This window comes from Camarhynchus parvulus, chromosome 1 (assembly GCF_901933205.1).
Source record: "Camarhynchus parvulus chromosome 1, STF_HiC, whole genome shotgun sequence".
NCBI lineage: Eukaryota > Metazoa > Chordata > Aves > Passeriformes > Thraupidae > Camarhynchus > Camarhynchus parvulus.
Window position 1 is genome coordinate 9850702 of NC_044571.1, and position 72089 is coordinate 9922790.

Below are 72089 nucleotides of genomic sequence, written 5' to 3' on the forward strand. Positions count from 1 at the left end.
GTCAGGCAGTGTGCTTGGTTAAGTTATTGGATCCATACTTATATGGAAATTTCTTAATACCATTTTGACAAGATGAAAAGCTTTCAAAGTGTAGGAAATGTAATTCATACCCACTTGAATGCTTTTGCACTGTCACTCAAATGAAAAGCATCTTTGCTGCAAATAAGATTCATATTTCCAATTCTTAATTTTTTATTTGAGGTTGGTTTAGTCTGAAAGATGTCCTTCTGGTAACAGGGCTGGCACATGTATCTGTTCCTCTGATGGTAAATTATGCTGTGAATTAACCTTTAGAATGCTGTGCCAATATCCAGAGTTCTGCTTTTATCTGGTCACAGTGTCAGATTCAGTCCCATATGAAGATGGCTCTTCTCTCTACTCCACAGGGTTGAGTTATGGCTCAGCAAAAGTCAAGGACTGATCCTCTAAAAGAGCTGTAATTGCCATTGTTGTAGTTGTTTTTTATTAGTACTGGGCTCATGGCATAAATAATCCTCGTTATAACTGGGCTCATTTGCTTTCACTATTTTTGACATTTTTGACATTGTGCAGGGTAAAATTTAACCTCACACCACATTAAGTAGTTTCTTTTTGTTCTGTAAGGAAGGTTCAATGGATAATTTATTGTGAATGTCATCATTATATATTGCATCCTATAAAAAATGTTACCCACTTTTTGAATTAAGGGTATCAAAACTGGCTTTCTGAAGTTTCTTCCAGGATCTTTTATATGTATTTTGTGCAATGTGCCCTGAAATATGTATCAAAAATAACTTTCAGTCCAGTTCAAGAGAAAAGATTGCTGCTAGCATACTCCAGGGATTCTGGAATCGCCCTGCTTGTTTTGTAATTTTTTTTTCCCAACTGTTCTCTTCCTCATCTCTTAGTAGGCAATGTTCTGATGCCGTGGTAAAACTTGAGTAAAAGAGAATCTGTATCAAAGACTGAGGAAGTTTTTTTTGTATTTTATTTGTTTTTGTTGATAAAAGACTACAGATATCTGCTTTACATGTTTACCTTCTTTGTGTAAACAAGAATGCTACCAGTTTAAATGGTATATGTTTTTGCACTTGTTTAAATAAACTCAACTGATGTATACTCTCATTTGGAAACTTCTGGAGCAGCTTTGGTAGAATTTATTTGGGTTTAGCTTGTACCAGTGTAAACAGCAGCTAATACATAATTATCACTGGTATATAGAGGTTTCCTGGGCTAATTTGAAGCAAAACTGCTAAAACTGCCACACAAATCACATTGTATTCCAGGATTAAGAAATCATTTCAGATAGGGAGATTTAACTAGCAAAAAGAAACGAACATATTTCTATTGAATATGCTGTTTGCTCACTAAAAATACATCCCTATCTGGGGAATTGATGAACAAACAGTGCCAGGAAAATTGTGCCTGTGGGATCAGGCAGCAGGCACGGCGCTCCTGCTGCCCAAAGGGGCAGGATTGAAGTAAGGAATGCTCCTCGAGGGGGAGAAGGATAGGCTGTGGTTTGCTTTTTCATCCTTAGGTAAATTCAATGTCAAGCCAGGCACTAACACAGCTGTTTACTTTAAGAAGAACTTCAGCAACAATTTGGTCCACTCTGGCAGGGCTGTGACCAAGCAAATCTCTGCAAAGTAGAGCAAGTTGCAGCGCTAGCAGTACTGGGGAGGTACTGAAGAGTTCTGGATGATGGATGATGCTCTCTTTCCTTCAAAATCTGGGAGAAAACTCTGGTTTAAACAAAGTTGCCTAATGGAAAAATATTTATGCTAATATATATATATATATATGTATATATATATATAATGCTAATATATATATTTATGCAACTATGCAGGGAGAAAGAAAAGCACCAGTTAGCTGGAGATAATCATGGGAGACAATGGCAAGGAAAAAAGGAAAATATTGTTTTGGGTTTTTTGGGTTTTTTGGTTTTTTTGTTTTTTTTTTTTTTTGTTTTTTTTGGTTTTATTTTTTGTGTGCCTTGAGTATTGGAGCTCCTCGAGATAGTAGTAGAATGAATTTTATTCTTTGCTCAGTGGTATGGCTACAATTGAGAAGGAGGGGAAGACAGTCTCTGGTGAGGATTTTTTTTCCTTTAAATTCACTGCACTACATTTCAGATCTGCCTTACAGCAAAACTGCCTGTACCACTTTTCTGTGCCAACTTCCAGCACTCAGAGCATACTTTCTGGTTTGACAAAATATTGAAGTTTGAGCAAGTATAAAATAAGTAGGAAAAAGGTTTTGTGATTCACATTAAACTTCAGATAACTTTCACTTATTCAGTGATTAAGTATTCTGTATTTAAAGAGCGTTTAAAACTGCTTTACATTGGTAATGTGTATGAATATAAGGCAAGTCTACTGCTCTTGGCACCAACCTGAATGTGGAGCAGGTCAGTCAGGCAGCACATGCCAGGACAGGGATTGTCCCTCTGCGCTGGGTGCTGCTGAGGCCACACCTCAAATCCTGGGCTCAGTTTTGGGCCTGTCCCTACAAGAAAAACATCAGGGCCTGGAGTGTGTGCAGAAAAGGGCAATGGAGCTGGGAGGGTCTCGGGCACAGTCCTGATGAGGAGAAGCTGAAGGAGCTGGGAGTGCTCACTCTGGAGAAGAGGAGGCTCAGGAAGGCTCTTATTGCTCTCTACAACTCCCTGAAAGGAGGCTGTAGCAAAGGAGATCAGTCTTTCCCCGCAGGTGACAAGACATAGAACAAGAGGAAATAGCCTCAAGTTGTGGCAGGTGAGGTTTAGATTGGACATTAGGAAAAACATCACTGAAAGGGTGGTCAGGCTTTGGAACTGGGAGAGGTGGAGTCACCAGCCCTGCAGGGGTTCCATCACATATGGATCTGGCATTTGGGGAAGTGGTTTAGTGATGAACACAGTGGTGCTGGGTTAATGATTGGACTTGATGATATCAGAGGTCTTTTCCAACTAAAATAGTCTGTATCTCATTTGGACAGGAGTTTCCAGGTGGTAAGCTCATGACCATGGCTTGCTCTCAGCTAGCAGATTTTTGACAAGGGGCACAGGCAGCCAATAGACAGATCACATTCAAGATGACCAAAGACGTGTAAAACACCAGAATGGAGGAGATTACCCACAGTGCCCTGGTTAAGTCCCTTCTTCTCCTTTCTTTCAAATTTCTCCATAGCATGTGAGTTGATTTCAAGCCAGAGAACTGACCTCACAATCCTGGGAACACAAACACTTACTAAGAGGCTCCTACTGGTCCTCTGCATTGTCCATGCCTCTGACAAAATATGTCTCAAAGCTGTTCCAATGCTGTTTGGTGATTTTCTTTGAGATGACTGCACCACCTTTGTATTTGTTACAAAGCCTGAATGAAAAAGAAATGCAGTTGGGAACAACAATTGATCCAAAGCAAACTGAAGCATTGAGAACTTCTGAAAAAGAGAGAAGAAAAAACCTCAGTGCCCTCAAAATATTAATCAAGCATTACCTTTATTAGATCTGTTTCAAATCATGGCTCAACTTAAAATAAAAAATGGACTGAAATCATACTTTGTAAAATGAAACCATACTTTGTAAAATGAGTTCCCAAAACATCTGTTTGTAAACAGATGACAAATCAGCGTTTCAGGACTCTGAAAGAAATGACATTGCTCTGAAATATACTCAAATGATCAGCTAACTGATTAGACTAATGGAGAAGAGTAGAAACCTTTTGTCATTTCAATTTAGTGAGGAGAAGCTGGTCTTTTTTTGCTGTGTAAGAGGCAACATGTTACTACTGGTGGGGCTGGGAAGGGATGTGGCCATACAAAAGAGCAGTCTGCAGAGTTTTTCAGGTATGTGCACTGCACAGCGGAGTGTTTGCCTCACACATGATTCATGAACTCTGCTCTATACATACGATACAGTGAGTAGTTTATGACATGAAAGGGCTGCTTTCAGCTTGTCAGGTCTGGCTTGTGCTAGGATGTGGGGACATAGAATGTAAGAATCTAAAGAGAGTGCAGAAGGTAATCTCACACCTGAGGAGTTGCAGCTGTACTAATCACCAAAGATTGGGAACAGGCCTGCCCTTAACAGGCCACAGCTGTGTCCAATAAGAAGAGGAGTGCTACAAAAGAGTGGGTTTGGTACTTGAGGAGAGGGTTGGAGTTTGTTGGCTGTGCTGTGAAGGAGTCAGTGCTGCAAGGAGGTGCCCATGAGCTGCCACTGAGAAGGTATGGAGCTTTTGTAATGACAACAGGAAGGTGGCAAGGGTGGCACAGAGCTGAATATCTTTGTTCTGAGGGTAGGTGTGAGAGCTTTGTTCAGTTCAGTGATGTGCTCAGGTACCATGGGGCAGCCAGGTGGACACTGGCACTGTGCAGGTGCATCCACTCTTTGACTGGATCTGGGTTCAAATGCCCATGTCCTGTTCCTCCACCCAGAGGGCAGCTGAAGTGCCAAAATGAAGTCAGACTGTGCTGTGGTTGATCAGGACTGAAGACCTAGACCTGAGCCTGAGGGCTCCTTGCTGTAACAGTGCAGTACCTAGAGCAGTACCCACGCAGTCTCTGCAGTAACTGGAGGGACACTGAGCCATTCAGAGCAGAAGCTCATGCACACAGAACGGGGCAGGTGCTTTGAAACTGCTGTGTGAATACCTCTATTCTGTGCTAGCAGTATCACAAACTGCTCCAGCACCTACAGTTCTAAACAGCTCTACAGCTGTTGAGTTAATTTCTGCTTTCCTCAGTGCAGCAGCCTATGGATATATTTTCCTCAGAAGTGCAAGCCTCATTTCACAAGCTCCTCCTCACCAACGAGAAGCTCTGGGAGCCTGAAGGGGCAGCAAATGAGCCTTGTCTTTCAAGTCTGTTAACATCTAGATTTGTGCTAATCCTGCTCAGTGAGTTCTGGAATTTCCAGCTACTCTGAAGGCCAGACAGCTTTCCCTGTACCAGTGGTGCTTCTGTTAGTGTCTGCCCCTAAATCCTTGCAGCAACACATGAAAGTAATTCAGTGAGTGTTAAGATTCTGTGTATCCACACGGTCCAGGAGATTAATTATGGAAAAGACCCACTGCTGCACACCTCTTCTCCAAAATGTTTCCAAAGTAGGTGTGAAGGTCTGGAGATAAATTCAAAGCATGTTCAGGTCTGACACGAGTCTGGAAAGTTGTCTGGAAACTTTATGGCTGTAATTGCTCAGTGGTGCCGTGAGTCCAGGGCAATTTCTGAAACACTCAGGTACAGAATATGGAGAGAGTGTAGCTTCAAGCAATTTTTTTTCTTTGGGAAAGCTGTTTTGTGGGGGTCTTATTGTTTTACCCGCTGGCCACACACTGCAACTCCTTCACTCCAGGTTGCCCTGTGTTTTGTTGTGCTAACACTGCAAGCATAAGACTGCATTTTAACATTAATTATTGCAAATGTACATGTATGTTTTTATGTGTCAGGATTAAAAAGAACCTCAGAAAAATCCCACAGAGAGGCAGCCCACGTGCTAGGGATATGTGGTTGGGGTAAAGAAGTATGAAGAAAATGAATAATAATTAACTAACTGTGGTGGTGTTTGCAGGGGTCTCGGGACGAGGGAAGAGATGCAAATCTTGACTCCATGTTTCAGAAGGCTGGTTTATTATTTTATTTTATATATATATATATTAAAATTATATATTAAAACTATACTAAAAGAATAGAAGAAAATATTTTATCAGAAGGCTAGAAGGAATAGAAAGGAATGATAACAAAAGCTTGTGACTCTCAGAGAGTCTGAGCCAGCTGACTGTGATTGGCCATTAATTAGAAACAACCAACATGGACCAATCAAAGATGCACCTGTTGCATTCCATAGCAGCAGATAATCATTGTTTTTCTTTTCCTCTGAGGCTTCTCAGCTTCTCAGGAGAAAAATCCTGGGAAAGGGATTTTTCGGAAAATATCATGGCGACGACTAACCTAAAGAAATTTCATTTGCATTTCACACAGAACTCTTGTGTTTTAAAGAAAGCTAAGAATTTGGATGAACTATTTTTGCTGTGGCAGAACACTGATTAAATCCAACTATTTCTGGAGGGCCTGGGCATCCTTGTGAAGATGACAAAGAAGGAGACTTCACATGCCAAAAGCATCTGTGGATTGCTGCACTTGCCTTGAAAAGTCAGTATCACAGCAGAGCAGCACCAGCAGCAAGTGGGCAGCAGGGATGGATAAAGAGGCAGAAATAACTTGTGGAAAGGGCCTCACATGAGGAACCAGCAGCAGGAATTGGAGTGAGGACACCTAACAAGGAAAGCAGTTATCAGAAGGAGTAAGTAGAGTAAATACTTTCATTTTGAGTGTGGTCAAGTCCAGTTTAAATCCAGTGAGGCCTCCCTGCCCAGAGTCCAAGCTGGCATTGGTAGATAGGCAATACAGCTTCAGGGTGAAGTGTGCTTGGGCTGACACACAGCAAATATACTGCCCTGTAATGAGGAAAAGGGATTAATTCATATCCATTTAGTCGGAGGGGACAACACTGGTTTTCCTGTGGGGGATTTTTCTCTGTTTGAGGAGCAAAGCTCCTCCCCTGCCTGCTGAAGCTTGTGTTCCTCATTAGTTGGAAGGATGCAGTGCAATTCATTTCCTACCTACTCAGTTCTACTCCTTCTAAACACAGGACATGATTTTCTATTTCCCTTGACAGATGCTTTAGTACTTCAGGGAAGACTCACCGAACCCACTCCTTCTTTTCTGTTTTGGCCTTCAGCAGGGACAATTTTGGCAAGCTTTGGTCCATGTCCCTGCACTTGTTGGCACATAGGCCTTTTCATGGCTCCTAACTTTGGCAAACTTTTTTTTAAAATATCCATGCCATGTCCCTCATATTTTCCCTTCCAAGTTGTGTCTTCCTCCTTGACTTTTCCCCCTGCTTTTGCAACATCTGTGAGTTAAGTTTTGGCCTCTTTTTGTCTTTTGCACTGCAGCTCATTTCCTCACTGACCATTTTTTGAAGACACTAAATCTCCCAGTTTTCTGATTTTTTTGGGGGTTTTTCCAATTGCATTTCATTTGATCCTATCTCCTTTCCAGAGTGTTAGTAAGCCTTTCTTTTCGGGTTCGCAAGATTCCGCTTCCCTTCCCAAAAGGAAATGAAACGGAATCTTGTGATTTCAATGGGGACTACTAGAGGAAACTTGGGTGCATGTCCCTGCACTTGATGGCATGCCATGCCTTTGGATGGTTTTGAATTTGGGCAAGATTTTTGTTCTTTTTTTTTCTTTTGAAGTATTCATGCCATGTCCCTCATATCTATCCCCTCCAAGTTGTGTCTTCCTCCTTGACTTTTTCCCCTGCTTTTGCATCTGTGAGGTGAGTTTTGGCCTCTTTTGGTCCTTTGCACTGCACCAGATATAATCCTGGTCCATTTTCTTGTAGTCACTAAATTTCTCAATTTTTTTTCCTTCAGTTTCATTTCCTCTGATAGTATTTCCATTCCAGTGTGTTTGTAAGTCCTTCTTTTCTGTTTCAGCCTTCAGCAGGGATTAATTTTGGCAAGCTTTGCTTCTGCAAATTTGCCAAAGTACCCTGAGATTGTTATAATTATTTATCATGAAATGTGGTTAACCTTTCCTACAGGGCTGAAGCCCAGATTCTCCTGGCTTCTGAAGACGATGGTGCTCTCATCCCATAGTTTAGAGCAAAACAAATATATTTCAGTTTTATTTAATCACATTTTTAGTAAATATTCCTTGTGAAAAGGAATTGCTGTGTAGACCCTTGGGGCGCTTACTCTTTGTGGCAAAACTGATTAAAGGCATTAGTTATGAGATTTTGATTCTGATGATAGGTGAAGAAAAAGGCTCTTGTTCAGCAGTGGCAACAGACTTCCTCAACAGGCATCAGTTGTGATTTGCAGGAATTCTCTTGTTTCTTTTGTGCTTTTATACTGATGACACTTTGTATGCTTGTGCTTCCAGATTTTGTTTACAATCTGTAATGAAACTTTTTTGTAAGTGTCTATTCTCTTATTAATTTCATGGAAATAATTTTATTTGGACTTTCTCAATCATAAATATAGATAAATGAGGAATAAGGTCCTCACAGGTGTATTCCCTAAACACCTCTGCATCTTCATAATTTTCTTTTCCTTCCTTTGTGTTGATATAACAAGATTTCAGATGGTAAGTAGCCCACTTTTCAAATATCTTTTTAAAACCAAATACAGATACACACTACTGACACAAAATTTTTTTTTTTTTCACGGAGTGTTGAAGCAGCATGCAGTTTGATCATAAAATGTGTTCTTGATAATTTTCCATGCTGGTAATTTCTCTTGCATTAAAAATAAAAATATTCTATATGTCTTTGGTTTCCTATCACACCCTGATTTCAAAGAGACTCAGGGACTAGAGTCTGTACAGTGTCGAAAGCTGTTTGCTTTTTTTTCATACCAGGTTTAAATAGGTCTGCAGCCATTACTCCATAATTTAAATTATAGCACAGGTGCCCTGTATAGGTTACAGATTTGTTTCATTCCAATTCATGTTGAAAATGAACTTATTTTCTTGTCATTTAGTGGAAACTGGAGCAAAACTGTGTGTTTGCCTCAAAGAGTTTTCATTACAAAATAACATATAATGTTATGTTAAATGTGAATAAATGAATAAATGGGGAAATGGAATGGAATTGTTGCGCTTTTTCAGCAGTTTAACCTCAAGTAGTTATAAGGTGATTTTTCATTTAGTTCAGTTATGAAATATTTATGCAGAAATACTCATGGAGAAGCAACATTTCATTCAGAGAATGGCTGGCAGTGAGGGCTAAGTTGTGCATTAAAAATAAATTAGAACACAATACTCCTTTATACAAACACTAGCAAAAATAGGAATGCTAAGGACATAATTTTCTAAAACTGTACACCTGCAACGAGCCCCAGTGGTGCATATTATAAGTGAAGTTTTTTTTCTACACCTTCTTATCTGTTATATGCCATTTCTTGCTGTAAGGGGAAACCAGTTGCTAAATCATTCAAATCATCAGCAAGGAATGCAGTCTTCTGTGCATTTTGTCTTTGTTTGGGAGGTATCTCTTTTGTGCTGTGACTGGCATCATCATTATTTATCCCCCTCACAGTGCTGTGAGGAGCTGCAGGCCAGGCAGGATCACAGCCTGTTGTGCAGGCTGCCTCACCTACAAAAGGGCCTCTCCTGATTCAAATGTGTAACCAAAAGCTCTGACCTTGGAAAAGCTAAAAGCCATGTAATGGGACCGGCCTGGTTAGTGGAGGCAAGGAAATGTCTTTGAAGGTTCCGGGTTTCCTGGGTAGGTGAACTAAGCCAAAGGGAATAGGGGAGAGCAATAACAAGTGGAAAATAAATACTAAACAGGGGCTTCATCACAGTCTGGTGTCATCAGAAACCCAGAATGGCTCATCACGACCTAGCTGGAGATAGAGGATTTCTTTATGACTTTAGTTATTTTGTTATGGCACACCTACTGAACAGTGGTCAGACTGAATATTATAGAGACTTTTTTTTTTTTAAATTTTAAATGACCCTTCTCCACCTTAAATGAACTCTGATTGCATAATCTTTTTTTCTGAAATCATTTGATGAGTGAAGGAAATAAAGTGCACATCTGTACAAAGAAGAAAAGAAACAGAAAGTAACAGAAGAGCAATTTCAGCTTTTAGTTCCCAAACATGGAACACTGTTATCTGCATCCCTCAGAAAGAACCTGATGGGATATTTAACTTGGTAGTACCAAAAATAAGTACAGGACATATGATTTTAGTCTGTCACACTCAAAGCTGTGCATCCTTCTACTGAACTTCAACAGAGGAGATTATCTGGGTATGTTTATAATTGATATAAATGTATAAATTATAAGTAATCATTGAAAATTTTCTGTGTAGACTCAAGCAGATGAACAAGGTGTTTTTTACCTCTAAATGAGTGGCCATTGTCTACCATTTATTATTAATTTTCATGTGTTAAAACCTTGCAGCAAGTGGATAGTGGAGACATAGCGTTAGTTTTTGGGATTACTGCAGGTGAGACTTAAGGGGACAGGCACTGTATGTGATAGCAATAACAGTGGGAAGAGAGGTCTCAGTGCTTCTCCTTCCCAGGCTCTCCCTGGAGTTGTCATAGTCCAATATTTTGCAGCTTTCCCCACCAAAAGAAGGCAATCCACTGCATTCTGCCTGGTGGTGACCTCTGTGCCAAAGCACATTGTCTTTCACTTCTAAATTGCGTGCACTGGGAGTTCTGTGTGGTGCATTCATAATTCCTCGTGCTCTTATTTTCTTGGAGACTGTTCAGTCTACATTTTTTAGACACTATTGATTTTGTGTTGTGGGATGTACTATATCAATTCAAGGAAAAAGAAAGGAGACATTCAATAATCTTATTCTAATCTTGACAGACCTTATCTATTTGAAATTAAGTATAAGGTCATTCACCCTTTGTTGAGACTGAGTCAAAAGTTCTTTTTTTTGCAAAATGCAAAATATTTCAGGTATGGGACTTAGGTTATCCCTAGACTAATAATGATTTCTTTTTTTCATATCTCTTATATTAAAATGTTCAGAATATTTTTTTCCAGTAAGCTTAATGCTTCAGGGGAATTGAAAACAGGCAATGACCTGTGATCATCTGCATTATTGTTAAACTAATGGACATTTATTCACGAGGCAAAGGGAGGAAAAGGTCACATGAATTGTCATTTCTGAATCTGTATTCTGATATAGTTACAGTACCTCCCATGAACTTCTATGGGGGAAGTGAACAATTTACTGTCTCAATCACTTTGGAAGGTATGGAAAATTGTTAAATTAGGTACTGGAAAATGTTTTAGCTGACCAGAGTTCTTTTGTTCATAATGGACAGTCATAACTCACTCTGCTCAGCTTACTGGAAATATTGTCATTTTTGGTCCTGTCAGTACAGAGTGTTTTTCACATGCATGTGCAGTTGACTTGTACTTCTTGCCTGATCATCTTTCGAGTTCCCATAAGATAATTACTCCCATCTATTTGCCCTAGAAAATGGCTCCAAAAAATATTTTTGTCAAATCTTTTCCCAGTCTCCTTCCCCAGCTAACACCAGAAAGGATGAGGTACTGCTAGCACAGAGGGAAGTGTCTCTTCTGCTGCTCTAGGGGCTCTACTGCAGCAGGGAGAGTTAGAATTTTGTTAGCTGCTGACTGTCGTGGTTAACTCAGCTGAGACCACTTGCTCTGCTGGATAGGGTCAGCAGTTAGAATATGGTTTGTGAGTCATTGGGTTAATATGGGGAGTTGTGCACCAGACAAGTTTAAGCAGTAGAACACTAAGAACCAGAAGTGAACGTGTTTGGACGAGCTTTGCAAGGGGAAGGAGGGATTCACAGTGAGGCCTCTAAAAGCAGGACAACACAGCAGGCTGTAGACAGCTGTGCAGCTGCCTGTATAAACCAGCTACTCCAGCTTTGTTAAAATATGTAATTAGTGTTGTCTACCTCAAGGGGAGGCCCTGGTGGGATGGCTTTTGAGCAGGTGCATCTCTAACCACCCTTCAGACTCCAGGGTGCCTGGCTTTGCCAGACCATTCATGCCATGTCTCATCATGCAGACCTGGCATTAAAGATGTACCACAGCTCTCTTGCAGTTCTGTTGGTACCTGTAAGGACTAGATACCCTAGATGGATGAGGGCTAAGCCTCAGATTTCCAGCTATTGAAAGAATAATTTAGAGAACTGGTGTAATTGAAGGAAATCAATGGTAATGTCAGGAAGTCACGAGGAAGAATTCTTGGTAAGTGAAAACCAGAGGCAAAGAGCAGAGGTCATGCTTTGGTGTTTCATAGAGATGGTGATAGCTGGTGCTGTCTGGAAAAATCAATGGCACCTGAAATAGGGGAAGGGATCATTCACATCTGGCTGAAGATCACAGCTGAAAGTGATGGAAGTGACTGTAGGTACAAAAAGCAGTGAACTGGGTAGGCAGTGACATTATTGGGTAGCCTTGGTTCTGAAAGCAACAGGCTGATCGTGTATCAACACAATTTATGAAAGTAAAATTTGTTGCATTGTGATTAATGTGTTTGTGTGGGTGACAAGTGGGTGTTGTAAGAGTTGATTAATTCATTCACATTAGTCCAGATTTCCTTCATCACTTGTAGATTGATACTTCATCATCTAAAGAGGAAACAAATTCAGCCTGTTTTAGTTTTGTTTTGTTTTTTTTACTGTGGTTTCCCTTACACAACATCCAGAAGAATTACTGAATTCTGTGCTCTCACAATGCTTTGTGTTTAAAGTTACAGGCAGCAGAGGCAATCCATTTTCTTGCTCTTTTGCTAGGAACAATTCAAATTCCCAGTCTTCCTCTTCCTTGCACATAGTCCAGCACAAGATTCATTTCCCATGAATGCTATCACTGAGAAACAAAAGCGATAGATCTTGGCTACTACTTATCATTTGTGCAGCAGTGTACATCCCAAAAGCACTCACTAACAGCTTGCAGGCAGCACTTTTTGTGTGTCTGAGGAGAGAAAACAGAATCACATTTCAGACAGCTGAATCCATGTCTGTCCCCCATAAAAAGTATGGAGAATATTTTCTTGGCATGAGATCTTAAGGCTGGAGAGGAAGCTCTGCTGATTTCCCTGATGATGCCAGTTTAATGCAAAGATCTGACAACCTGATCTGAGGTTTGAAAGCAGTGTAGGCACAGGGAGAGGCTGTTAACTTGGTTAACTGGTTAGATGTGTATTTATGACATCAATAGCTTGGAAACTTCAGGAAGCCAATACTTGGCTTCAGGTCAGTGGAGGGGAGTGAGGGGGAGTCTCTTCTCTGATACAGTGATTGATGGCCAGTGAAATTCATGGCAGGAGCCTCACTGAAGAGAGGCAGCTCTATCAGCACTTCAATCAGCTGTGTTCATAATTGAGATCACTGTGATTCATGACCAATAATATTCATGAAAAGACTGACTCTTTCATTTCAGGGAAAAAGACCAGGAACTGCTTTAAACTGCACATAATTGTGATTAATTGGGAAGATAAATGGTGAGTGGGTGCCTGACACCAGTGCTGTTTTGAGAAATCTATTTAAGCCACTTTCAGAGGAACAGGAAAAAGAGGAGTGAATAGCTGTCTGAGCACCCTTGCTTGTTAAATACCTCCCACAGACTCTAAACAGGGCAATGAAGCCTGTACAGGTAGTTCAAAATTGCAGAAATGAGTTTTGATTGACCAAAATTCTGTTATGTTGACTCTCCAACCTTTTGGCTGCTCTGTGTACATCCAGTATTTTGTTGCAGCTATGAGTTTCTCTTTGTGTTCAAAAAATCCCAGACAAAAGAGTGAGAGGAAGGAGGGAAGAAGGAATGGATGATAAGAAGGTGGCAGAAAGCAGAGGATAAAAAGTAGTGCTGAGTAAGTGTCTACAACTTATTTCCTGGGAGAGCTGGAAAAAGCAGAGGATCTCCGGCTAAGTGAATGGGGTGAAAACCAGCACTGGGCAGGGCAAGGTCAGGGCTTCAGCAAAGCTCTACCCAATCAAAGAGCAACAGTTCACAGTTAGAAAAGAGATCTGAAATATTTGGGATGGATTTATTTGGAAAATGGGAAAATTCTTGCAGGAGTGATAACTGACAGAAATGTTTAGACAGAACTGTTTAGTCAGCCCAAGAATCTATGGGCTCTTTCCAGTCTATTCAAAGGATATAATAATGTTCAGCTAGTTCTTACCATTTAACTAAAAATCCTTTTGCCCCTCCTTTGTCATGTCCTCACATTACAAATTTAATCCAGTAAGGCCATCTATTGAAGATTCCTCTTCAGTAACAAATACAAATATGCAACTTTTCACCTCTTCATCCTCACAACAATCTTGTTTATGAGGTGTTTCAAAGGATAAGTTTCAGTTTTTCTGCCAATATTCCTTAACTGGAACATTGTGTTTATAAATACTCTGCTGGATAGAAATGCACACCTATCTGTCATCAGTAGGTAGAATCCAGGAGCCCAGGTCATGGACTAAAATTTCATTAGGCTCTGTGTTGTCAAGACAGTGCGAGAAAAGAGCTCCTAATGCATTGAAAAGTAGAATATATGAACAGTGAGTTCAGCTGAGGCTATAGTTATGTTTAATTGCTGTTGCTTCTCAGAGAAAGAAATATTTTTAAAAGCTGTATTTAATGCAGAGCTACTGTCCTACATTCTTGTCTTCTTTTTCATTAAAGATAGAGAAAGTGCCCCTGTGGTTGCAAAATGTGTTCCCTCCCAGGAGCTGTGCTTCCCTTTGTAGAACCAGCTTTAAAAATGTACCCTGCATGTCCTACCTAGAGATGTCTTTTGGAGATCCTATGTGTGCTGTGCAAAATCACACATTGAAGCTGAAGCTGTGAATAAGGATCTAGTTGAACCTGTAGTCTGGAGCCTGTTCTTATTTAAAAGCAATTTTTTTTATTCTGTTGGCTTTTAATATGAATACTGCCAATAAATCACTTGGTATCACTTTCTTTTCAAGAGATATTTCTTTTAAGAGCCCAGGCTGACCCCTGTTTCCAGTGGGCTTCTGAGGAGCTGCTTTATGTGCTTTCCATGGAGCTGCTGAGCTGTGAACCCACTCTGCTGCTGATGGAGGTGCTGGGAGAAGAGATGATGAGAAAGAAATGAGGGAATCACCCTCACAAAATGCCAGCGGTTGAAGGTCCTCTGTCGTAGACATCCTTTTCACTAAAATCCTTTCTTTAGGATTTTTTCCTTCTGGGAAGCTGAGGCCCCAGAAACAAGATGTAAACAAGAGATTGTCTGCTTCTGTGGAATGCAACAGGTCAGTTCTGGATTGGCTCAGATTGAGTGTTTGGAGGTAATGGCCAATCCAGAACTGAGCTCTCTCGGACACAGTCCGAGAGAGCAAGGTTTGTTGATCATTCTTTACTTTCTATTCTTAGGTAGCTAGCAGCTTTTGGAAACTCTCCTTTTCTTTTTCTTTTTAGTATAGTTAAAATAGATGTTTATATCATAACTTAATAAATCAAGCCTTCTGATCATGGAGCCCATCTCGTCTCTTCCTTCACCCCGAAAACCTTGTGGCCAACCGGCAACAATTTGTGACCCCTCGTGTTTCTGAGGACATTTATCACTTGGTGAGACCCCAGAGGAGCATTGCTGCATTTGGGTAAACCCCGAATATGTGGCATTGATGGTCATCTCACAGGTGACCACAGAAGTGGATTTAGCCAGGAGCTGAAGAACCGAAGATCCAGATTTGGACAGAGTTCACAGCAAGGCTGACCACAAAAAGGACCTTTTGAAGCCTCCAGGAAGATGCCCAGAGAGCCTTACAGCCTCGAACAGGAGCTGGCCAGAGAGTGCTGGATTCTCTCAGAAGGTACTATTGGGTTTTCCCTTCCTGAAGATGCCGCCCTGCGATGGTGGTGGCTGGAAAAGTGGACGAATTTTCCCACTGAAACAGAGGTCCATATCTCTCCGTCAGAGGAGAGACAAATTTCCCTCTGGTAAAAATGGGGTAAGGAGGATGGAATTCTCCTGTTGACAAAATATTTATATGACTTTTTTCGATGGGCAAAGTTCTTTGGATTTTTTACTAATGTTCTATATGCATTGGATTTGTATTATGGGAATGCATGGAATTTGTCTGCCAAGCTGTTTGGGGTCGGACTTCCCGTGTTCCTCGCGTTTATCCCGTCTTCATGGCATTGTTCCCGGTTTTGAAACGAAGAGCAGCTGCCTTTCCCTGGATCGCGGAAGCGAGGGGGCAGGCGCCGTTCCCCCCGACTCACGGGGGACGACCCTTCGGAGGGGGACAAACGGCTGCTTCCCAGCCCCCCCGTCCCAGCGGGGGGGGCGAAGTTTCGCCCGGAGCTGCAGGTTTTTTTGCTCCGTCTTCGGTGCATGCTCAGATGGGGCCACCTTCTCCCTCCGCTCTCGGGGGCAGCCAGCGCTGCCGGCCCCGCTCCAGCCGGTACCGTACACTCCGCCCCAGCCGGCGCCGCGGGGGCAGCCAGCGCTGCCAGCCCCGCTCCAGCCGGTGCCGTACACCGCGCCCCAGCCGGCGCCGCGGGGGCAGGTGCCCCCCGCGCGGCCTCGGCGGCGGCAGCACCAGCCGCGGCACTGGCCATGGCTCCGCCCCCCGTGGCCCCGGCGTTGCTTGGTGACGACGGAGACGCGGCGGCTGCTTCCGTCCCGGCGGGGCACGGGCTCCTGCCGCCCCCAGAGCCTCCAGCGGCCCCGCTTTTGCCCGCAGTGCCGAGGTCGGAGGTTGCACCTGAGAAGAGCGACCCGCCGCCCCCTCCGGCCCCTCCCGGGCCGGTCCCACCCCCTTCTGCAGCTGAACCAGACCCCCCAGCAGCCCAACCGTCTGCCGCCGACTCGGTTCCAGTCCAAGATGATGCTGAGTGCGGCGATGGGCCCGCGGGACCATCTTCAGAGCTGCCCGCCCCAGAGGTTCTGGCACCTTCGGAGGCCCCGTCCCCTGCACCCAGCGTGGCTCCCACCCTGAGTTTTTCGGGCTGTCCCAGGGCTGTCCCTGCGGGAGGAGCTGGGACAAGAGAAGAGGGCTTCAGCCTCCCTTTCCGTGGAGCAGGTGTTGCTCGTCCGCTGAATGCTGGTGTAGCCAAGATCCCTGCCTTCAAAATTAGCGTTTTTGGGGGGGTTTGGGGTCCTTCCTTGGAAATTGTCATCTCTGCCGCCCCTCGTGCGCCCCAGTGGCGAGGGGGCGGTGGGTCCCAAGGGGTCTGCCTTTGGTCTGCAGCCCAAAGGGGGTGTTTGGTCGTTTTTTTCCCCTTGGGGGGCGCGGATCCCTTCGCCGCCCCTCACTCGCTCCAGTGGCGAGCTGGGGGTGGATCTCGAAAGTTCTGCCTCCGGTCCCCAGTCCGGAGAGGATGGGGGTGATGTGAGGGGGCAGATGAGAACAACACCCTCTGCATCTGCATGGCAGGAGCAGGGGGGACAACGGAAACGTTTGGTCACCCGGGTTGCCACTCCATTGGCAGTGTGGTGCCGGGTTGTGGGAACACAGAGCCCACCCGGCGGGCTGGGCCTGGGCCATTGGGCTCGGGTCCCTGGGCCAGGGCCGCCTCACGCCCTCCGGCTGGATTTGGGGGCTTTGTTTTCCCCTTCAGGTCCTGGGCCACCGTTTTGTGGGCCAGGTCTGGGGTTCCTGATTCTCCCACATGGGCCTGGCCCCCCAGGGTCTCTCTCAGGCCCCTCTGCTGCTTGCTGTTGTTTCCAAAAAAAAAAAAAAAAAGGGTTGAAATACCTGCAGCAGCAGCTCAAAAAGCATTGAAGGGCCAAAACCTAGCTTCAGCCCAAGTTGTTCAATAAGGGGCTGTGTCAAAGACATTTTAGAAACTTTTTAAAAAATTGTTTGGAACTGTTTGATAACTGTTGATGGATTCTCTGCAGCAAGTCTGTTTCAGGACCAAAAGAGACTTTCACAGATGGCAAAGAAGAACATCTTCAGTCCATGGACTTTTCCTGAAACTCAGCTGTTGGGACTTTGTTTTGCATTGTTTTTGCATTTTCTTATATTGTAAGGTTGTTTTAGTGGTATCATAGTATTTTATGTTTTATAGGTGAAGAAATTCCCTGTTCATTCCACAGGAGCACAAATCTGTCAGGTGTTTGTTCTTTCCTCTGCATGAGCCCAGCAGAGAAAGTTACAAACATTTTTCTTTTTAATTTAATTAAATTAAAAGGGTGACATGTCGTAGACATCCTTTTCACTAAAATCCTTTCTTTAGGATTTTTTCCTTCTGGGAAGCTGAGGCCCCAGAAACAAGATGTAAACAAGAGATTGTCTGCTTCTGTGGAATGCAACAGGTCAGTTCTGGATTGGCTCAGATTGAGTGTTTGGAAATAATAGCCAATCCACAACTGAGCTCTCTCGGACACAGTCCGAGAGAGCAAGGTTTGTTGATCATTCTTTACTTTCTATTCTTAGGTAGCTAGCAGCTTTTGGAAACTCTCCTTTTCTTTTTCTTTTTAGTATAGTTAAAATAGATGTTTATATCATAACTTAATAAATCAAGCCTTCTGATCATGGAGCCCATCTCGTCTCTTCCTTCACCCCGAAAACCTTGTGGCCAACCGGCGACAGTCCTCCACCTCCTCAGCTCAATAATTTTCCATTTTACTTAAGAGAAACTGAGTTGCATGTTATTTTCCATGAATAACACTTCATTTGTGCTTTGGTGCCATCTTCCTCTCCTGTCTCTTCCAACAGAACAGTAATCTATTAAACAAAAAGTTACATTAGAAAAAGCATTGTGTACACATATGCCATTTAAGGTATACCTAATAAGTATTTTGTAGCACAAATTTTCTTTACTCATGTTTTAGGCTGGGTGGTGAAAACTCTGTTCCAACCATATATTGTGGCACTGTATTTAAATTAGTAAACCTATAAAGAGCATGGTTTTTTCATAATCATATCCTCCATCTCATATTTATACTTTCTGAAGTTAAACCTCCAGTACTGAAATGGAGTCTTGGATATAGTCTCTGCTGATATTTCTGATGTCATATATATGTTGGAAATCCTGTGAGAGCATCCACTCTTCTGATTTTTCAGAGAGACAAGACAAATTATTCCTGCAGCTGAGTAAAAATTCTAGGTCTTGCTTGATGAGGAGTTAAGACAAACACAAATACTGTTTGTCAAATTCAGGATGATTTTCCTCACAACAAACAGTAAATGCCCTAGTGTGGTGACCTTAATTACTGGTAGTATCATCAAAAGAGGGATTTCAAAAAGAAAAAGAGTTTGAGGAATTCTGCAGTCCTGGCTCCTGTGCCTTCAGCACAGCTAACCTCTTCTCCCTCCAACCATGTTCCCTCTCTGTTTGCAGTAGGTATCCCCGCCCTTCTCATCTCACTTCTGTTTTCACTTCCCTCCTTCACCCAGTTGTTACTCACTTTCCAAAATTTAAGACTCTGGCAGTCACAAATTGATGTTGAAATGGTTGCTCCTTTCCCCTGGCTCACTGTTATTTGGTCACCACTTTTTTAATCCCCTCTTTTTTTCCCCCTCTGTTTCTCTCTGTCACTGTCCCAAAGTAGTGCCCAAAGTCTGATCAGTCCCCTCATTGTAAAAGCCATAAAACCAAAGCCATGTTTATCTGATGTTCATCAGATGTGGTTTTATTTCATCAGGTCTTCTGATTAGAGAAAAATTTCATTGCATAGGTCAAGCAAGGCTTAGACCATTTAGTCTTATGAGTCTTCTTGTGCCCAGTGAACCTAAGAGTGCCACAGATGGTGAGTTAATAAGGTATGTTACTGTGGAGATGAAAACAAACGTTATCTGAGAAAATTCCCATGCATGCAGTAGATAATTTCTTTCAGTTTCTCTAATTTCTGCTACTTATTTTAATCATGTTGAATTAAGCATTTGTCATGTATGCAGTTTGGTTAGTGCTTATGGGATTAGTCGCAGTGAGCCACCAATTTTCTGTCCCACAGACTGGAATGTGGTAAGAATCTCCTCAAAGTTTTGCATTATCTCCCATTAGTACAAAAATACTGGCAGACCTCTAAGGCTTAGAAATTGGCAATTTTATTTCTTTTTTCATACTCTGTTAGAGACAGACTTGTTTGCTTCCAAAAAACTTTGGATAACATGATAACAGCAGACAAGCAAACTGTTTTGGACAAACTCAGAATCTGTGTGAATCAAAAGATGAACCTCTGCACTTAGTACGAGTATTTAATAATTTAGGTATAACAGATGCACATCATATGCTTCTTCAAAGGCAGTAGTTTGATAGTTGTTAAAACTAGCTCTTTTGTTTGTCTCCAATTATAAGCATAGCACAGTTAAGTTGTTTCAAGTCTGTGAGAGACACAGCACTCACAAGGATGATGGTGCAGAATTTTTCCAGCACAGTAACAAACGGTGTCTCCCCCAAAGCGCTTGCAATCAAAATAAAAGATTATGTGCTAAAGATTATCAAGGTTGGCAAGCCGGGTGTCCAATTAAATTGATTGTTTCTCATCTTGTGAAAAGGATCTGGGCTAAAAGCAGATACTGGTAATGTATGTGCCACGATGCACTGTTAATTGGATGTCAACATTTTTCTGTCATTAAGTTTTTGACCAGATCAAGTTAATGATGAGTTAGTGGTGAAAAGTTCTTTGTGCTATTATACCCTGATTCATTTGCAAAGCTTGCAGAAGAACACTTTTGCTGTTATCAATGCAACAATTTTAAAAAAGTCTACCATAACTTAAAATATCTCTGATAATTACACAAGAATGGCAATCAGAGGCCAGAGAGAAAAGAGAGGCAACTTAAGGTCAGTATGATGTCTCTAGCAAGTCCACAAGTTCCTGTTGTGCAAGTCATTTATTTTCCCTCAGAAGTTTCTTTTTCCTGTGAACAAGAGCTCTCTGCTTCCATGTATTCTGTTTCCTGTGGTCATTTTTAGTTATAAGAAAAAGTATTTATTAAATGGGCCTGAAAAGAGAACTTAGACTCTGTGAATGCAATTTAACAAAATGGACCTCTACACGTTTCTTTTATTGGAGGTAGTATCTTCATGTTAACCTTTTAATTTCCTTTTCATTCTGTGCAGGGCTATGAATATTTAGGAGATGCTATTGGGTTCAACCTGACATTTCACCTACTCGACTATTTTCAAATTTCAAATTTAACACCAGTTTTCTCTAATATTCCCAGCTCTGAGTATTCAACTGCAAGGTTTCATTTTCTTTCTTCTCATCATGAGTGCAGGGATAGACCTCTCACATTAAGAGGAAGGGCAAACTACAGAATGTGTGCCTCAAACTGGAAAGCAGCAGCAGAGCTTAGTAATTTGTGATTCTCTGAGTGGAGCTTAAGCAAGCTCAGAGGGAAGAATGCCACACAGTACTGGTGAGAAGAAAAAAAAGGCATTTTTTTTGCCTGCTTAAGAGTTCAGACAAGATCAGAACTGCCCTTTGGCCATACAGTTGACTGTGAAATATCAGCTAAAAAAAAAGTCTGTTTTAACTGCATGTCATGGAGCAGAGCTTCTCTGCAAGAGACATGGAGCAGATGCATCGTGGCATGTTTGAAAACAGTACGAAGCCTTGGAGAGTTGAAATCTAACAGCGAGGAATAAAGCATTGTCTATTTCTATATATAAGTAAGCTAAGTGCTGTGGACAGCTTAGAAAACTGGTGATGTTGGCATTGTCTTTCATAAATGCCCTTTGAAATAACCTGTGTGTTGTTACTACATGTTCACTCATTCACTTTCATTCCACGTCCGTAATCTCATCTATTTCGTGGGGGTTTTAATCATCCTACAGCAGAGAGACTAATTGGTTTTTTTCTCACCTACTTTAACCTTTTTTCTGAACATGCTGGCAATGATGGTGATTGAGTAAGTATCATCAACATAATCTTAGAAAGCCTGTGGAAATCTCAGATCCATTTTTTTCTCTTTTTACAGCTCCCTCTAAATAAGAAAATGTACCAGGAAAAAACCCAAAACCAAAACACCCCCCAAAAAAAAAACCAACAAAAAAACCCAAAAAACCCATTAAAATTTACTTTCTAAAAGGGATTTTTGCTTTCAAAACCAGAGGGGCAGAAGGAGGTATGGTTGTAAACAATAGGTTGGGAAGGCTTAGTGAAAATAATATGTTGCTTAGTATGATCAAACTAGGGAAAGGCAGTTACCCTTCAGCTGGATCGAAATCACTCTAAAGAAAGCTGCTATCAGAGAATTGATCAATCCCATCCCTCTAGGTAATGCTTCATGAAAATTAGGATGGGGAAATTGGAAAAATCTTTTACTGTTTCTGTTTTTGGTATTATAAAATATAATTCAAGATTAACAAATGGAGACTTTGTTTAATGAAATTGAGAAAAGCAGACAGAAGGGAATTTAGTAGATACTTTAGTGAGCTGCACCGTTTATTCCAATGCGATTTGTAATTATTCAATTAGATGCCTTCATTATCTCAAGAGAAATGGGCTGGGCTCCTTAAGAAAGAATTTTTCTGTTAGCAGTTTTTGGATATATATATGGACGATGTTGAAGATACCATGTATTTGGATCCACCTAAAAGAGCAGATATTAAAGAATATATTTAATTCTGTGCAGACTATCAATTAATTTTAGAAGTAAAGTGTTAAACATTTAAAAAAAGAACAATGGAGAGAACCCCTCCATTTCCACTTATTCTTCATGATCTGCTAAGCTAAAATAATACATAAACCTAATGAATGTAAATAGAGAAGATCAAACAATACTATTCAGAAAGAACAAATACTAAGCTGGCTCACAGCAGATTGATATCAATTTCTCCTGATGTAAGGAGTGAGTGGAGAAAGCTAGAAGCTGGAAACACCAAATAAAAGTCTCAGTGAAATACTTCTGAACATTGTGCTCAATGGAACAGTATTATAATTACTCTCACAGGTTCTAGGATACCATAGCAATGAGCACAGAATTGCAATAAAATGGGGGAAAAGGGTCTCTAGAAATTGCAGTGGCAATACAGTTCAATCAACTATTTCTAAGGCTATGCACTTTTGTATTGAACCAACATAAACACTGAAAAATATTCCACAAGCCCATGGTGTGTCCAGCACATTTGCGCTACTCGAGTGAATTCTCTATAGGCACTGTTTCAGACAGAGTAAATTTTAGGGCTGAGAAAATATTTTGGAACTGCAATTTATTTAGCAGATCAGATTTATTTTCCTCTTTGTGAATGTTCTGCAAAACCATGCATCACTTCACAGATTCCTGATTGTGCTGCTGCTCTGACCTCCAGCGTGGGGCTGTCCTGGCTTTTGGTGCATATTTCACTTCTTGGTGCTCAGGCCTGGCAGCTGTCTTTCAAAGCAGTGGCAGAAGAGGATAGATTTGGCTCTAGTCTCAGCTGAAAATATTTTTCTTTCCGTCCACTAATGCCAATGCTGATCAGCCTTCAGATAATTGCCTTCAGAAAACAGTCCTGACAAAACATGCTATTAACAAGGGCATTCACTGCCACTTTTCTGTCTTTCCCAGGCTGAGCTGTCAGTGAAGCGTTGCTGCAGCAGACCAGCCTGGCCAGCCCTCGCCACTGCAGGGACCCATTGCTCTCTCCTGGTCTCTTCCATCATTTTCTATCACTTCTATCATTTAAAAGTATTGAAGCCCTCTTGTAGATGCAAAATCATTCTGAACTCGTCCCCCCTGCCATGAATCCCCATGGATCCTTTAGTTCTCTCCATTCACTTCTCAGTAATACATACATTTGGAGAATGAAAATAGGGAAAATGTGTGAGTTGTAAGCTTGGCCACAGAAGGTTATGGGGATATTTGTCTGTACATGCAAAGACTCCTGTGAGAAGGAGGCTTTGCTGCCCCTCCAGTGCATCCCTCAGCAGAGGAGCTGGCCTGAGACATCCAGCCAGTGGCAAAGAGAAGCTGGCAGAGAGAAGTAGCAGCTGTCAATAAGGGCACAGTGAGGGGACCATAATTAATGTGGAAGTATTCACTTTCTGGGCAGTTTAATTAAGTTTGTTTTAGATATCTTGTTTTTTTGAGTTGCCAAACCCAACATGGAAACAATTATTTTGTGGGACTTTGATTTGTTTAGAGCCAAGGGTATTGTTCTGAAAATGCTGTTAATTTGGAGGACTTCTCTTCAAGTCTCCAGCTGAAAACCATCTCGGATGTTGCCCGCCTTGCAGAGAGCTTTCTTCTCTTTGTGGGAAAAACCATGGAAGTTCTAAAAACTCACTAACTACTCAGGTCAAAGGGGAAATGCAAGAATGACAGCATTAGTAATCTTTAATGAGAAGTCAGTCATCAATGCAGTTAATAAGGAGTTTTTTGAAGGCTTAGCATCATTGGATTTTTCTCCTTACAAGCCTGTCATTGACTGCTGGCACAGATTAACCTCTTTAATCCTGTTCAGTAGAAATTATCTATGGCCTTCTGCAAAACATTAGAAAGTTAAAGCCAAACTCAATGTATTTGGCTTGAGTTTACCTCTTGTAATCAGCACCATACCCACCAGGGCATAAAAACAGTGTGTGAGCATGTGTTTAAATTATGGAGTGCACAGAAGGCCACAAAGGGCTTGGAAGGTTCAGTAATGTTAATTTTTATTCTTTGTGTGCCAACAGAGTAGTTGACCATCTTTAGTTGTAATTAGGTTGGACAACAACATGTTTATTCCTGGTGTACTATATTGCTGTTTGCCCATGCACTGAAGAGCAGATTTCAGTGTGAACATGACCTCTCACATTGCAAAACATTGTTTAAAGAGATGTTAAATATGTTAAATTCTTAGTTAAATTCTGTAGTCATTAAACTATGAGCTCTGTTCCGCTACAAATGTATCACAAGATTGTGATGTTTCAGTTACATCTCTACTGCAAAGATTAAAGGATGTACATCATATTTCAACAACTGGGCTTTTGCTATTAAGGATTTATGTCTACTGAGATTAGCATCAGAAAGGGATGCTTGTACTGCAAGATTGGTAATATTGCTAACTCGGGTGGAACCAGGGGTCAGGTTCAGGCTTCCCATGAACTGTACATGAGCTTTAAAGATTTCAAAGCAGAAAATTGATTATGAAAACAATCCTTTGTTCATAGATTTTGAATCTACCGTCTACCAGTTTGAATTCTACACTTATTTTTGCTTAAAGCTCCTTAGTTTGCTAAAATCCAAATGAAAGTATTATTGAAAATGATTAGTATGCTAGATTACATCTAATTTTTCAGTGTAAAAGTCACTGAAGTAATTTGAAAAAAAACCCCAGTCATTACAGTGCACTAAATCTCAAGTGTTTCTTCTAACAGCAACTGCCAGGAACAACTATTATAGTATTTGAACTGTTTAAGATAGATAGGACTCTCAATGGTCTGTGGAAAACGAGATCTTGAAATGTCAAAAGTATGTGAGAAGTATGTAGGTCACATACAGTACTGATGTCTTAATCAAAAACCAGTGGACTCATTACTAAGGCAAATCAAAATAAATCATTCAAGAACTTGGGAAGAGGACTGAACATTGTCAGATCAGATTAAATGCTCCTAAACCATGTCAAGAATGAAATTTCTTGTGGGAATTGACCAGAGCAATGCTAAATATGACAAGGATTAGCCACATGTGCTTATATCATGCAAGTAGCATTGGACAACTTCAGAATTTTCATAATTTCTGTTTGCTGTGGATAAACAGCTGAAAGCTTAGTTGACTATGTGAAGACCATCCAAGTCATTTGAATCTGGAGGAATGAGCTGGAAAGCTTTCAGAGACAGATTTTTCACATGAGATTTCTAGTGCTTACTAGCTCTGGTCTCAGGAAAAATGCTGTTAAGAACACTTTCATAACATTCTTGGTCCTGTTTGGGAAGTATATGTAGGGAAAGAAATGTGCATATCTACCAGAAACCCCAGCTGGGTTCTAGAGATCTAAGTTTAGGGAATATGGCACCATTTTTTCATTCTTACTTCTTCAAAGGGTGGATTTGAGCCTCTGAGAAGAGTCTTGGCTTGGCTTGTAACTGGTTACAATAGCAAATTCTGGTCAACCATTTCATTGCATCAGACACAGAAATATTTCTTATACTGCCTTATAGCGTTAATTGCAAAATTATTTTTTCTAGTCTTTGGTTTTCCTGTTTTTCAATTTCAGGCTTTAAAGGAATTCTGTGGGGAAGACAATTGACTTCTGAGGGGCTGAATGGTACTGCTGGGCCGCAATAAACACCTCACTTCTCAGCTTGGAGTAATGTGACCAATATAAAGGCCGTTCTCATTTAATTTACACAACTTTTGCTCACCCAATACTTTTACTCTCCCCTTACCAGTTCAGTAACATGCAGTGTGTGAGGCAGGCAGTGCTGCTGAGCAGCCAGTGCAGTTCCTGGGAGGCAGGAGTTGCGCAGCTGGCTGCTCTCAGGAATCAGCATCTCAGCACAACAGCTCGCGGCTCCCTAACGTTCTCTGTCTACTCTAAATCCTCCCATAGAAATTATAATTCTTAAGGGAAGAGGGCATTATAGTCTTTAGTTGAATAGAGATGCTTCCTAAGATGAAAAGTAAAGTAATATTACTAAAATGAACATGAAGGCAGTCCTGAGCAACAGCAGCAGCTCTTGGGCCACACAGCTCCCAGTCAGACCACCAGTGATAAAGACAATCCAAACCGCTGTGAAGAAAAGGCATTTACTAAGTAATAAAAAAAAAAAAATTATCAGTGAACAAATCTTAGTCACTGCCAATAGGGTATCTATGGGACTCAAAATGGATGAGTGGATAGCCAAAAAAATTTTCTAGCTAGCTAGAAGATTTTAAAAAATGTCACAACTGTTATAGGAAATGGGTTATGTTGTTAATAATGCAATGCCATGAAAAGACCTATTGCTCCTGCAGTACAATCAGATGCTGGTTTTATATAAAATTAACTTCTCAGATCTACACAATATATGTCTGCTCATACTAAAAGTAAAGAGCTTCTCTTGATAATTGTCCTTTGAATGTAAGAAGACCACAGCATCAGAACAGTTTCCCTGGAGAAGTGCAAAAATGAATCAGAATTTTATATTCAAAAGCTATGCAGTCTCACTCTCCAAAATGTCCAGAGAGGTTAAAAGATTTTTTTAAAGTTCCTTTTAATTTTATATTTCATAATTTTCTTTGTATATTTTTCCCTTCCTCTTTCACACTTCCTATCTCCATGACTGCCTTTTTCTGTCTCCCTTCCTGCCTCCCACCTTTTTTAAATTTCAGAGACAATCCTTCTTCCAATTCTCCTTTACTGAAATTTCAGGATGAAGATTCCATGCAGTGAATTTTGGCAACTCAGAATTTATTTCTGGATTTTTCTTTATAGAACAAACCTATCACTTTTTAAAAGTTCTTTAGCTTTATTATCCCTATAGAAATTTCTGGCTATTTTTTTACTTCTCTTGCTTTCTTTCTATTACTCTCAGCATGATGATGTCTCTTCATCAGTGTGCAAGCTCACTGTATGGGGTGTCCTATATTTTGTAGGTCTCCTACAATACATTCTGGAATGAAGTTTCATTCCCTATAACTCAGTGAAAGTTATCCATCCCTTGAGAGCTTGGACTTGTCCTCCAATACAAGTCCAGCAGTATTTCACTTCTGTTGGCCTAAACAGGTTGTTGCAGAGCCATGGCATCACCTTGAATACTGTCTTTGTTTTTCCTAAGGGGAGTCTAATGTCATCAGTAATAATGCCAGACTTTTGCAAAATGTGAGCTTTGTATTACGTTTAGCCCAGCACTAATGGATTTTATCCATTTCACTTGCACTCTTTAAATCCTAAACCATGTTCAGAACCTATGTCCTGTCCATTCCTTACATAGTCCTTGACTGAAAATCTGTCTGAAGATAGAAAAAATAGACTTCTGCCCAACAGGGAGAGAAGAAATGATTAGCAAACAACAAACCAGCAAATGTGAAACACAAGTAAGGACCATTTCTGCTAATATTGGCTAAAGGGCAGCACTGATATCACTGACCTACATCAGGGAGATTGGAAATTAATAGGGGAGAGTGTCAAAAGTGCTCATGCTGACATAAGGTGCTTCTAGCCAATTACTCCTGTGGACTGAAAAGAGAGGGATTGACTTGAATTTTGTTTCCACATTTTACTTTAAATGTGGTGAGTTTATTGGGTTGGGTTTTTTTTTTTTGATTGGAAGTGAATCCTGGAGTAGAGAAAATCATAAAGAAACATAAAGGGAAGAAAAGAAGCAGTTGGACAGGATGAGAAGGAAAGTGAAAAGTGTGCAAGGTACAGTTCTTTGACACATGCTACCATTGGGTTCTAACATTTCAATATTATGCTTGCAGGAATATTTACCCTATGCCTTCAAAGGGAGCAAAACATTAATTTACATGCCATCTTTTTCAAGATTTAGGAAACCTTTTTTATTTTTTTTGTACTGGATGTTTCAAATAACTTGTGTAACATACACTATGATTTAATGATGCTCTACAATTTCAGCACAGCCAGTAAATCCTTAGTTTGCCACCATAATAAAAAATTAATGGCAAAGCAGATAAGAGAAAAATACTAGTTATGTTAGGTAGTACACATTTCTACTAATTCAGAAGGCCTGATAAAAGCATTTAAAATCACGTCTCTCATGTAGGAGTCAATTTTGAAAAGAAAACAAACAATGACAATCTCTTCCATAAGAAAAAAAATTATTAAGGTTTTGGGGTTTTTTAAACTGTTATCTCAGTGTGCATATGTAACTGTACTACCTGATTTTTGGTAGTATTGCTGCAGGTTGTTTTCAGAATCTGTTTTTTTAAGTTCAATATCTATGTTAATGGAACCAGTGCTCTAGAAATGAAGCACAAATATTTCCCATATTTACAGTTTGTCAAATATGCCTGGGTTTAATATTGATATATGATGTTTGTTTTCCTAAGCATTTCTCAGGGTATTTTTCAGTGCGTGTGTCTTTGTACCTTCATGATTCAGCCAGTCTGATCTGTCGTGGGATTTAAAGTGCAGAATTCATCCAAACCCTTAACATCTCCATGGAAGTGAGGTCGGCAGGGGGTAGAGGTGAACATGCAGAGGTAATGCTGGACCAGACAACACAGAACAAGGGTGGACACAGAAAATAGCACAGAGCAGGGAAAAATACCTTTGCAAGACACACTGGTGATTTTTGTGCCTAATAATATTGTTACTTCATGAATGCAGAATGAACACAGTTCCATGGTATCTTTTTATTTCTCACCATTAGACAAAGACTAATTATTACTTCTCCTAAATTTATGTTGTTACTGAGTAATTCTGCTGTTTTCAGTTTATCTATTTCATGCTGATAAAAGAAGAAATCAGAGAACCGTGACTCAAAACTTTAAAATATGTGCCTTGAAATAATAGTATTACCAGGAATCACATTAAAAGGGGATTTAAGATAGGGAATTTTACACTGCAATCTAATGTTCTCGTAGAAAATCCAACTGTATTTTGCAAGTGCATTGCAAATGGTGTGTACAAAGCTAGTGTGAGATGAATAAAATAATTGAAATTATTGCTATGTCAATAAGATTTGCATAAATAAGTGGTAAATGGTTGCAATTTGAATCCAGCAAGGATTTCAGCAGAAGTGGAAAGCGCCGCCTTTGACAGAAACAAAGAAGCAGCATGTTCAAAGGACCTGCGGCATGAGTGGAAAAATATGGGATTGAATCTATTTCCTTGATAAGTCAGAAGGTAACAAAAAACATACATGGAATTTGTTTTTTGCAATATACATGCTGGTTCTTACAGGCGAAAAGAAGTGGGAAGTTGTTACGAAAAGCAGGAGGATGGGCTGAAGAGCAAAGAAGGAATGCCAGAAACAGTCAAGACTGAAGACAGACTATGATTTTGAGATTCACTTCTTTCTTTGTAAAAGCAAACTCCACAGGCCACTAATGTGGGTGGCACTAGCAGGTCAGGATGATGCCTCTGTTCAGATACATTTGCAGTCAAAAGTCATTATGATAAACAGTATCCATGAAAACACAGGAAATATTACATATGTATAAGATTAATTAATGCAGAAATTAAAATTACTTAGGCTTAACAGAGGAAAACAGGTTATAGAGGAAACTCCCAAAAATGAATTCTGGGAAGGAGGGAGAAGGAAGGGTATACAGCCAGTATAATATTGACATAGAAGCTTTGAAAAGGAACTGAGAAGCAGGCCATCTGTCAGCACAGAGATCAGCAGGAAGAGCAGAGAGGGACTCAAGAGATCCTTAGAAAGCACCCCAAGCATTCTGTCCTAACTTGTATTTATCTCAATAAAGAGATTGAAAACATTACTGCAAAATTGCAAGACTCAGTTAACATTTCCCAAACATGTCATGAGTGAGGCTGAGACACGGGAGGAATTGCCTGTGTGCGCTGAAGTAGAAAAGAGCCCAAGAGCTGGTCCAAGGCCAGATGGCTTTATGATGGTTCCTTAAGACTCCAAAAGAGGACATATCTCCTGTTCAGAAAGGACTTATCACAGATATGGGTAAATGGGCAATAATGGCCCCTGCTGGAAAAATGAGCTGCCATAATTCTCACAGTGCCTGAACTATGATTTATTTTGTCCAACAGGACACCATGGCTGGAGCAAGAGAGGTTTACTGAGTGATGCTAATGATCTTTATGCATTTAGGCACTGTATCTCAGCAACTTTGGTGTTTATTGAGTATAATTTTAGAGCAAACTAGAGGTTTTCTTCACAGAATGCTAGAGACAAGCTGATAGGCAGGCATGAAGAAGACAGTTTAAAACTGACACTGAAATTTGTCTGCTTTATTTGGCCAGCAGAACAAGTGAAGTTGCTTCTGTCTCTTTTGATACTAATTTTGCTGAATATACTATATCATTTGATCAGCAGTGTAAATCTGGTGTTGTCTAAAAGGCAGAATATGCAAGAATTGTGATTTCTCTGGATTTTTATATCCCAGCAGCCCTACGGAATTCACCTAAGGAGTTTAGCTAAGTTACTGTGTTTCTTTAATGGTTAATAAAGTAGCAATGAAGATATCCATGCATGGACAAATGACTAATGAAATTTGAAGCAGAGAGAACTTTGTTGGACAAGGTGAAGGGAAAGTATCAAATTAAAAAGTAATGGAAAACTTGAGAATAAAGCTTTTAATTGTGAAACTCCTCTTGGGTTTAGAAGATAAAGCATTTTTAGCTTTTGCATTCATGCAGACAAGATGTAAGTGGGAGACAGGAGGTCATATGCATGAACTAATCCTTTCATCCTCTCACTCAAGTCCCTTTTCAGAGCCGCTCAATAAAAGACACATCTGAGATGAAGACAGTTCCATTATGAATCTTATATCTGCTTTCCTTTTGAACCAAGTACAAGACCACAAAAATTTACCTTCCCCACAAAAAAGGAGATGTAAGTTGGACAGCATCTTGTCAAACATGACACTGTTGGTACATAAAAATGGGAATTTTGAAGAATGCAGATGGTTGGGGTCTTAACCACAAAGCCATATTCTCATTGTTTTGCTCCAAAATTTACCAAGACAATGAAAAAACACTATTTACAAAGTACCTTACTGTGTTTACTTGACCTTTCCTCAAATCTTTTCTCTGAGGCAAGACTGCACCATTTCTAACATGTATAATAAATTTCCACTCAGTACCTGCTCTCAGAGGATTTGCTGCACTGGGCAATGCACAAGGTTCTTGGGTAGGTCAGCAAAGGCCTGTGCAGACAGACCCAGAGCCAATTGTTATAAATGCATAAATCCCACTATGAACTTCAAAGAGAATCCTTAATATTGTATTTTCTTTCTTTTACATGAGATAGTTGTCAAAAAATAATTATGATTTTGAAAATAGAGAAAGTAACGTGGGCCAGTGAGAACTTTGCAAAGCATAGAATACACCTTCATAATCTCTGCTCTGCTCAATATGGAAAAATTAAGAGAGAACCTCTCTTACACAGCATGGTCATTAATTTGGAGAAAGGTAGACTGTTGCTGGAGAAACTTTGAAATATATTACTATTTCCAATAGAAAGTCACATTAAAAGGTTTGTGTCCAGGTTCTCCTGGACATTAAGGTACTGGGAGTTAAGATTTTTATTTTACCTGAACTATTAAAAGGATCTGGCAATTCTTACTTATTTTGGCAGCATGTTTTGTGTAAGATGGTATTTGCTAACACAAAAAGACACAGGACATTTTGGAGCCCAGATGTCAACAATGAGACTTAAACTCCTAGAAGCTTTTTTTACACCAGGTAAAACATAATACATTTGCTATGGGGTTTTTCTTCACTTTTAATATTTGAATTAGAGAACTGAGTTCTTGCAATGATGGCAATTAAACTGGAAATATTTCTGCTTTTTTGACAATAATACAAACTTGCATAGCAAGTGCAAGTTGGAGATCTACATGTTTTAAACAGGCCTAAAAATTAAGATTTTACAACCTTTATTAGCCTCATGTATTGTGTAAATATTTTAAATGCACTTAGAACTTAGCTTCCAACACTTATGTTTGACAATTTTCACTTCCTCTATCAAAAATTCCTCATATTTCATGATCTACAGGAGATGAATGAGAAACTCCAGCTCACAGCAGTGGAGCACATCTCTGACTGTTCCCTTCTCTACTCTTTTTTTCTAATTTGTTGCTGCATTTCTTTTTTCACCAAGAGATTTCTTTGGGCTTCTTAACAGATTTACCTGGGATTATTCATTCTCTTCTGTCCATTTTCAGAACAAAGAATCAGCCACTTGAGAGTCACACAGTGCTTGTTAAATACCTGTTGCCTACTGACATTTAGCTGATTATACTGCAAATTATCCTGTGTTTAATTTATTTCACCTTTCTTTCAGGAAAGACATTTTCTTTGAATAAAGATGCTGTGAAATCCACAGGAAGCTTCTACTATGGTTTTCTTGTTGTCAGATTCAACCCAGATCTGGAAGTATTTTTTGTCATAACTGCAGCCCTTAGGACTGTGTCTCAGCTGCTTGGGTAACACTGGGTTACAGTCTCCAGTCTCCTCGGATGCAGACAGCCAACAGGCATTTGTTTGAGTTTTTAGTTAAAGCACTTGAATTCAAAACCCTTCGTACTCAGATTATTAACTTCAGCTGCTGGGGGCCAAAATGATGAAACATTTATGAGGAGAATTGCTTGGCTCCTTCTGGGAGCCTGAAGTCTTTCATTGTGGCACAGCTAAGCACAGGAGGAATTAGTTGAGCCAAGGTATGTATTTCAGCAGGGTCCCAAAATCTTATTGCAGATGCAGCTTTCATTGGTTCACAGCCTGAGACAGACTTGGGTGTACTATGAACACCAACCCCCGTGGCGGGTGGCCTGTTCCCTGAGCAGGTTGGTAAAAGCACTGCAATGTGGGTTCTTCACACCCCTGCTAAAACCCCCTTAGTGAGAGAGGCTTCTGTCACGATCCACTCACACGAATGGGGGTCGTGATGGTTCCCTGACTGATCTCAGAGTGCAAAAACAACACAAAGAGGGGATTTCAGTATTAATCAAAACAAATGCACCTTTTATTGAGTGCCCACAGCAAATGCGATAGAGGGATTAGAAAAGGAGATGAGAGAGAGAAGGGAGAAAGAGGGGAAGAGGGCATAGCTACCAATGTAGAGATGAAATCCTCGTGGTCCAGCCAATGGAATCCATCTTGTCGCGTTGGGGAGAGTCTCAAAGTCTTGGTTAACTTAGGGGTCTATTACAGTCCTCTGCCAAGGGGGAAACAGGTAAAAGACAATGGAGAATAAATCTATTGAAAATGGGTACAGACAGTCCATGTTCCAAAGCAGGATAAGTCAATCTCAGCAGTGAGCGGGACCCATTGTTTCAGGACTGGTTTCTATGGGAAACCAGTCTCAGTCCAGCAAACACACCTGCAGGCAGCACTTGGCAATCATCTCTCTTCAGTCAGGCCAGCGCCCCTCTGTCAGAATTATAGGGGTCCCAGTCTTTGGGATGGGGCTTCAATTCTCCATCCGTGACAGTGGTCGTGAGGCAGATGAAGGATTTTCCATGGGGGATCACCAAAGTTACCCTGTGGGGGTCCCAGTTGCTGAGATACCGGTCGTCGGTTTCTCTGAGTCTGGATTGAAGGCACTGGAGACAGTAGTTTGGACTCAAGTGTTTATTACGTCTTATCAGTAAAACGGTCTCACTACTGTGAGTTCGTCAGCTTTTCATTAGAAGGCACAAAATGGCCAACTATTGCTTGTTACAAGGTCTTTTAAGACTAAACTATCCAATTAAGAGCTGACACCTGGATGATTTTCCCTTTTAACCCAATAACTGATCCCAAAGAGCTGCAATGGGGACTTTTCTGCCCAGTTACAAAATGCCCCCAAACCCATGGAGAGGAAGGAAGAAGCATGAAGAAGAAACCCAGGACAACACCCTGTGCCCTCCATTTTGCTTCCATCCACGACACACTAAAAATCCCAAAACCTAAATTTCCTACCTAAGTGATACACCTACACTACTCTCTATAATCTATTTCACACTTTTTTGGATTTTAGTCTATCTTGAAGTCTAGAAAACTTTCTCCATGAGTGAGGGTCAAAATCAGTGCTCTCCGAGGGTCAGGGCACCCCAGAGCAGAGAGAGAAATATTCCTGGTGCCCTGGGTTTCCACATTACCCCAGAAAGTTCGTTTGGCCAAGAGGTGGGAAAATTCCTGGGCTGTTGTGATATTGTGAAGCACGTTTAAGTGTACAGAGCAAGCTGCTCATTGTCAGGCCCTGCTCTGGCAGTGCACCATGGTGACACTACAAGCACAGCTGCAAGCACAGCTGCAACCACAGCTGCAACCACAGCTGCAAACAATCACTTGGTGAGCATCCACCTCAACCAGGCCAGAACCCCAGTCAGGGTCTTCAGGGTTTTGGTCTCTGTCTTTGCAATGGTTGTGAGGCAAATGAGGGAAACTTCAGACTGTCTCTTGCAGCCTCTGCCCAAAAAATTAAGGCAAACAAGGGTACACAGCAAAGTAAAAAATACAGATTTTATTTAACAACAAAATATGAGGAAGAGAGATAAAAAGAGGAAAAAGAGGATAAAAAGAGGAGGAGAGAGATAACAAGCAGAAGATAGTTGCCACCTGTGGATCCAGCAGCATCCCCTTGGCCTTTCACCCCTGGCTTATCAGCAGTGAGGGTCCCAAGGTCCCAACAGCCCCATGGCTTCAAATCTAGCCAATAAAACGGGATCTGGTAAAAGGCATGTATTTATATAAAAAGTTGAATTAAGAAGATATGAACTGTTTACATTTCTGGCTTACTTCATATCATATACAAAAGTTAATTTTAATGGTTTTTTTTTGTTGTTGTTGAACTTCTCACTTTTAAGGATTGGTTTTAAAATTCAAGACTATCTAGTTGACCTTCTAACCACTTAAATATTCAGAAATGGCAAAGATCCTGTATTATTTCCCTTAGAAAGTAGCTCTTTCTGTCTCAAAAGAGCCATTTATCATTCTCATTTAAAATTGGCTTAAAGAGTATTGTGGAAGAAAAGAGTGTCCCAGCTCAGTTACAGTGAACCCAGTGTGGCTCTCTGGCCACACTGATGCAGGTGAGTGGAGTGTCTGACACTGTCTATTTTTCCAGACCCTGGCTGACTGTTCTCCTTTGCTGTAGCAAAAAAAATTCAGCTCTCTGCAGTTGCTGGGCTGGTACCCAAGAAAGAGAACAAGAAGCAAGGGGTACAAACTGAAACACAGGAAGTTCCCTCTGAGCAGGAGGAAAAGCAGCTTTTCACTGGGAGGGTGAACAGGAACAGGTTGCTCAGAGAGGTTGTAGACACCAGACATGTTCAAAATCCATCAGTGTGGATGTGGTCCTGAACAACCAGCTCTGCAGGACCCTGCAATTTCAATGGGGATCAATTGGGCAAGCTTTGTCTTCAATTTTTTTATCTGTAGAATGTGAGTCTTATTATTCACCTAATCCCTTTCATACTAGAAGAACAGCGTAGCAACCCTTAATGGTAAATGAATCAATAAAGGTTTAGAAGTAGCATCTTTTGTTTCTTTGGAGAACTTTGTTCTAACTCTGAAAAGTCCAAGAGGTCAGGATGTCCAAGACCAAACACATGTAACAATATTTACAAATCCTCAAAAATTCAAGTGATAAGCCATTAAAAATTACTGAGGTCTCCTTGTCGCAAACTGTTTACTACCATTATTTGCCCACAAGTACCTCCCTTTTATTGGAGTTAATTCCAGAAAATCTTTTCCTTTCTGTATCTGCACCTCTATGTAAAACAGAATTTTTTGTTATCACCATCACATCCTAAAACCCCCCCCATTTAAATGTGTATTTAGGGCGACCTTTTGTGCTGCTAGAGTAGTCATTTATACTTGTGATCAAACATCTAATAATAACTTCAAATAGCTATTCCCTATGAAAAGTAACGGAAAATAACACCCAAGTTTGCATTTTCAGGAACTAATTATATTAATGTACGCTATTCTAAGATATAGGAAAAGATTTGTTTTTACTATAAATAATTACTACAATTATTAATAATAATAATTACTACTTACTATTAATAATAATTTACTATTAATAATAATTTACTATTAATAATAATAATTTCTACTATTATTACCACTGGAAGCTACTCAGCAACACCTACAGGCTAAGGTAGCATAGAACCAGAATCACTGAATGGTTTGGGTTGGATGGCACAGCATGGCCCTGTTCTAGAAATCATTTTTATGCACACACTTAAGACATTGTGATCTAAAGATGAGCCTGAATTTGAGTGGGCAGATGTGGTTGTTAAATTTTATTCATAAGTGGGGGTATTTGTGTGTATACATATGTGTGTGTGTGTGTGTGTGTTTATACCCATCTATAGATGGAACACATGGACTTGCAGGGAATTAAGTCACAGTACAACTAAGAGCACATCTAGTTATTGATAATGAAAAGCTATTTCTGGTTTTTGGCTTAATATATCACCTGGAGGGCTGCTACATTTCCTCAGCTCTGACAGAACCTATAAACCACTGGCAAGAGGGTTTCTCTGTGCTAAGGTGATGCTTCTCCAAGAGTTTTGCTTCCGAGCCTGATGTCATAACCTGTGATTACTGAGTTATTTTGGGGAGGACTCCAGAGCTCAAGGGCACCACAAAAGGCAGGAATAATCTTTTTTTTTTTGTCTGTTTAATCTTTACCAAGTCAAGCTTTCTAAATGAAGGGAATGCACATAAGTCCTATTGCCCTTGGTGTCCTCTTTGTCTCCATTTGCCTCTGCATATATTGACCCAGTGCAATGACAGATTAGTGGTGACATTAAATGAGGTATTAAATTTAATCTTCTTTACTTTATGTAGCAAAAGTTCCTTTTCCAAACCGCTTTTCTTTAATTTTTGCTTCACGATTGTAATTTTTCATTCGCTGATTTTATTCATGCTAGACTAGGCCAGTGACCTAAAACTGCCAACTGAGGAGTGAAATGCTAATCACATATCTTCAGTGGAAGGCATTGGTGTAAATGTTTCCCATGCATTATTTACATTAACCATTTTCTGTCTCAGGGATTCTCCTGGCTCCTCCTAAAACAGTTCAAACATGACTAACAAAATGGCTAATTTTGGTTGTATGTATTCAAGGCAGATATCCAATTGACAAAGTCAATCTATAATTGTTCAATCCAGGATGTCTTGGAAAACTTCTGAATTTAGGAGGTCACCTCACTACTTGAAAGACTTATTAGCAATTTCAGAGCTTTCTCTCAAGATGTTTTGTAGTCTTTACATTTCTTACAATGTATTAATGGGGTGTAGTGCTTACTCTTCAGGTAGGCAGATTATTAACAGTTTTACTACAGCTTACACAGCCGTAGTGTTGCTAAATGATGAATTTAATATGAAGAATGTGTCACCAGCAAAGAATTATTAATACTATTTCATTCTAGATTACATATTAGGAAGAGGTTCTTCACTGTGCGGGTGGTGAGGCATTGGACAGTTTGCCCAGAGAATCTGTGGATGGACTATCCCTGGAAGCAAACCAAGTAAAGCACTGGTTGAAGGTTCTTTGAGAAAACACTTTAAAATAAAAAACAGTGCTTACTTTTTCTTTATTTTGATAAATTGATAAAAGTTTCAATAAAAATGTTCCTAGAATATTTTCTCAGCCCTAGGAAAATTACCCTTGTGATGACATATTTCTATTTCTGTTGGATATCTTGTATCCTCGTTTCCTACTGGTGGAAATGTTCACTGAAACCATTCATTTCACATGCCAAAACCCCAGAGGCTCAAGTTTGGGGTGTACACACCACAGACCATCATTATTTATCAGCTCTGTAACACTGTGCCCTTTGCTTTCAGATGTGTTCAAATCCCAACACCGTCTTGCAAATCCTGGATGCTTCACTATAGCATGAAGCATCTTCTGCAGGAACTCAGTTTGTCTGAGTCAGTAGACCCAGAATATTTTTATTTAACACATTACAAGATGCTGCCTTCTGTCTGTGATACTAGCTTTCAGTCACCTCATCTCATTTACCGTAAAAGCATAGTGCTAGAGCATTCTTTATGGAAGCATGCAATTTATTTTAAATTCACCACTTTTTAAAAGATCTACATTTACTCTTTCAAGTACTGGTGGAAGGGAAGCAGATTATATGCTGATTATATGCTGATTAGCTGCTGAAATAAAATAAAACAACAAATTAACAGAAAGATGCTTCAAGGAGGATATTAAAAGAGATTTTGAGAGCATCAATCATTCAGTGCTGTAAACATGAAAGGGTTAATTCTTTGTGTAAAATCAGAAATTATTAGGGTGCACTCACTCTGTTTATTTCTTTACTTAGCCTCATGGTACTGGGGTAAAATCCCTTTATCCTTAGTAAATTTATATATGGGAGGCCAGATGAATGTTTTGAATGTGAAGACTCATATGCTGGTGGTGCTAATGCTTACAGCATTCTTCCCTTAGTTTAACAGAGTACTGTATAAATTTTGGTCACTTTAGTGCACCAATGGTACCTTCTGTTTTTCTAACTTGACTGTGTGTAGAAGTCACCCAGAGATAATATTCTATTAAATTAAATATCCTATTCCCAGCAGCTTGAGTTTGTGAGGTTTCAGACAGGTCAGTTGGCAAGAACTCCCCTTTTCAGCCACAGGGTGGGCAGATTACATGTTCACTTTCCAGGCAATTTTTCTATACATGAGGTCCAGTCATGAACTGCATAAACTGTCTGTAAACAATACAAAAAATTAATTAAGAACATGTACAAAGTGAAAGATCTTTAAATACAAGAAGAGATGGAATGAGTAAGGTGAATCACAGACTGAGTAGTAATCAACAGAGTTATGTCGCTTGCAGAAACTCAACCTTATTGTCTGTAGAGTGTGTAAAGGGCAAAGTATTTCCATTTTAATAAGGCTGCAGCTGTAGTATTGTGTTTGGGTTATTTGTGACCTTTTAAAGAATTCTGAACAGAAAAAAAAAAAAAAGTGGATCAGAGGTCCTGGAAAAAAGTTTAAAGAAAGATAGAAAGACCTGGAGTCGTTAATTTAGAGGACAATGCACAAAGAAAGCTGTAATAGTAATCTTCAATTACATAAAGCCATGGCTGTTGCAAGTTCAAAGGCAATAGACTCTTCCAAAGGATAGGACAGGAACTAACAAACTTAATTTGCAGCAAAGAAGATGTAGATAAGATGACAAAGGAAAAAAAAAGTGCTGACTATATGGAGGAGGATAAACGGGTGACAAGGTGACAGAGTCTACATTACTTGAGATTTTACAGAAAAGATTAAGCAATCATCCATCAGAGTTATCTGACATTTAGTTGGCTAAAAGTCATCTGAAGATCCTTCTGTATTTACTCAACTTCTGATTTAGAAATGTTGGATTCAGGGAGACAGTCCAGAAAAATATACACCACACTTCAGATTTTGTCTGCTGTGAAAACTGAAAAAAACCCCAAAAACAGGCAACATAGATTTTCCATCTGAACAGCTGAGCAATGAGGACTGCTCTATTGAGTCAGAAGTGAGTGACTTTCTCAGTCCAGCTGGTCTTAAGAAAAGGAATATGCAAAATACCAATCCCAATGTTCTGATGGGGAAAAAGCCCACTCTCAAAATCAACAAAAAACAACTGCCCCCCAAAAACCAACCACCATATCATTGGAGTTAATCTTTAAGATTAATTTTACTTTGGGATGAGAATGTTACTAGGTAAGAACATATCCATCCAGCTTCTGGCTCCTTTTTAATAACATTCTTCTTTCAGTTGTTATATGTTAAAGCAGCCTTAATCCAAAAGTCCCACTGCACAGTCTTTCAAGCAGAGCTGTATAATACCCTCTCTATTAGAGGAAGCTACTCTCACTTTCAGGTGAATCATTAAAGGGGTTGTAGGGAACCTCCTAGGTAAGAGATATTGGCTGCTAAGCAGGTCAGTTGTCCCCTTAGAAGATGTAAAAGTATGGTTATGAAGATTTAAAAAAAAAAAGTAAAGAAATAAACTTATTTTTTTCTTTTCTAGAAGTGCTGTTTGGTGTAATGAAATGTCATCTATAGGGGTGATAAAATGCTACCACAGGATGGACCTCTGTCACACAGGCAGAACAACTAACAAACACTCTTCAATCTGTTGGGATAGGCAAAATATTTCTGGTGTGTCTCTATTATATACACATATTTTAGGGTTTTGTTTTTTTTTAAACTGTAGTCTTGACACATAGTATAGAGCAAGGTTGAGCAGACAGAACAGTGTTTGTTTTCCCAGTACACTCCCTTTGATTTCCACCTGTGCCCACACTGCCCATCTTGTAGAGCTGTTCACTCTTAAGCCTGTCCTGGGGATGTCTGACCTGTGCAGAAACTTCTGGTCTGGGACTGGCAGTGGCTCTCTGGGAAGAGGGTGTGGACAGGAAACACACCACCCCTTCCAAGTTCATTCCAGGAGAAAAAACACCTGCTTTCCACTCAACAGGGAAGGGGTGCTTTTTATAGATTGAATTTCTGAAATATTTTAGAGAAGGCCCACTTTTTGGACAGACTTTCTGCTGCTGAAAATGGGATTATGTGACAATCAGTAGCTGATGCTTCTGTTCTAGGCCTTCACAGACTTTTATCAGCGCAGGGCTCACCCCAAGGAAGGGCTGCATTCCTGCTGAAGGGAAGGATTTAACACCTTTCCCACCAGATTACCGGGTTAGGTGAGGTGAGGAATTATCCCACAGCATCTTGGGGGATTTTGGAGGCTCTGGAAAGCAGCTGCTCAAGTTCTTTGTAAAACTCTATGGGATGGAGCCAGCTCCCAGGCCTTGGTGAAACATCCCAGGGCTGGGAAAAAGTCCCGTTTGTGAAGCCCTCAGGTAACTGATGGGGAGATAGCTTGGCACCTCAAAGGGAGCAATCTCTCCAAAGGGGCTGAAAGGCTTGCTTGCTTCTGGCATCGGGAAAGGTTCTTTCCTTATCTAGACTGCCTTATTTTTCTTTAATGTTATTCAAAATGAAAACCCATTTAAAAGAGAAACTGCCAATGCTGGAACAGTTTATTTACTTACCCAGGAGAATGTAGAGCCTATAATATGTGATTCAATGTGTGCTGGGGACCCTTTTGGTGATAGAAAAAGTGAGTCGCTTATAATAATGGTTGCTTTTCCTTATAGGTGTGAGTGAATGAAATGAGAACTCTAATGACATCTGTATAATGAGTCTTGTTACTCAGTTGCCTATAGATGGCAAGGCTTGGATTCATAATTACATTAAGAGCCATATCTTATGCTGATCATTAGCAAGGAAAATTTCACACTAGAGATTCATTGTACTAAAGACCAGTTAAATTACAGTGTGTGTCTGCACATTATGGATATTATGATTCATTTCTGGCTTTAAAATACTATAGTTAGGAAAAAATTATCTTGCATATTTCAGAGTAAAACCAAAGCCTGGAAGAAATCAGTGTTTGTAGCATTTGACTTTTTTCATTGTACAAATGTCACTCCCAGCTCCAATTACTCTGTCAGGTTTCCAGTGGCCAACACTAAAAATATTACAGAGGTAGACTTATTAACACTTCTTTTTTGCAGCAGAGCAGGAGTCCTCCTTGGTTGTTCAAGCAAAATAGTAAGGACTAATGTCAAAAGTGACTTAAGGTGCCTGGAAAAGAACAAAAAATTTAAAGCAAGGAAGCACAATAATCTACTCTGGTCTGCTATGCTGAAATGCTTTATTTAGCATTTCTACTCCAGCAAGCTTACAGAAGAAATAGAAAGAATGGAGGATAACAGCTCTGAGGGAACTACATATTCACCTCTCTCTTTTGGACATGAAATAGATTGAACAGTAGATAGGATGTAATTAGGAAGCTTTCTGGCAGTTATGCACTTATATCAGAGGACTGCAAATCGAGGGTCTGCCAAATAATTAGTTTTTCTTAAACATGCACCTAATTAAATTGCAAGATAAAGAAATCTTGTTTCTCTCTCTAATATGCTATTTAAATGGTCAAGGAATAGGGCTTCAGAGAGATCCTCCTTCTGGGAAAGAACTGCATTCCTCTTTTCCTGAGCATTACACAATGAATTAACTAATTAGTCAGGACAGATAATTGCTCTTGCTTCTTTTGAGAGAGCCTATTACTGGTTCTGTTTGCATGTGGGTACGGTGGTGGTGTGAGGTTTTTGTTGTGGTTTTTTTTTTTCTTTCTTTTTTTTTTCTTTTTTAGCACCTACTGCCTCAACTGTTGACCTTCACCAGTTTTTGCCTGGGCAGTTTTTACCCTGGACACAAGCACTGCAGCAAAGGAACTAAAAACAGTCCATGGGGAATACAGATGGTATGGTAGCCCAGATTTTTTATAAATAAGTCTACAAGAGGTATCAAAAACTCCCCATTCAATGGATGCTTCTGTGAAGCCAAAAGAATTGGCATTTCCAGAAAGAAAACTGGGAGAAAGTCCAAGCTTTGCACCATGGAATTTGGTCTAAACACCAAAAGCAGATAAAGGAGGGGATGGAGCACTGGGCATTATGTCTCAAGATGTTGATATGGATTAAGAAAATCTTGCAACAAAATAGACCTGAATTTCCTCATCCTAGAAGTGGGTCAGCTTCAAACTGCCTTAAGGGAAATGTATAGCCTTATCTCTCAGAGTGTTTTAACACTCTATTATAACAATGTGGAGCAGGTTCAGACAAGCATATATAGCAGAATTAACATTTGCTTTCTGACCCCTATATTGATTTGTGCTCATCAAATGAACAATCTCATTCAGCTAATCATGTGGATATCATTTGTTTTGCCATGCTCTTGTTTCACTAATCAATGTATATATAAATTAGAGAAAAATCATTTACCTTCCCTTTATTGTAAGAGAAAGAAATATGTCTGAAAGTTTCAGCCAAAAAAACCTCTTTGGAACCTGCTGAGTCCTAATTTTGATACTGAATTTGTTTCCCTGCAGGTAGGTGGATAAAAGCCTGGTTGCTTCTGATGATGTATTTTTTGGGAGCCACCACACAGAGTAAAATTTGAAGTTCACATTTACATTTCACACACTCTGTTATTTTAGGTGTAAGGTTAAATGCAGGTGTTTTGTTAGAATTTCTTATGTCCTTCTGAGTCAATTCCTGCTTTAAAGTCAGTCTTTATAATTAGTCAAGATTCTAGGACATATCTTCAATTGCACTGGAGGGACAGATTTTAATTTTTTAAATTTTGCTTTACATCTGTAAATATAATTTTGGCTGTGTTTTGGGGCATCCTGCAGCTCTCCCAGTTGGTTACACTTCAGAAAAAAATCCTGTTAGTAAGAATCTGACTTGGATTATATAAAACCACAACTGAACCTTTGGCACATTTGCACTTTTTTTTTCCCTGTCTGGAGAGGACAGCACTGAACATAGTTAGGTTTTAAGGAACAATTTATAGTTTCATTTTGCACTGGTGCTGCCCATCCCTGGGTCATTCTGTTGGTCGATCAGCTCTTACTGGACTCATGGCTACTGAAGATTTTTAATATCATCCCTTCATTTTGAGTCGAGTCAGCTGCATGCTGCATTTCCTCAAGAAGTCTAGGTGTACATAATATTGATTTATCATTTTTTAAACAGGTTTTTATTTTCCACTTCTCCATGGTGAACTGATGCCTAAAGAAGAAATAGATGAACTGCATAAAGACTCAGATTACTTTGCTCTTTTCTCCCTAGTAATTATTTATGAGCACACAGCTGCTATATTCCGCAAAGTTCATAGCAAAAGACATGAAAGTTGAAGGTTGGCAAATGTGAGAATGTAAAATGTTATGAGAAGTTACCATTGCAAGTAAATTGTTCTGAGTTTGCCCTTCAATCTGTTTGTATTCACATTGCATGCAATTTTAAACTCATCTAATTTTTCACAGGAATTTCATTAAAAATTTCATTTAAATCTATGCAGAAATCCAGCAGATCATTCTGGCTCACTGTCATTTATTCTTTGTGTAAGAAATTAATTTTCTCAACATTTCCAATTTTATTCATCAGCCTTAATTTAAATTACTAACATTTTAGATCCTTTGAAGAAATTCAGTAACTCGATTACTTATTTCTCTGAGCTAACTGAATAATTCTGACATGTCACACTTTTTGGAGACAGAGGGTTAACTGCAATTCTTTGCAAAGGCTATTTGGCTAAAAGTAGGATCCAATTAACCTACATTATTAACAATTGCTTCTTGCTATTCATGTAGGTTATGAATAGACTGATTTATAAACCAAGTAAAACAGAAGTAGGATCACCTTTACTGAATATGCTCCACAGAAATCAAGTGATTGTTATTTTTTATTATACCAGTTTATAATCCTGTTGCAACAACTAGGTGACTTGATTATAATATTAAATACAGAGATACAAATGCACCTAAGGGCTCCCATTGGTGGATTACCTGGATTAGCTGCTCAGCTCTTGCTGTGAAGGCTCTACAAATGCCTCACCTCCTGTTGCCATGGCTTTAACCTTTCAGTTCTGCCTTAAATGCAAAGGGCATTAGGGAAGGAGCACAAGGCAGAGACCCAAAAGCACGAGGACATGGGCACTGCATCTTCTTTGAGACACCCATTGTGTGTGATGCTGATCCTGTTCACACAGCACTCTGAATGTGTGAGTTCATGCAGAATGGTGCCAGAAACACTGCGCTGAAACTCTTCAACTTTACCCAAGCAGCCCAAGGGATTTCCAAACTGTGCTTTTTACTGGAATTCTTGAGATGCTGCTGAAGCTGTACTGTTTCACTAAATTTACCCTTATATGCTTATTGCACACGTGTGAGACTACTGAAACTGTTGTGCAGTTGCATTCTATGACAATCCCTCCTTGACCACAGTATTTGCCAGGTTAAATATATTTTTTATTAAAAGTGTATTCTCAGATATATGATGTAAAATGTAATTACTAACTTTGTGGTTTTGTGTGCGTGTTCACAGGAAAAGAATTATTTTAATGATCTTCAAATCAAGTATTGTAGTTGCAAATAATACGAACTGAAGTACAATGTATGCCTGTGCTAAACAACTGTTATCCTGACCTATGGTAATTTTTTGGGGGAAGAAGGATGAGAGTGGGGGGAAAGGAGAAAAAATATCAGGATTTATCAATATTATACAATCACATCATAGCTATCTGATTGTTTTGCTGGTATTTGAATTGATAGTAATGAATAATGCAATAATGTGAGTTCCCAATAAAAATGTGTTCTGCTTTTGCAAAGCTTTACCCACTCACCCCTCAAAAAAACCCCCACTTTTATGTGGAAATGCTTTCACCTAAACAGTCCTAAAATAGGTATCCTTCATGCTTCAGTGGAAAACTCTCCAGAAATTGGGCTGCTGGATGTTCTTTCAGAGAGACAGACTAGGGCCAGCTCTACTGAATCCTGAACTAAATCTAACCAGAGTAACCATGTAGCAGTGTTACAAAAGAAATAGAATTGGAGTAATCAAGTACAATATAAACAGTGGAATTGAATATTTGTGTCTGTACCACGCATTGTGTGGTGTTGTTTGGTGTGTTTAATAATTTGGATCATTTGGTCTTCTAGAAAATCCAATGCAAAATTTCTGCTGATAATACAATCAAACTAACAGAACTGAACCAACTGTGAGATGAATTCTTACCTGCCAGTCTTTTCAGCAATGGGTACAACCCAAATTTTATACCAAATTTGGCTGCACAGACATGGCACCACAGTGTGCAGCTGTTTCCAAATGCTTAATAAAGCAAAGTCTGAGTTTCCAGATCTCACTTCCAGCCTGTCCCCTCTAACACACAACAGTAACCTTAGCAATGAGAGTTCTTTTTTGAGATGAATGTATTAATGCAGCCTTTCCTTTGAATAGAATTAAAATTTCTTGAGACAGCCTTACCAAAATTATCCCATCTTCACATTCAAACAGAGACTGTTCCACTGACGTCATCAACAATGCCAGCTAACAGAGTAATGAAGCAGGGAGTTCATACATTCCTGACCTTTCCACTGTATCTTTTACAGCTAAAGAAGCCTTTTCTTTTTCCAACTCCTCCAGTATTCTTCTTTCATTCAGTCTTTAAGTGCAATATATCTGACTTTGCAATTCCATGAAAAACAAAGAAACAGATCTAATGCTTGGGCAAACTACCAAAAGCTGTGTTGCTAATCTTGTTTTTCAAAGCAGTGATAGGTAACCTGTGAAACCACAACAGTTTTTAAAGAGTGAAAAAAAGCAATAATGCCTGATGCACATCTTGGTGAGGTCTCTTTTTCTTCTTTCTTCTCATATAATTTGTAAGGGACTCTTGACATAATATGTGGGTACTATCTCATGATTGCTTCTGTCAACACAAACTGCTGGTCTTGGGGTCATCATCTGGGTTCTCTTGTTTAATTGTTAGCTGGAAAACATTAAGAGTTAAATTGTGTTCTTATAAAACAGTAGCATCTTGTTTATTCAACAGAAAAATGCTTTCTCATTCTCTCTGAATGGAAAATCTGTAGCACATACAAACTCATCCAAAGTTTTGGGGGTTTTTTGGACTGAAAGGCATAGGTGGTTTTTTTGGTTTTTTTTTTTTTGTTAAGGTAGTGATCTTTGATGACATGAAAATTGAAAAAAATTGTGAGAAGAACATAGACAAGGAACAGCTTATATAACATTTTTTAACTCTAAAATAGAACATTATTTGAAAGGATAAGTAGCCTTGCAAGTAGAACACATATTTATTTTAACAAGATTAAATATATTTGTAAAGTAATATACACAGTTTACTTTATGGCCAGTTAATGTTTGTTCCTTTTCAAGACAGAGAAAATAAATTTTTGTGTAATTTACTTCTGTTGTCAGTGCTAGAACAAAAAGGAAAATAAACTTGGATCTCAACAGACAACCTAATTATGTTACGATTGTCTCTTTACAAACACAATTTTCACCTGTTTTGAAGTGCATCCAATTTAAATTCCTAATTCAATCCTGAAAAGGCAATGTCAATACAGGAATTCCACATATGGCAGGGAAAATTGTAGTAAAGAGTGTTTGTATCAGCCTTTGATTTCTAACTAGCTATGCTCAGTATTTAAGCCCAATCATGTGAAAATAAAGCTGGAGCACCTCATTCCATCCCGTTGGTGGGTATTGCAGAATCATTTTATAGTTCATCAGTTTGGCAAAAGCAACAGTCTCTGCTGAAAAGAGGCCCAGAGAATGAAATAAAATAGTCCCCTTGCTTCTGACAGGAATGAATGTGTTGTAGGACCATATAAAGAAATGTTCACTGGAGTTTGCCTGCCCTGCTCCTGCACTGGCTGGGGATCTGTGCAGCCAGGAGGAGGCACCAGGAGCAGCTCAGCCCAGATGGACCTTTCTGAAGGTCAACTTTATCTTGCTTCCTCCTCCCCTCCAAAGCTGTGTTTGGTTATTCCTACCGTGTTTATAATTCTTACTGTTGGGGCTCAGATTGCAGCACCAAGAACTGTTGATTTGTGTCCCTTGAGTATAAAGAGGGAAGATGTAAAAGTTTGGTTCTGCTCACCTTATTTAGCAGTCTGCAAAATGAAACTGAGAAGGGATTTCTCTTCTGCTCCTGAGTTGAGAGGAGGCCTGTTTAAGCCTAAAGCTGTTTGGAATTAGTTTGCACACTAAAAGCATACTGATGGGCTGTGAGCACATATGCCACAACTATACTTAACAGGAGGCTTGTTATTTCATAGGTGCATTTTGCATATGAAGTTTGCATAGGGGAAAAAAGAGACCAAGAAAAAGGCAAGTGATTAACTCTGTTCCCTGTTCCTTCAAAAGGCCTATTCCAAGGTAACTCAGGAAGTTCATTATAAACCTGCCTCTTCTACCCTCGTTAGAGTAGCACTTTAATTTTCTGGTAAGCCATCTGAGCTTGTCATTTGTGGCAGTAGAGCCATCTGCAGCCTTTTCTGTGCCCTCTGGTCTTTCCCCCGTCTTCACTAGCTCAGATAGAGTCTAATTTTGTTTCTATTACACAGGCACAACTATGTGAAGTTTTTTCCCCTGATCTTGGGACTCAGAATTGAAGAAATTTTGTTTACAATCCCCGGCAAAGTATTTTTCTTGGGGAAGCAGATTATTTTAGAGTAAAGCGTGCTGGGGTGTGTCACAGCTTATCTGAGGTGTTGCTTCAGTCTGTCTGCCAGCTCTGGAGGACAGTAGGGATTTGTCTCATTATGCTGTCAAGCATTCCTTGATACCCCTGAAAAGTAGAGGACTGCAGATACAATTTAAGCATAGACTACAGCACAATTATCTGTTTGTTTATTTCTTTATTTCTTTATTTTAAAAGCAGCTTCGCAGCATGCAAACTTCGACACCTTGAGGTTGTCTGGTTATTTTGGCATGGTATCAGCTGTTGGCCAGCTCTGTGTGAAGATCTGCAGCCAGCTAAGCAGTACTAAACACTGGAAATTCTGACTCCCAGAAAGACCTGGGAAGAATTTAGGCCCTTGGAATATGGCTACCAGTGCTGATACCATAATCTGTGTTTTTTTTCTGCTGTGCGCTAATTTTCAGGCTCTCCTTTTGCTATTTCATGTAGGTCTAGAATATCTAAGTAAATCTCTTTCATCTTTTCTCTTTAACCTCTTAAAAAGTAAACCTTATTCTCTGTCAGACCTCAGACTTCTATTATAGGGGAATCCTCTTAAATATATGTCTAAGTTCAAGATTTGTTTTGTGTGAATTTTGTACCTTAAATGCTGAGTTCAAAGATGTAACCTGTGAGCCCATTTTCGTGTTTCCTGAGCCATAGAAATGGTCCCCTGCTATGTATGAAACATCAAATTCTTTTCTAATGTAGAAAAGAAACTATAGGGGGAAAAATGGTGATTGTTGATTCATTTTCTGAATGAACATAATATATGAGTTCTTATATCCTTTCTGTGATATGTATACCAAATATTTTCTTCACTTTAAAATTATTTAATTATCAATTTTAACTATTTTTTCTGTTTCTTTGAATATTAGGAAAAATTCCCTCACAGAAAGGGTTGTCAGGTATTGGAACAGGCTGCTCGGGGAAGTGGTGGACTCATCATCCCTGAAGGTGTTTAGGAAATATGGAGATGTTGTGCTTAGGGTATGGTTTAGTGATAGATTTGGCAGTGTTAGGCTAAGGGTTGGACTTAGAGGTCTTTCAAATCTTAGTGATTTTATAAGATTACTGGCCTTGCAGCCCTTCTTTTTATTGTAATGGTGCCATGGGTTAAAATCCAGATTACAGTGATTTACTATTAGGCATATGGAAACTTTTTGATGAACATAGCACTGTGAATTTAATTTGGATTATTGGGTTGGTAATGTTTATAAGTTTTGTAGCTGCAATGAGCTCATTTAAGGTAAACAAAAATTCCTTTTTTTTCCCCCCACAACCCAGAATAAGGCTGTGAAAAGAATTTAAACCAAGATGTGCAAAATCTGGCCTCAGGCTTACTATTTAGTATATGTGCCTATTTTATTTTCAGTGAAATAAGTGGTAGGTTATTAACAACATTCTTTGGAAAGCTGAGTTGGAGATTGTCTTGTATTCCTTGATTTCAGCTACTTCTTTCAGTTGCCAAAGCATACAAATGAGGGCAATTTCAAAGGAGTTTTTAGTCTAAATATCTCTTAAAAAGAAAAGCAAAAAAATGCAGCCAGAAAATACAAGAGGAGAAATTCCACCTTATATCAGGATTATGAGCATGGGAAAACTCACCTATTATGGAAGTTGCAGTTCTGGGTTTTGGGTCATGTGCTTTCGTTGGCCTGGTAATTTTTTTCTTTGGTGGAGAGGGGGAGGTGGGGGCATTTGTTTTATGGGATGTTTTAAGGGCTACCTGAACTCTCTGGAGAACAGAAAGGAATTCTCTGCCCATTTAATTTTTTTTTTAAGATACCATTATATGTCACAGTGAGAAACACAGAAAGCCTCTCTATTTCCAAAGTAGGTTCAGTAGAGATGACTATCTTTTAGCAGTCATAAAATCATTCTTTTTTACTAATATTAAGGACTATTGTATAAATTGGTTCATCTTTGGCTATGTCTGTTTGTTACTTCTCTCCTGATACACCTAGTTCATCTCCTAAAGGAAAACAGAGATGGAAATTTACAGTGCTGCTCTCCAGTCATCCTCTTTCCTTCCTTTTCTTCCCCAGTTTGAAACCACTGACAAATTTTCCATATGTTTAACCTGACAGCACAGGTTCCAGAGGTGCTACATTTTTATAGATAGTACGAGGGTGTAGCTAAAAAGGAGAGAGGGCACAAGACAGCCATCATTGCCATCTTTTCTTAAGAAAGTGACTGCACAGGAGCTCACCTCAGTAAGACAGGGAAGTAGCCACAATCAGAGGATTTTTATTTTTATTCAATGAATCATGTAGGTCAATGGTCTCTAATGATGACAAAATAGAAGCAGAGTTATGAGATGGAGATGGAGAGTGTGTGCCTGCAACTCACTCAACTTTTCTGCTTATCTTTTCCTAACTCTCTGCCTTACCTTTGGCACTGCTGAGTTTTGGAAACCTGTCATACCAAATTCTAATAAGAGGTGTTGGAACTGTGCTGTTACTGAAACGGGCATATAATAGAATTTTGGGTTTTTTAAATAGATTGACATTTTTCTGGGCAGCATCTTTTGTAGTTGGTTAGAATAACAGGAATTGATCAGCTGAATGTAAACCAGTTGGAAGGTGAGTTGCTGGGCATCTGATGGTTCATGTTTTCAGTAGATTGCAGCCTGGTCTTGATGACATCATTAAATTTTAAATATACAAATAGTGCTGTTAAATTTTCCTATTTTTTAACCTTTTTTTTTTAATTTTTGGAAACCTTTTAGGATGCCTTACAAGCTCTGAAGCCAGAGTCTGAGGGAGAAGTGGTATTTCTTGGTTTTCATTCTGAGGTGTGGATTCACAGTCATATATGATCTGTCTTAGGCAACAATATTAGAAGATAATATTCATGATAGAAGGTATGAACTGATTTCTTAGGCTGCACAAGGTTATAAACACATGAATTACAATAATGTGCTGCTAGTAGATTTCTCACTTGTGTTTATTGGCACTTTTTCCTTAGTGATTAAATGAGTTGTGATGTACTATACAATTGCTGCCAACTGCCATTCAGTGTATATCCAGATATTAAGACACAAAGTGGTGAATATTGGCAAGATATTTTCAGAAATTCTATAAACCTGAGGAGAAAAAACCCCATGGTTTATTTTTTACATTTCTGTGAAGGCTTTATTTAGGTCTCTCCTTAACTGGTTTGCTTATTCCTTCTAATTGTACAACAGATTTTGGAGACCACTTTAAAGCATCTAATCTGACTATGACAGCTTTAGATGTCAGTGAAACAAGGACTTTAATCCATTGGACATTCTACTTGAATCATCAGAGAAACTCAGCCACTCCAGAATTCAGGTAATGCCTGCAAGTTCTTCTGCCCAGATTGTTCTTTGTGTAAAACAGATCATGTTTAATTTCCCATGAAATAAAATTGTACTCTTATGGTTGGCTGTGGTGAAATTACAAGGAGAAATAGGGGGTGAAAGAAATGAAATTCAATTTATTTTCCAAGGTGTTGTAATATATCACATCTTCTATCCATTTCATGTGATCTAGAGGAAAAATAATTTCATTTCAGTCAAACAATTCAGGAGGAATCTGAAAAAGTCTTTGCACAAACAGTTGGGGAAAAACAACTTAAGTGTTTGAGTAACAAACAGCTCTGAATAGCTAATTCACTCCACTGTGTCTGACAACAGACCCCTAAAAATTTCAGTGCATATTTGGAAATGGGACTGAAGAAAATGCATCACGTATTGCATGTGAAGCTATTGCAGAAAACTGATGATGTACTGAAGATGCTGAACTCCATCCACCATGTGTGCATGTGACTGGAATCATATTTGATGTTCTGAAGGACATGGTGATAACTACAGGAAGAGAATGTGCAGAGAGAAAAAGTTGGGGCTTAAACTCTGGAGACACCCAAGCAATTCATAATGTTGGCAATAGCTTGAATATTACATTTATCCAGCAGAATAAGTAGAATAGGGAGGGCAGGAACTGCAGATTAGGCTGTAAAACAGTTGGGTGACTGCAGAAGCCTTTACATTTGTAATTTAGTTTTTGAACTCAAAGATATTTAAATAATTCAGGGTAAAGGAAAGAGTTGTAAAGCTGAGAATACGACCTAGAAAGAGGTCAAACTGTGTAACCTGAATTTTTCTTTCTCTGATGGCTTCTCATAGGCAAGAGTACAAAAAATGTACTGTGAAATTGAGGTGAAAGTTCTTTTATAGGTACCTTTCTTTGCTTGTAAACTTTTTTCACTAATCCTTAATTAAATATTTGACTATAAGTTTTGTTGAACACACAGCATTGTTTCTTTACTCTTAAGCCTTGCTGAGTTCTTGAAAAAGTTGGGCTCTGCAAATTCTAGGAACCAGTTGAACCTCTTGCATCAACTTCATCTTTCACTTTGAAAAAATCTGTTTATTCCAACTCATTTAGGAGGAAGACACATGAATGTGAGTAGATAAAGCATGAACTTGGAATGAATATTGAAGATAACTCCAGTTTTGGAGGAGATTTGGACTTAAAATTGTTACTCATAAAAATGTAAAGTTGCACGAAGAATGATGAATTTTGAATACAAAGTGGGTTGGTAAGAACTTTGAATAACCTGGCTAAATGCATTTAATAGCAATATGGTGTCCAAATATATTGTTATTAAATGTTCTGATTCAATCTCTATTACATGGAGGATATTTATTTAGATACATGTGATTTTGCTTAGAGAGGAATAAAATGTTTTAAGGATACTTTGCTTATTTTATAGACACATTGATATGTTTTATGACTCACATATAGACTGATTCCATGTACCAAGCTAGGTCATGGCAAGAATAAGAATTATAGAAATATGAAACATATTATGTGGAAATAAAGAATCAAGATTCTAATCCATTATCTGTATAACATCTTTATAACACAACACGAGGTGCATTTTAATAGTTAATTTCTTTTTGAAGCTATTTGACTTATGTGGTCATAGCTGTTGGACTGTAGAAATTGGAATTAGCAGTGGATAAATTGTCTACTGCTACAGAAGGAGATATATCCCTCTATAGCCTCTCTTGGGAAATATAAAATAAACATAGCCTGATACAGCTCAGTAAGTAGAAAGAATTTCATGGTCCAGTAAATCTTACAGATCATGATTAAAGGTCTGAGTGCGACTAAAATTAATTTCAAGAGAAGATGTATAATTAGTATATCATATTCCAAATATGACTTAAAAAATAAAATAAGTAAGTCTACCTGCTGAGACTGGGGCCAGTCCCTGTAAATGTACACTCAAACTTATACCACAAGTAGTAATGAACCCTGGGCACAACTCAGGCTTTCAGCTATCAGTGACTGCTGACCTCATGCTCCTGCTTTTCTACCTGTGGGAAAGTCAGCTTGGGTGCATCTCCTCTGGCCCCTGGTTTTCAAAAAAATACAAGAAATTAAGGGGAACTCATCTTTAGTAACGTTAGAGAATTACAGTGCTTTGTCTGCATCTGAGCACAACTCATCCTTAACTACTTTTTCAGTCGCTATTTTTTCAGTCAGCAACTCCCACATCTTTTAGATAACACAGATCATGTCCTGAAGGGTCATTTTTCCCTCCATTGTCATTTCAGACTGCTTTCTGGGGTTAAAGTCAGGCACGGGTATCTATATTTTCTCATTCTCAATCTCTCCCAAAAGCTGTGTCAGGCTGTCAAAACCAGATTGTAAATTCTGCTTTGGAGAAGACAGGGAAAAGCTGCCAGGATGCAGCTGTGCCCATGGGTGGGTGCATGGGACTTGGGACATGTGGAAACCCAGGGCACCAGGAATATTTCTCTGTCTGTTTGGGGGTGCCCCGGTCCCCCAGGGGAGCACTGACTTTGACCCTCATTCATGGAGAAAGTTTCCCAGACTTCAAGATAGACTGGAATCCACAAAAGTGTGAAATAGATTATAGAGAGTAGTGCAGGTGTATCACTTAGTGAAAAATTGAGGTTTTGGGATTTTTAGTATGTTGTGGATGGAAGCAAGATGGAGGGCACAGGGCGTAGTCCTGGGTTTCTTCTTCATTCTTCTTCCTTCGTCTCCATGGGTTTGGGTGTCTTTTTGTCATTGGGCAGAAAAGTCCCCATTGCAGCTCTTTGGGATCAGTTATTGGGATAAAAGAGAAAATAACCTCGATGCCAGTTCTTAATTGGATAGTTTAGTCTTTTAAGACCTTGTAACAAGAGATTGTTGGCCATTTTGTGCCTTCTAATGAAAAGCTGCCAAACTCACAGTAGTGAGACTGTTTTACTGATAAGAAATAACAAACACCTGAGTCCAAACATGAACTATTGTCTCAAGTGCCTTCAATGCAGACCTAGAGAAACCCACAAATGGTGCTGCCACAGGGACACTTCTGTTCCACAGGCACCTGAGCTGCCCCTTCGTGCTTCGAGGTGCCACTGCAGCCTCAGGGCCACTCAAAAAAGGAGCTGGAGCCAAGCTGAGGTCCAGCTCCTGTATTGGCTCACCCTCTGAGCTGTATCCTAGTTAAGAAAATGAAAAATGAATGCAGCCATGAAGTAGTTGAAGCAGTTTGCTTGTTGATGTAGCAGATATCATATATCCATGCAGAATCTGCTCACCTTTGCTTTCAGTAAAACAAACCACATCCAGGTTACACACTAATACAATTAACAGGAATTAAGAGAGGATCTTGCAGAGGGGGTTGGAACCAATTTCCCTGATTTTTTTAATAGTCCCATCTAAGAAGGGAAGCCTGATAAGTGACACAGAGCTGAGAGAGATCAGAGACATGGGAGGGAAAAGGTGACTTACAATATGTGGAAAATCCCAGGCAGAATATGCAGGAACCTACTCTCATTCCCACTCATATTTCAGAAAGGGTTTTTCTCCCCCATTATCAGAACAGCTGGTTGCACACTTGCACTGGAATTTATTGAATCCAGACTGGTTGAATGGTTGTTTGTAGAAGTAGGTGGATATCAAGGATACCAAAGTGCAGATTTCCTGTAGTTCTCTCTGTTACAGAGAGGAGACACATAAGCCCACTTTTCTCACTTCCACATTTTTCCAGGCTCCTGAATGGGAAGAAAAAATTAACTGAAATACATGAACATCTTCAAATGTAATGCAGTTGGTAATAAAATATGCTATATAGTAATCCATTATAAAAGCAGAATTAAAGGAGACTTTAATAATTGTGTAAGTTTTGTGAAGTACCCAGTACACTGCTGTGCATGAGAGACATTTTCAAAGTCTGATGGGCAGAAGTGTTCTGTTAAAATTGCTCTTGTTAGAAAAGTGGAATAAAGCTGATTTTGTAATTTGAGAATTCATATTTGCCGAATCTAGCAAATCAAGAATTAAATTCTTTGCTTAGTAGCAGAGTGACCCACAGTCAGAGCTATTTTAGTGCCTCTTACAATGAAGGGCTTAATGGGGATATAGACTGTTCATCACAATTCTTTTCCTGTGGTATTTCGTAATGCTCAAATTTATAAGAATTTCTGCTAAAAGAGCTCTGACTTAAATGTCATCCTTACAAGAGACCTGTTCTGTCTTTGGAGGATTATAGTGCTTAAAGTTCCCAAAAGGGGTCTAAAACATATTGCCAGACTCATGATCTAGAAAGGTTCTGTAGTGTTCAGAGTTTCTAGATGTTTCTGTGCTCCTTTGTGGTGGCACATTTGCAATCTGCCCAGTCATAAGAATACTGCCTGTAAGGAGTCAGAAAAAAGAAAGGATAGTGTTCAAAAGTGAAGTTTTTTCTTGTGAAGCCCTGTTCAGCTGCTTCTACAGGCTCTGCAGAAGTCCACAAGAAAATTTCAACTACAACACCTGCAGGGATTTAATCAGTGGCTTAAAGTATTTATTTGCATACTTTTTGTAGGCACACAAGACATCCTAATGATTATTAAAATAAGTCTCCAAGAGTTTGTTGTGCTCATAATATTTGTTCTTTAATCAGAGATCTAAGTAAACAAGTTAAGTCACAGATCTCAATACTGAGGCAATATTTGTGCTCAAAGACCATAGCCTAATGCAGAAGTGTAAAATGTTAGAATGGAGCTCTACTTCTCGACTGCATAACATATAATGGTTTGAGAGTACAGTAACAGATGGAAATGTATCTTGTAGTACCAAGGAAAGAGCTTCCTTCGCTTAAATGTGAGCAGACATGATGCAGAAGTGCAAATAAGCCTCTTCCAAAATGTGTTACTCAATTCTTAGAAAGCCCAAAATATTCTGCTGAGAGGTTTATTACCATACAGCTGGTTCCACAGACTCTGTTTAAAAAGTAGATTTGGTCTCACTGAGAAACTCAGCATTCTGTTATAATAATGGATCCACTGAACAAATATTTCTCTATTGGTAGGGCTTTGTAGTAAACTATGTACAAAATTGATATGCCATCTGATCCATCTAGAGATTTTGGTGAAATCATGCCTATACATGAGAAATAATTTGCTACCCACTCTAAAACCCATAATCAGACCCATTGGATGTGTGAAGCTCTAAAGTTCCTAAACCCAGGAAAAGGCTTTAACAACACCTGCAGGTGGTAAATGCAATCAGACGCTCTGTGTGGATTCAGCACATAATTCCCCCAAGGAAACAGATGAAATCATTACACTGAGTGGCTGTATCCTTGAAAAGTACTGCTTGTAATTGAACTATTCCAAACACTCTGCACTAAAAATGCACCTTTCAGATGTCAGATCCTTCTCTACTGAGCAGGGTACGTGATCTGCTGGCACAAGTCATGGCAGGGTTCTGATGTGGCTGAACAAGACATTTGATCCAGCTGTTTTTCAGTGGATATTGTGTGAGCATTTATTTTTATTTATAGCCAGGCAAAACTAACCAAAAGCTTCAGAAATCCAATATACCCTTTTACAAGGAACTTTTCACCTTTCTCTTGCCAATGTAAAGAAAAGAAGTCATAACAAGCCCGGAATGCTGTAACTTTTTAACAGTGTAGGGGGGAAACGAATTCACTAAAGACAGTCTCTAATTGAGCCCAGTTACTATTTCCTATAAACAAACACAAACACTGCCTTGGTTTTCAAAGGATGTTTTGATAAGGCAGGACAACTAGCTAAAAGGAGGATGTGGAAACAAAAATGATCAACTTGAAAAGAAGCAAAATTCCGTGGTCCATGCATTGCATTTAGTAGGGATATATCAGGGAACCTCTACCACAGAAAGCTGGCAAACAAAGCTGGCAAGAGAGCTTTCAGCAAATCCAAATCAGAGCAGTACTGTACTGCTGAAAAACAAAAAATGTGGTAGATATTTTTAAGAAAGGGGAAATAAATCTGGCTGAATATCAGACTTATTATGGTATCAGTAGTATGCAGCACTTCTGAGAGGAAAAAAACCCAAACAAGACCTAAAGAAAAACTCCTTGGAGATGGGTTAATTAGAATACTGCATTGACCAGAAGTAGGTTTTGTGCAACTTATTTTGTATTGCCTGTGATCCAGCAGTTTCAAACATTTTGCACTGTATAGAAGACTTCTGTAATTCTGAAAATTTTAACCAATTTAGACCTGCTGGGGATTAAAAGAGAAATTAGTGAGTAATTAACTTATGCTAGGCACAAAAGCAGTAAGTTTAGTCTAAATGGCAACAGTTTAACTAATGGCAAATTACTGCCAGGTGTTCTTGCTGAGGAAAGGATGGTAAAGACACTGCCTTTACAGTGACCATTCATAAAGTCATTTTGAACATCAGAAATAAGTTTCAAGATTCAGCAAGATTCTTCCAAGGAAGAATTCAGCAAGGCTTCCAAGAAGAATTTAAGCAGACCAGAAAAAAACTAGGTTTCTCTATAGAGTTAAGAGAGTTTGTGGAAGGGATTATATTTTAAGGAATCATACTAACCACTGCCTAAAGCAATGGGTCTCTGACCACAAAAGTAATTTTCACAATGCTCAAGAATTGGGAGGGCAGTGCCTAACAGTGGTTGGTGACTCCTCATTATTTCAAGGGCTCACTTGGTAAAGAGATGCTGCTCCTTAGCACTGTTGGCTCCCAGGACATCACCTACCAAGCGTTTTCCCAGGCTTCCCAGAAGATCTAATCCTTGCATTTGCCCACAGGCAACTTGGACTTCTGGCAGCTTGGCCACTGGTGGGGCTGCAGATGCCCCAGGCTGCCCTTGGGTCCTAGGCAGTCCGTTTCCATTAATTGGAATGGTGGTGTTTTCCCAAAGCAAGTATGTTTTGGTTGTTGATGCTGAATTACTGAAGGTATAAGTAAACCTAAAACAATTTTGATAGCTGCAACTTTTTGTAGTTTCTTTTTTTTTTCTCTCTTCTAAAAGAAATACCTGGTGTCTTTGCTGATGGCAGGACAACTGGGAAGAGATGATCTTTAAAATCCCTTCCAACCTGAACCATTCTATGATTCCCAACTGTGACAGTGGGTCTTGGCTCTCCAAGAGCAGTCACCCTGACTCTTAAGTTTTTCTCTCAGTAATATTTCTGTCCTGACAGATTATCCTTAAGCTTTTAATTACTATGAATATGTGATTTGTGGGATTTTACATTTCCAGCCCCAAAGTATACAGGTTTCTTTTGGTACATAGGTCTGTCACAGGAAGTCTCTGTATGGAAAGGACAGTTTAGCAGGGAAGACTACACTGCTGGTGAGGGGAATTGTGCACTTTGAGGGTGCAGAATGGGAAACCAGAAGTCTACCGAGTAGTCACAAGGTAAAATCAACTCCACTGAGAGAGCTGGAAAAAAGCTTATATGCAGCTGTCTTCCATTTGCCTCCAGTTTTTAATTAGCTAGGTTTTCAGGAACGAAGTTTAATTTCTAGATTCAATGAAATGAGATTTTGTGCTGGTCTTGGCTGGAACAGAGCTAGTTGTCTTCTTGGTGTGTGATATTGTGCTGTGTTTTGTATTCAGTGTGAGAGTAATGTTGATAGCCCAGTGATGTTTCAGTTGTTGCTGAGCAGGGCTTACCCCAAGTCAAGGACACCTCAGTGTCTCATGCTCTGCCAATGAGCAGGTGCACAGGGGAGCAAAGCCAGGACAGGTGACCTGAACTGTCCAAAGGGACTTTCCACACCACAGAACATCATGCCATGAACTGGGAGGAGCCATCAGGAACTGACTACTCAGGGATAGGCTGGGCATTGGTCAGTGTGTGCTGAGCAATTGTGTTGTGCATCATTTGTTTCTCTTGGGTTTTATTTATCTCTCTTATCTTCCATTAGAGTTAATATTATTACTGTCACTGTATTGTTAGAATTATTGTATTTACTTTGCTTCAAGTCTTAAACTATTCTTATGTCCATCCATGAATTTTATTTTTTTTCTAATTCTCCTCCCTATCGTACTGCCGGAGATGGGGAAAGCTAAGTGAGTATCTTCACAGTGTTTGGTTGTTGACTGGGGTTAAAATATGGCAGATTTCTTTTTCCTTTTTTTTTTTTTTCCAGAATGGCAGGAGTTTATGGCAGACTTGAGAAGGGCATAAGACCCAGAGAGGACAACACATAGAAGTGACATTTTAGCAATATAAGAAGGAATGAGTGTGTGGTATCCCATCTAATAGAGTTAAACTTGCTGTATCAGAAAATGGACAAGGTTGTACAAGGAAAAATGAGTGGAAACCAGGGCTGAAGAACAACCATATAAAAAAAAGTAATTGATTGGGTTGGAGTGGGTGAGGAACCTAACCTTCATCAGAAAAAAATAAAATAAAATAAACTCCTCCATACTATTTCATAGCAAAAGTAGAAGGAATAGAAGACACAGGTAAAATGTGTATCACACAATTTTTTCTGCTGCTTTTGTGTTTGCTTCTATTAAGGTTATAAACCATCGCAGGCGCTGCAGCTCCCCCGTGTGTTTATTCCTTTTTTACAAGCTCAGCCTGCTCGGTACATTTGCAGTCTTGAGTTATCCCACATACAGCATTAGATGGTCAAACTGGAATTGCAACTTATTTATTTTTAATAAACGGTGAATATGAGTGGTATTGAACAGCAGGGGCAAAAAGGACTTCTCTTTACAGGAGAGATGAATAATGAGAAAACCATTAGGAACGAGGGTGTTTCAGTGGTGCAAACACGGGGTCGATGCCTGGCAGGCTCACACTGTTTGCTTTTCTATTATGAACTTCCTCTGTGACCTTTACCAAAAGCCTCTCTTTGTTTTTCTGTTCAGCAAGTGCAAAATGGGAGTAAGTATATTTCCCTATTTCCAGAGGTAAAATAAAAGCTATATGGGTCTCGATTTTTATGGTTTTATGAACTATAAAAATTGACAGGATCTGAGAGGATGGCCTGAAGTTGTGTCAGGGGAGGATATTAGGGAAAGGTTCTTTCCCCAGAGGGTTCTTGGGCACTGGAACAGGCTCCCCAGGGCCGTGGTCACAGCATCAGCCTGGCAGAGCTCAAGAAGTGTTGGGACAATGCTCTCAGGCACATGGTGTGACTCCTGGGGCTGCTCTGTGAAGGGCTGGGAGTTGAACTTGATCCTTAGGCATCCCTTTCAAAGTCATCATATTCTGTGATTCTGTGACACAGATTTAAAAAGAAAAATAATAATAATAAAAAAAAAAACCCCAAACCAATCAACAACAACAAAAAAAACCCCAAAACTGGTGAAGGAGCAGAATTGCAACATCCCTTACTTCTGAGCTATTTATGGTTCTTCTGCTTTTGAGTCCTTTTGGCGAGTTCCTAGATATTATAGGTGTGAGGTGTTGCTTTGGGCCACCAATACGCGTGGTACATACTTTCAGTGTCAGCACCCCGTTCATTCCTCTGCGGCTGACACAAACTCTAACAGCTGAGCCCTATTTTGAAGGATTAAATGCGAGCAGCTCTCTCTGCCCTGTTTCTGCCTCCTGCAGATCTGGATCGCTCCCCGTCCCCTCCCCGCTGTCCCCGAGGCGCTCCGGGGCCGCCCCTGGTGCGGAGCGCTCCGTGAGCGCGGCGACTTCGGGATGTCACTTGTGTGCGAGGGGGATGTCACTTGTGTGCGGAGGGGATGTCACTTGTGTGTGGAGAGCCCCATCCCGCGGCCAAATTGAGCTTCTGCAGCCAGGATCTGCGTGTGTTTAGTGGGAAAAGGCACCGAGCGTTTCTCCGGGGATAGCGGGAGGATGCGGCAGCGCGGCGGGGCGATTCTGCCGGCTCACCAGAGAGCAATCCCTGAGGAAGGACTTGGACCTACTCTTGTTTACAGCAAAAAAAAAAAAAAAAATTAGAAGAGGAACTCGATGTACATTGAGCCTTGCTCTCTGTGTAAATTAGGAAACAAAAAGCTCAGATGGAATTTTGAGCAATCTGGTCCAGTGGAAGATGGAAGGTGTTCCTACAGGGGACTGGAACTAGGTTACCTTTGGGTTTGCCCTCCAATCCAAACAATTCCATGATTCCATTATATTTCTCATGATTAGGCATGATTAAAATACCTGCCACTTTAGGAAAACAGTTATTTATTATAAACGAAGATTACTTCAGTATTTAATATTCAGGCCTCATGCGAGTCTATTTCAGGCCCAAGCACCTGAAGAAGTGTGTCATAAATGTTTAAGTATTGTGACATATAGCTGAATTCCAAATTTAAAATGATTAGGAAGCAAATTCTGCTCTTGACAATTAAGTCAGAGGTGAATCCAATTAAGAATGGTTGTGCAGTCTTTTCATAAGGAATCCTTGTTTCTTCTGTATTTATTAGGTCAAATGTTGACACTTTCTAGCAAATTATGACTGTCAAACTATACCAATATTGTTATTGTCACTGTTGTATTGTCAGGCATATTCTGCTGCTCTCCCCTGCCCTGCTCACCCCATTCACAGCCCTCTTTGCTTATGCTGCAGTATTTATGCAAAGTGTTACTATTTCACTCTTTCATCTTAGTGAGAACTGAACAATTGATTCTCAAATGTAGCTTTGAATGTGTCAGCCCAATCCTTTATAATAATTAAATTCTCAAATGCTACAGCATCTACTTGGAATTGCAAGTTCATTAGCAATCTGAAATACCTCCCCCCAGTTCCAGCAAGCAGGCTTGGGAGTGTCATCCTCCAGACTTTTCATCTCCAAATTTGTTTGAATATAAAAATAGCTTCTAAACCGAGCTAGTGACCAGCTTTGATTGCTTTTCTTGTTTGTGTTACATAAAATTAATTTCCACTCTAAGTGTTACCTAATGCATAGCAAGGTTTAACCTAAAAGTTCGGAAATTTGTCCTTTGTCATAGATAGCTGGAAAAAGAGTGCTCAGTGAAGGTAAACTTTGCATACTGCCAGACCAAACACAGTGGCTGGCACTGTGCTTTTTGCAGTGATGGTGGGAGTGTAGCTCAGGGCGCTTTTCCCAGCAGCAGAACACTGTTGTGCAAGCCCAGCAGAGGGAAGCTCTGGCAGACAGGTGAAACTGAGCAGCTGCAGCAGAGGTGCACGGGGAAGGCAGGAACATGTGAGCTGCTTTGCTGCTGGGTAAAGGAGTGCTGCTGGAGCACCCACTGAAGGAAAACATGGTTCACTGCAAAGGGGTGAGCCCAGCAACCAGGAAAGACCATTCCCAAGATATTCCTGGCACTGTGCTTGGCTTGGTGATGTTGAGAACACTCTGAGCCTCTGATCTGAGACAGGAGCTACTCCTCTGCTTGAAATGGTTTTGTGCCTCATCATGCCTCCAGATGAATTAACATTCAATAGAAGCCTTATTAAAGTGAGCATAAGAGCAATTTTCACCTAAGTTATAATTCTATTCAAGGAAGTAGAAATCTAAGGCCATAATTTGTGACATGATTGTAGAGGCAGTATGAAAATGCTTCTTGTTTAACTTGCCTTGAAAATCTGGTGTTTGAACAAAATTGAGAAAACGATGCAAAGTAAAAAGAGACCAAGAGGAACCTTGAAGCTGGTTTTGTCTTACCCTTTTATTTCAGTCTGACTAGTGTCCCAAAAGCTCTGTAATCTACCCCAAAACCATTCAGGCTTCTTATTCCTGTCTAAGTGCTGGCATGCTTTACTGTGCCAAGCACTCTGCCTCAAACTTGGACCCTAAAGGTGTCAAGGATGAAGCTCTGCTTAGTGGCCAGGGATGGTTCTGACACTATGACACTGAGACAAGGGAGAAGAGTTTCTTACCAGCAGGAATTAGCCATCAGGACGGGGAAGGAAGAAATAGAGGAGTTTTTTTGAAGCATGAAAATATTGGTCTGTTCCTAACAAAGGGGAGAAGAGAAAAGCTTGTTTATATAAAGAAGAAACACAGCAAAAATTTGTTTTGTCTCTCTTCCATCCCTAAAAATTATCCTGAATAAAGCCTGGATTTCCACAAGATGGTCCTAAAGTCTTAGTGTGGAGCTCCGGGGTCATTTGGATTGTGTAATTGCCCCTTAACAATGGTTTTTACAGCTCTAACATCCACACTACCCAAATTGCAGCCCCTAAAAAGTCAGATAATGTCGTTTGTCTTGTTCCCCTTGGTTCCCAGTGCAGTGAGTGGAGAACAACCAAGGGTAAGTGCTTGCAGGAGGGTCTGGCTCTGAGGCACCCTCTGGAAAGTTCCCTCCCCTGTCACTGGTGCCTGGAGCACCCAGGTACGGTCAGCACCTGAAATGCCTCATGAAATTCCAGTGTCTCTCTTTGTCTCACATGGACATCACTGCCTTTTAAATAAAGGACACCCCAGCCCCAAAATAGGAATGGTGGATGAGTTATGTTAAAGGAGGCACTGCAAAATCCTTCACCTCCCCTTGCACAGACAGCAGTGTTAATAAGAGGGAAAATTCAGCAGCTGCTTCACAGGAAAGAGAGTTCAACAATAGCTCAGCACTGTGGGCTTTGCTTTTTAAGCCAACATGTACAGGGTCTGACAGAGCTATTTCAGAGCTCCAATTGAAAACTCTGAAAGAAAGGTATTTCACTAGAAAATGTCAGCTCAACAAAATCTACTGCTACGTGAGAAGAGAAGGCTATTTTTGGAACATTGTCAAAAGAGTTAATTATCAAACCTACCTAGGGAACTTGGATTTCTTAATGCTGTTGTTCTAATAAGTACCTTAATTTGCCTGAACTCCCCACTTGTAATGACTCTGTTCTTGGAAAGCTATGATTTCTCTTTTTTTTTCTTTTTTACTTGCTTACTTTTGATTTGAAGATAAAAGGATATTTCATCAGATCTCCCTTTCAAGCAAAAACTTTTATGTTTTAACAAGCTCTGCTCTCTGTAACGTTGCATTTAAGGTACTACTCAAATCAATTCCTTTTCCTTGCATGGCCAGGGACTAAGTTTATTAAAACTTTCAAGATGTTTCAAAATGTGTTCTGAATAGCTTGAAATAAAACTGTTTCTCTTTCTATTGGGGGTGCTGCAAATAATAATAATAGGATATAAGTTCGAGCGGTTTTATGGCTCTGACAAATATTTGTTTCTGCACTGAAGTATTTTTTTTCAAAGTGAAAGCAAGTACCCTTAATTTTCAAGAAGATTCTGTACTTTAGCCTGCTCCAGTGTTCCTTGCTGGGAAATCTCTGGAGGATACAGACCACTGCTGATCTGAGTGCTGGGCCAGTGCTACCCTTAAAGACCAGTCCCTTCCCCTTCACACGCAGCCTGTACTAAAGGCTGATCTCACAGAGGAGAGAAGGGAACTTTCTGACAGTGTTATAACCTATTTTGTACTCCTTCTAGCAGTTTAAAGTCCTGCTAAAAGTATTTCTGAGACACCCTTGGATATCTGTCTGATAGCATTTTTGTTTTACCATGGAAACACATAGGCTATAAAACACCTTTCTAGGTTTTGAAAAACCTTTATTCCATGCACTTCTAGCATGATAGATTAATTGTACTATTTACTTTTGATAATGCAGGAAATCACAGAAGAAAAATATTTGTCTATATTTCATAAGCTTAAGTGAATTTTGTTTTATTTGCACATTTTTTTCTTTTTTAATATCATGACATAACCAAAATATCATCTTTTGGTGAGCTGCTACTGGAAATTATTTGGAGCTTAATTTTCTCCTTTTTATAGCAAAAGGTTATTTTGATTGCATACCATCCAACTTTCCCATTAAAAAAAAATACACATAAAAAATTGAATTGTAGAGAAAAATCTCCAGTTTCATAAACGGTATTGTCATGAGCAGCTGGCATTGTTTGGTAACAACAACAACAACAACCACAAATAATAAAATTTTTCCATTCATCTTTGCTAATCAGTTATTTGCCCTTCAGCTGCCAAACTTTGCTGCATGTGTTAGTTCAGCTGTTGTCAAATGCTCTATACTGGCATGTAAATATATTCTCTTGAGCAAATAAAGCTGCTCTGACTGTTGGTCTGAGAAGATAGGAGGCCAGCTTTGATCACAGTGTGGCTGTTTCATAAAGGTCAGAATAAAAAGAAAGTGTGAGAATTCAGCAGTTTTCCTCTCAGCTCTGTGGAAGTGTTTAACCACCCAAACACTGCAGGCTGCAGCTATTCTGCTTTTCCAGCTTCTGTTTCCAGTCAGTCAGTGGCTGTGATTTGAAAATGCAGAATTCCCTTTTGTTCTGCTAATAAGACCACGAGGCTCATCTGAGGTGTATCAGGATATAACTACAGGTATAAAAAGTAGCTCAGTTTACAGTCCTGATCTAATAACAATTTTCACTGGTAACATCAAGCAGCATTTTTTGCTCTTGTTCCTTGGTTACACCTCTTGCAATCCCCTCTGCAACAAGAATCTCACAAATACTTCAGTGTTGCACACATGCAATTTTCCATGTTTTGACAGCCATTCTTCATGTTATTTTTTTTTTTAATAAGTGGCCATCAAATGACATCATGGCTTCTCCTTTTCAGCTTGTGTGCTGTTCTTGGCATGAAGATGAACAGAAAAGTTGGGAGAGATGTGCTGGCCATGCTCCTTGGCACAAGTTGTTTCCAGGATGCTCCCCAGCACCTCACTGCATGCTGGAAGGACTTCTTGGTTATCACCTGCAGCAGGAAAGTCGCTCTCCTCCTTCTTCCCTTCCTGACCATTACAAAATGATCTCACCTCCTGTCATGCCACTTCTAAAGGAATTGATTGTCCCACACTGGAATACTCTGGAGAGTATTGGTGAGGAACCAGAACACTTAAAGCCTCCCAGTTGTTTTTTTATGGATGTCTTGGATAGCAGGTAACTCGTTGCTGCCCAGTTACATTGAAATTTCTCTTACCTCAACCAGACTAAGGTAATGTGCAAGTGGTATTATTTGTTTGCAACATCCAAAATGGGCAACAGTTACAAATGTTCATGAAAGGTGATGATGTGTAATAGACTGTTATTGAGAATTAAAATAATTAGATATATCTCTCTTCTTTTTACTTGTTTGTCACACAAGGGGCCATGTATTTTGGCACCGATTATGCAATGTCTCTCCATGACTGAGCTTTTATAGGTAGCTTTAATTTTTCGCCTTTAAATGGATCTATTTTTCTCAAGGAGGAGATAAAGTTATTGTATTTATCAATTAAAAGACCGCAAACAAACTGTTCTTTTCACTTGCTAATATCAGCATTACCCTGTTAAAATTTCAGCCGTGTTTCTCCTGTGCTTGACCCCCTGTTACAGTGAGAAATAATAATGATTTCTCCTCCTCCCTCCATTTTTAACTGAAGAGTCTCAGGTTTAGTACCAAGGGTGAAACCCTGAATCTTGTACAAACATATAAATGGGAGATCTCATTACCAGCTTTTTTGAGGTGAGACATGTTGGTAATTAGCCTCTCTGAGGAACTTCAGACTGAGAGAAGCTGGCTGGCCCTTTCCCTTCAAGCTCACTAGAAGCACCTCTTCAAATATTTATGTAGATAGATTTTCAATGACTAATTGGACACACAGTTATACTGAGACCATAATAATTATGGCAGCACATAAAGCTTCACACTCAAGTAAAACTGTACATTTTGGGGATTCATTAAGTCAAATAACCAATCAATAGTTTGTGAAGCTGAGTGAGGCAAAAGTGAGTGGATTACAAGGAAAATGGTCCAACACTGTCCTGTTTTATTTTAAAAGCCTAGGCACAGTGATCAGTTTCTGCTTTGAAGACAGATGTGTGACTACTCTTTGTGCCTTGGCATGCATGGCAGGCACCCTCTGCCAGGGGTATCTGATGAATCAGGCAAATTGAGGAATGGGAAGGGAGGTTGTGTTTCCCCACGTATTAGACACAGCACGGCTGCATTAGGGGAGAAATGATGTTGTGCTGTGTGAAACAAGCCTGCAGAGGACAGGAGTGGCATTGTCCAGTATACACATTGCTACTCTGCTGTGGGCTTTGATGTGAACGTGAACAGCACAATTATCTTACTAGTTGTTATTCAGTTTGTTTTGTTTTGTTTTTATTTATTTACAAAAGACATTTTGTCCTCTCTGTGCTTCATCTGTTAGGAGAGCTCTTGCAGTTGTCAGGCAATCTGTGTTTGTGCTCATCCTGGTAGCAAAAGTTTGCCCAGGAAATGAATTCACCCTTTGTCAATGAACAGCATTTGGTGGTAATGATGCCTTAAGTTTTAGCTTGCCCATTTTTCAGATTCTCTACTGCCTTAGTGTGTGACTCTGAACTTCATATGAAGCGTTAGCAAGTTCTCTTCACAGTTTAGTCAAAAAAACAATCCTTTTCCAGCCTGAGAACCAAGGACACCATTTGAGCTTCAGGCCCAAAAAGTGTAAACAGCGGCAAATTGAGGAGAGCAATCTGTGAGGATGGGACTTCATAAGCTGTAATTGGAAAATTAACCCCAGTATGTAAGTGGACCAAAACTTATAAAAGTGTGAAAACTTGTGACTTGAGGTCCATCTTGGGTAGAGCCACAGCCAGGCTCTTGTAGTGCTCAAGGTGTATCCTTTGAAGGCCTTTTAATAAATACCTACTTTATTCCTTAAACACTGTCTAGCCTCTGTTTCAGGTAACCTCTCTAGGCATCAGTATGGTCTGGTGAACACAAAAGAAATAGTACAGGAGCTTATTCAAATTGTCTGTGGATTTTTTTCCTCCCTAGCAATGCCTCTAATACTTGTTTGCTGCCTTTATTTCCTACCGGTCAACTCCAGAGTTGTTAAAACTCATTTTTTTTTTCTTTTTCTCAGTACTCTTTGAATAAAATACTTTTTGGTAAGAACAAGAGAGTAAGAAATTGTTGTTAGAGACAAGTATTAGAAAGGAATATGTCTGTATTTAGGTTTTGAATGTAGATGTAAGTGAATGGTTATCAAGGAGTGCTTGTCCCCAAATACAAGCTCTTCAAAACCAAGGGACAACAAAGAAAAGGCAAGCACAAGGTAACTTTTATTGGAGGGGAATGGGGAGTTACCAGACAGGGAAGGTGGAGTTGTGTTGCAGTAGGACATGAAATGAACGACACGTACATGCTGAAACGTCCAAGGCAAAAAAGCGTAGTTTATTTCTGACTCCAATATTCATAGACTTTCAAAATTGACTATGGATTGGAGGATAAAATTGCCACTTCTCTAGCCACACTGGTCAAACTAACAGTCCATCAAATTTCTCCTCCTCCAGAAAGGAATGCAACACACACATTGTTTACATAAAAGTGCATGAGAAACTCCATTACAAAAATGTAAACATCAGAAGGCTTAGAAGAACTTAGAAGAACAGGGTGACAGAGGTGTGCAGGCTGAGTCACAGAGCTTCTGGTACAGGAACTACAAAAACACTTGGGAAGTGAGACTGTTAAGGAGAATAAGGAAATAAACTGAGAAGAAGGCCACTATTCAGATGTTAGTGGCTTGATGTGAGGAATGGGTGCTGGTTAAATTGCCTTGTTTTTGCCAGACACTCTCTGATTCATGACTGTGCAGGTAGCTCAGGCAGAGCCCTCAGTCCCCAGAGAGGGCTCAGGCACGGGCAGGCTGCATGTCTGCAGCCTGGGCACACACATACAGCTCCTCTGGAGTATCCTGAGGGGGGAAATTCACACCTTCAGGAAGGCCAGAACAAGGGCTGGGAATTACTGGTGTCCTGCTGTAAACTTGCATGGTTTTCTGGTCACCTTTTTAAAGGATTTCCTTGCTACTTTTTGTGTCCCATGTGCATAATTTATCTGAAAGTGCTGTAAGGAAAAGAATCATCACTAGAAAGAGAATGATATTCCTGTCAAAGAGAAAAATGCAGTGGGGATTTTTTTTCTACTGTAATCAAGTCAGCTACATTAAATCACGTGGATGGGGGAAGGAAAAGACAAAAAAATACTCTGAAACTGAGTGTAAATATTTTATTCTTAAAAGTAAATCTAAAGTTCAAGTAATGAGCACTTAGGTACACTATATTCTGTATTATTGTTTGATGCCTCATTTGGGAAATAACCCAAAAGAAAACACGTCTCTAGCTTGCAGTTTCCAGCTTGCAGTTTATGCACTGTGTTGCCAGTGATTATTTTTCAGGGCATGAAGCTCTCATGTTTATTATGCACCCTAAAGCTTAAGCATACATATCATATTGAGTGCTGCCTCTGCTGGTTCAGCAGCCCTGAGAGATGTTCTGTGAACTCCATTAGGCTGGCACACTAAAACTAAATGGCAACTTTTAAAAATGAGCCTGGATGCAATACCACTAGAAACTGTGATAGACATAAGACAAAAAGAAATTTGCCACATTCCTGTCATTAAATGTATGTAAAAAACTGTTTAAAACCCATTTACAGGTAATTTGTTGCCTAATGTCAATAAGGATCTATCATTAACTGTACTGCTTCAAGGACAGTGTATTATGCATTCAAGCAAATATCCTGGTTCTCAAAGCATCCTGTAACATATGTTACTATCTCTGAGATGCAAATACAAGTTCACCAGTGAAGAGGGTATTTTAAAGCTGTAAGGATTGATTTTTTGATAGTGCTCTTCTATCAGATGAGCAGGATTTGACAATAAATGAAAGAAAAATGAAGATCTAGGCTGGAGATCATCATCCCAATCCATCCCTTTTAAAACAGACACTGAAATGTGTTCAGGCTGCAGTTATGTATCTGGTGCCATCTAAAGAGTAATTCAGAGCAGTCTCTTCTGGGAATAAATATAAAATGATTTAGTACAAGAGTAAACACTTATGACCAATATGTAATATAAATTTTACTTCATAGTGATGTACTAGTGAAGTACTTTAGCTGACAAACTTATTAATAGAGTACAGTGAATGCATTCCTCTATGACTACTTCTATATTTTTCCCAGTGTTGTTGAAATTCTATCAACAAGTGTTGGCTTGTTCTTAAATGCAATACCAAAAATGTATTTTGATCAAACTGAAATTTCCTTTCAACTTGGTTTACAGAATACCAGTTAAAACTCAGTGCACATTTTAGTTTTTTGGAAGTGAAATGGTTTGATGCACATAAAATGATTTTATTTTGGCTTTTTAAAAGCTGTGGGTACATTCTTCAGTTAATTTCAAATTTGGGGGTGGAGGGGATGTATTTCCTGGTACTAGACCAAAACTCAATGTGAAAAATTTAAAATCCTTTGGAGGTAGTATTACTCACTTAACACTGCATTTTGTATAAGGCAGGTTCCTGCGATTTTTAAAAGGGAAATTATTTTGCCAGTTTTTATGCTCCCATCCCTCTTAAAAAAACACAAACTAAAATCAAAATCAAAACACAAAACAAACAAACACAACTTTAAAAAACAAAAACAAACAAACACAAAAATCCCCACCAAACCCCAAACCCCTAAAAGTTATAAACACCCTATATATGGAGCAGAAGGTTGGTCAGCTCTGCAAGTTGGTATCCTGGAGACAGAAGGAAAGAATGCAAGATGCAGCAGCAGTGGTGGCCATCTGCCTTTGAAACACCTGGAAAGGCTTTAAATGATGACAATTCTCTTATCATCTCACATCCGTTAAGTAGAGATGATGTGCATTTATGAAGTGGAGGGATGTTTATTAGCAAAGCAAAATTTCTCATGGAATGACTGTCAGGCTCTTTCAGCAAATCCTCCCCTCCCCACCCCTCTTTGCTGCCACAGGGAGAGGAATGAAGTTTTCATTTCGTTTCCTTTAAAACCTCAGAGATGACATTCATGGGAGACAACCTGTGATTAATGAAGGAGCAGACTGGCACATGTCAGGGGCTGATTCTCTGCTGTCTGTGCCCCATGGCAAAGCAGAACTGGAACAGAATCTTTATTAATGCAAAAGAAAGGGTTTTCTCTAAAAAAAAAACATTTACAGAACAAAGCTGTATGAAATTATCAGATACATTCCTTGACAAAAATTTTATGGGCAATCAGTATGATTTTCAAACAAGCAAAAAAGAATAAAAGAGTACAGGAACAGAGTTGACTTGCTTGAAGAATTCTGCATATATGGTCATATGTAACCTGCACTGCCTAAAAAGCCTTAGTGTTCTAGTAATATAATCACCTCACTGAGTGTATTTTTCTGCATTTTTCAAAATTTATTCTATCACTTTTAAGTAAAGGAGAACCTACTGTGTTTTCAGGAAAAAAAAACTGTAACTTATGGGAAAAATAAAATAAAAAACAATAACAACAAAAGGTTGTGTTCCACCCAGAAAGGTGATGCAGGCAGAGTGAGAGGAGGAGAATATTTTAAAAAGCTAAAGAATAGGTGGCCCAACATGTAGTGGTTAAGAAATAGGTCCATCAACTGCAGTTAACAGTCATATTTGTTGGGATTGGTTTTGTACCAATCCACTGGTCTCCCATCAAATAAATGTGTCATTAGGAAAGAAATAGAAAAAAGATTAAGACATTTCGAATGTCATTTCACAAAGAAATAAGCAAAGGCAATGAAATTAAATATATTTTCATGTATTGGCAATTACTCAGGCCTGGAATCTTAAATCCATATGTGACCAAATTTGAAATGTAAGATGGGGAACACAATATGTGTTTGTTCAACAATAAAAATCACTTGATCTGGGGAAGAATTGCTCATTGCTTAGAAATATTTCAGTGAGCATTTAGTGGACAAATGTTAAAAGACACCATGGGCCCACTTCAATTAGCATTTTAATGCTAGATAAACATGATATTCATTTGGCCTTTGGATTTCCAAATTGAA